This window comes from Gossypium arboreum, chromosome 4 (genome assembly GCF_025698485.1).
Source record: "Gossypium arboreum isolate Shixiya-1 chromosome 4, ASM2569848v2, whole genome shotgun sequence".
NCBI lineage: Eukaryota > Viridiplantae > Streptophyta > Magnoliopsida > Malvales > Malvaceae > Gossypium > Gossypium arboreum.
In genome coordinates, this window is record NC_069073.1 from 51,928,894 (window position 1) to 52,000,982 (window position 72,089).

The window sequence follows — 72,089 nt, forward strand, 5'->3', positions numbered from 1 at the left end:
TGTATGGTAATGAATCTTGATCCCGATCGAAATGTAGCAAGCTTCGACTATGAAAATTTGCGATATAACTTCACTTAGATATGCCTAAATTATTAAGTTGGTCGTGTGCGTATCATGTACTCGTATTTGAATTTCGATTTGGATTGAATTAAGGGTATAAGTGATGCAATTTTGAAAGAGTGTTATGACTATAAATGTGATTTTTGTATGTGGCTATGGAACCGGAAGTTGAATGGTCGATAAGCATGTTGTGTTTGTATTCAAGTAACGTAAATGATATACCAATGTGTGTTGCTATATGTGTATATGTACATAAGAATTGAGAGTGATATATCCAAAGCTAAATCAAAGAGCATTCGTGCTAGTGATGTATCCGGACTAAGTTCAAGAGCATTTGTGCTAGTGATGTATCCGGACTAAGTTCCGAAGAGCATTCTTGCTAGTGATGTACCCGGATTAAGTTCCGAAGAGCATTCGTGCTAGTGATGTATCCGGCTTAAGTTCCGAAGAGCATTCGTGCTAGTGATGTATCCAGACTAAGTTCCGAAGAGCATTCGTGCTAGTGATGTACCCGGATTAAGTTCTGAAGAGCATTCGTGCTAGTGATGTATCCGGATTAAGTTCCGAATAGCATTCGTGCTAGTGATGTATCCAGACTAAGTTCCGAAGAGCATTCGTGCTAGTGATGTATCCGGACTAAGTTCCGAAGAGCATTCTAGCTAGTGATGTATCCGGACTAAGTTCCGAAGAGCATTCGTGCTAGTAAGGCAACCGGACTAAGTCCCGAAGAGCATTCGTGCTAGTGATGTATCCGGGCTAGGTCCCAAGAGCAATCATGCTTGGTGGCGTGTATTCGGACCTTCGTGCCTAGTAGGCTTCGTCATCGTAATTTGAGCAAAGTTTAAGTATTCATTACTATACTGAATTCAAATTTAAATGAGATGATATGTTTAAAAGTGTACATACATGATGTTTATAGACTTGGTTAAGTCATTTTAATGTGTATTAACGAATGAATAAGAGCACTATGTGTGTGAATGATTAGAGGCACTGTGTGTATGCGAATTCCTTTAATCGAGCACTATGAGTGCGAGATCGGTCGATGGGCCCTAAGTGTGCGAAGTGGAATTCATGTAAGACCTCGTGCAGGGACGAAGGCATTGATTTGAGATAGTGTGTAAGACCATGTGCAGGACATGGCATCGGCTCGATATGTGAGCATATGTAAGACCATATCTAGGATATGGCATTGTAAGAGCTATATGTCTTTAATGAGTATCCGTAATGATTTCGAATGATTCAACGGGTATATTTAAGATGATAAATTAAGTAAGATCAGAATAAGTGATACAGGTATGTACGGAAGGTATGAGAAAATCAGATGAAAGTAAAAAGATGGTGGATATGTTGTTAAGAAATGAGATCAAGTTATAAATGTGTTACGGATTTAGTCTATGGAATGCTTGGTATATGAAGTCATATGTGCTATTGCTACATGACCCCTATTTTTTTTTTTTTTTTTTTTTGTTGTTGTTAATCATATTCAAGAAATTATTTTGATTAAGTTCGACATTTGAAAGTCTGTAAGAATTTGTGATGAATGCTGATAATTTTTGGATGTATGGGTTACGTGCTAACATAAATCCCATGCCGATGTACTATACGAGGCTTTATGCCTAATCGACTGTATACGGGTAGCATTAATGGTGATTGAATGTGCTGAATGAATTAAATGTTCAGGTGTGTGGAAGTTGAATTTTCTGTTGGAAATAAGTTAAGTTGAATATTGAGATACGATGGAGTTATAAAGGATATTTATTGGGGTGTTTGAGTATGTGTGTACTTTCGGTCAGGTTAGAGCTTATACATGAATGAATATGTGGGTTGATGATGTGAATTATACATGTTAAAATTGTGCTTAATATGTGTTTGAAATGCATTGTGAATTAAATTAAGTGATTATTGCTTATGAAATCAAGAAAATGAGATATATGTGCATACTTGTAGAAATGTTTATGTATTTGTTTTAAGATAAGAAAATGATTTTATAGATCGATGCGAAATCAATAATGAATTACAATTGCTATCGATGAGTTAATGTTTATATGGACATGATGCAATAAGAGGACGTTATCCTAACCTAGTCGCTAGTAAGATTTTCGGGACGAAAATCCCTAAAGAGGGGGAGAGTTGTGACATCCCTAATTTGACTCTAGTCAGGAAGTGGTTTCGAGACCACAAAACCGAGTCACACCGGTAATTGATTGTTATATTTCATGTCTATATTATGTTACAATTTGTGTGTGAAATTTTGATGCTTTGATTTTGTCAATTGAATGCGAATTTAATCAAAAGGGCTTATGTGAGAAACATTGAAAATGTGTTGGTTAATTTTTAAAATGGCCAAATTGTTGCATGGATTAAATATGGGGACTTGCATGTCAAAGTCCCCATTTTTCATGATAGTGGCCGCCATGTTATGGATCAAAATATATTATATGTTAATATTTTATATAAAACAAAAGAAATAATGAATAAGGTTGATAAAATACTAGTTAGTGGGAAAAAAAGGGGTTAGCCTATGTATTCTCCTCCATTGCCGTAACTAGGGAAAGGAGAGGAAGAAAAGTCTTTGGGGAAGAAGGTTCGCTAAGGTGGATAGCTAAAGTAAGGTAAGTTCAATGTCATTCTTGGAAAAACTTATGCACCATTTGGATGATTTGTTTCAATTCTACCTATTTTATGGTTTGAAGATAGGTTTTGTATGAGTTAAGTTTCGGTTATGGTGGATTGATCAATTGGGTTTTACAAGGAAAGTATGCCATGGCGAATGTGTCTTGAAGAAGATGTCATATGCGCTTATTATAAGTATATGTGTATTCGCATAAGAGTATAAATGTTAATTAGTTTATATTTGAAGCCTTGAAGAGTAGGTTGTGGAAAATTAAAGTGTTGAAGGTTAAGTCTAAGTAGTTGGGAGTTAAAATGTTGGTGATTTAGGTACGGTCTTGGCATGAAAATATACTTATGGGAATGGCTATTCTACTTTTCTAAAATGTCACTAAGTGCCTTTATGTTAAGGAAATATTCGCTATGTTACATATATGTAAGTTTAATTTATTCATGGTAACTTGGCATGTGGATTGGATATATGTTAGTTAATACATGCATTTGGAGGTGATGTGTTTAATAATTAGGTATACGGTTTGGTTTCATTATTGAGTATAAGGGTTAAGTGTTCTAAATTGCCTTTGATGTATACGTGGTTATATTGAAATATTAAAGCTATGTTAGCCAATTGAGGATTTCGGTCATAATGTTAAATAAATCCGATTATGCATGGTATTAAGCTAGTATTATGTTCGTCGGTACATAAGTAGAGCATATGTATGATGTTTAACGTCGAGTTAATAACATCAATTGTACTTAATTGTATGGTATGCATGTATTAAATCGAATAGCTGAATTGATAAGTTATTTAATAAAATCTATTGTTGAATCAAGCTTAAGAGCAAAGAGGATCAAGTCGGATAGGAGAAAGAGAAAATAAGCGAATAGCCGTGGATATCTAGTCGTCGACCACTTCGAGGTAAGTTTTAAGCGATTAAACGTTGAGTAAATTCAACCATAATAGGACATAATGAGTTGATTTAATAAGATATGATGTGGTCATGATATGTCTTAAACCCAAATGGTAAGTTCATATGTGTTTGGACTTGAAATTTAAGAGCAAATTGTAATAATTTGCTTGGACAGCAGCAGTAATGTGATTTTAGAAAATCACTATAAATTTTTGGTGTGGAATTATGGGCTGAATAAAATATGTAATCAAAGCTTAGTTGGTCTAGTTTCCTATAAAAGAGACCGTGGAAGCAAAGAAATTTCCTATAAAGAGATATTTAAAGTTGTGTGGGACAGGGTCAGAATGACTCCGAAATCCCCTGTTCTGTTTTAAGAAAATCACTATAATTTGTACAAAAATGGTTACAAGATAAAATTTATATGCTTAGACTCCTTAATGAGTCTAGTTTCAAATGAAATCAAATGGAACATACTTTGAATTCTGTACAATGAGAATTTTGATTCATAGTGAAGACTGGTCAGGTTAGTCAAACAGTGAAACAGGGGAAACTTTAAGAAAAATCTGGTATTGATTGGCCAAACCTAAAATTCTGAAAAATTTATCAATGGAAGATGTACGAGTCTATATTCAGAGAAAATTAACGGCAAGTGATTCGAGCCTTGTAGCTCTGGTTATAAATAATTTAGTGACAATTGCTCAGGAAAAACAGCTCGTAGTGTATATATGTGATAAGGCCTAATGGCCGATGTGATGAATGTGAAAGTGTATATATGTGATAAGGCCTAATGGCCGATGTGATGAATGTGAAAGTGTATATATGTGGTAAAGCCGAATGGCTAATGTGAAATACATGTGTGATATGTATATGTGGTAAAGCCGAATGGCTAATGTGAAATACATGTGTGATATGTATATGTGGTAAAGCCGAATGGATAATATGAAATACATGTGTGATATGTATATGTGGTAAAGCCGAATGGCTAATGTGAAATATATATGAGATGTGTATATGTCGAAAGCCGAATGGCGAATGTGAAATGCGTATGAGATATGAATATGTGGTAAAGCCGAATGGCTAATGAGAATGTTGTAACCTGCGATTAAATGTACATGAAACTTGAAATATATTCCGGTGAGACCCGATGACTACGTGTGGAGATTATGTCCGGTAAGACCCGATGACTACGTGTGGAGATTATGTCCGGTTAGACTTCGTAATAAGAATTGCTTATAAATATATTCAATGCAAAAGGTTAAACAGTATGTACTCGAGTTTATATATGATGCATACGAGGGCAATCTATGGGACTATTCCTATGATTATGTGACATCGGATTAGTGTGAGAGGTTATGTGAAATCATACGATATATCTATGTCACATGAGCTCACTTTTATGTGAGAGTTTATCGCCTATTGTATATGATGAGATGTGCATATTCGGTAAAGGGATGGTATGCCCGAAGGAAGAGTGAAATGAAATTACGAACAACTACGTTATAATTTGATTGTTATCTGTTGACACTGCTTAAAACTTACTAAGCATTGTAATGCTTACTCCGTTTATTCTGTTTCCTCTGTCTTATAGGTCTCATTGCGAAGCTACTGTGCTCGGGGATCGTCAGCAACTAGTCACACTATCACCATCCACTGTTTGGTACTGCTACGTTTTGGAATATCTTATGGCATGTATAGAATAGACTAGTAGTGAGAGGATATTTTGGTCAATGTATAGGACTACCTTTTTGTTGTAGGTCATGTACCTTTCGGTTTTGTGTAAATTTGGATAGCCATGCGAAAATGGCTTAAGTATACCTTGATCGTAGCATTATAATCATTTGGTAAGTTGCCCGTCGAGAGGCATGGAAATGTTGGTAACGGTTAGCCATGGGAATGGTTATGGATGATCACTTTTGGTATATGTATGATAAACCTTAGTTGATCCATGGAGGATCATGGAATAGGTAAAGTTTACCCTTAAAATAGATGCTGGCAGCAGCAGTGATGTGGATGTGAAAAATCACTAAAAATAGTAGGAATGGAATAAAATAGTGAATAAATTATGTAATTGAACCTTGATGAACCTACTTTCATATGGAAGAAACGAAACAGCCATATGAATCGGATTTTGTTGAGATATTCAAGTTCTCGAAACAGGGCCAGAACGGTTTCTGGATCCCTGTTCCGACTTTGAAAATTCACTATAAATTAACCAGAGAGAATTAGAATTTAGTCTCTATATTTACAGATTCCCTTGTGAGTCTAATTTCTTTAGAAACAAACGGCATAAGTGTTGGAGCCCTGTACAGGAAGATATCCAAGTCGTAATTCAAAGGTCAGTGTAGTCGAACCCTGAAACAGGGGTGACTTTAACTAATAAACTGTACTAATTGGCTTGACCAAAAATTCTAGAAAACAATGTGTAGATGGAATTATGAGTCTAGTTTCATGAAAAATTTACGGAACTGGTTTCCGAGTTCTGGAACTCAAGATATAATTTTTAAGGTGACAGTGACGCAGTTAGGCAGCTTGTCTGGGAATGTTAAAATGGACTGTGAAAGTTAATCGGTAAATGCTCAATCAGTGAATTTAGTCTGTGAACCCTTCGTGTCCAACTCCGGCAACGGTCTCGGGTACGGGGTGTTACAGCATATATGTGAAATGATCATTCGTGAGAATTGACAGATAATGGGTATTCCATCGAAATTTCCTAGAAACTCAACATGATTAATATGATGTATGACTATAAGTTGATGAATGATGAGCTCATGTACATAAATTACATGATGCTTTGTTATGTCACTAACTCATTGATTGAGTGCATGTGATAGGGAATCGTTTCATAATTGATGATTTCATGATTTAAATATCGATGTATGCTAATTACTCGGTAAGTTTACTTTCCGGTTATTCGAGCTTATAAGCATGTAAATGCTTACCCCTCTCTTTTTCCCTGTCTCACAGAGCTCGAGGACTCAAAAGGATTGGAAGACGATTGGAGAGTCAACACACTATCAACTAGACAAGCTTTGGTATAAAGACTTTGTTTGTTTTGTTCAATGGCATGTATAGTATTTTTGAGTATTTTCTTATATGTGTCATTTGATTTTCCAAATGAAGGCATGTAAAATTATGTTTATTTCTTTGTATATGGCCACGAAAATTGGCTTAATTGAAGTAGGCTATGACCTATGAAATTATGCATGGTTTAAATTACAAGTGATGGGTCGTTACCAATTGGCAATAAGTCACATGAATGAGCCAATTTCGGAAGAATTAAAGTGACATGAGAACCCATAAACACTAAATGGGAAATAACTTATCTTGTATGAAACCAATGATATGAGGTTTCCATACATCTAGTTTAATCAAGATTATTTAAAAGTGTATAATTGTGTTTTACTTTGAATTTGGTAACCACTAATACAAGTAGTAGAAAGGGGTGACTAAAGGCTTGGAAAATAGCCTATTAGAGTTCACATGGTTAGACACACGGGCGTGTTTCTAGGCCGTGTGTGACACACGGTTCCTCCCATGGGCGTGTGCTATGGCCGTGTGTCCACTGCACTTAAAATTTTAGCTCAAATTTGTACACGGGTAGGCCACACGGGCGTGCACCATGGCCGTGTTAAAAAGACAGTGTCGTCCACGGGCAGGCAGCATGAGTGTGTGCCATGGCCATGTTGATAAGTCAGTGTTGCCCACGACCAAAGGGCATGGGCGTTCCCCAAGTCACACGGGACTGTGAGTCCACACGGCCCACCTACATGGGCGTGTGACACTTTATGATAGGGGAAAATTTCCTAAGGAGCCCAAGGTTTATCGAACGTACTCGAATTTGTCCCGCACTACCTCTAGGTATGTTATAGGCCTCAAAGGCTTATATAATGGATGAGTTGTTCATGGATGAAAAGCTTAAAATTTGAGTAAAACTTGGTGACCCACTCTAGTACGTTTCAAAATGTAAACTCTTGGTAATGCCTCGAACCCTATCCCGGCGTCGGGTATGGGTGAGGGGTGTTACAACCAACACTAGCTACTGATGTAGCTTGAACTTTAGAACCTGAGTATTGTTTTCTATGATCTCTGTTTGAATATTCATTTGTAGCTTTTGGGCGAGCATACGAATCTTTAAATTTCTTTGACGAATTGATACGACTTACTCATTGATCTTTTTCTCGAGTCCCTAGTATCTAAATCTGCTTTTCTCTTTTCTTTGCTATGATTCTTGTCTTTACAAGCCCTTTCAACCATAATGACAAATTCTTTCAACTATAAAATTTTGACTAGGAGTTATATATCTTCATTTAGCGAATCAACAAACCGCTTGCACATTCTTTCTTCAGTAGACACATACTCTCGAGCATACTTTCTTAATCGTATGAATTCTCTTTCATACTCAGTAACAGTCATTCTACCATGTTTTAACTCTAGAAGTTCTTTATGCTTTTGATCAAGGAATTGCTGACTTATAAATTTCTTTCGGAACTTCGTCTGAGAGAATTCCTAGGTAATCCGTTCTTTCGGAACCACCACCATTGATAAGCAGTGTCTCTCAGCAAAGATACAACACATTTAATACATTCATCAGGAGTACAAAACAATTCATCGAATACCTGAATCATATTTTTGAGCCAAAACTCAGCCCTCTCAGTATCATCATCAACAGTACCCGAAACTCTTCAGCACCATGTTTATGAATCTTATCACTACAGGGTTGTTCAACTGTATCAAGTTTATAACTTGAGGAACAACAGGGATTTGTTGAGGAATAAGTGGGGGTAGAGGTTATTGAGCAGCTGGATTCGTTCAAAAAAAGGCTTGCTTAGCCTCTCTTCGTGGCTACTCGTTACAGGCCTAGAATCTGATGGCGCTGCCTCTCGAGTGGGAGCAAGTGCTTTACTCTCTACATCATCGGCTACAGCCTCTTCGGGATCCATTATTATTTGAAAACACGATTTAAGCTATTAGGAATCATCACACTATTGCAGAGTACATATATGGCATGTATAGCTAGACTTTTACACAGGCTACGTTAGTCCTAGAATCGACTAAACCGTATCTCTGATACTATTAAAATATAAAATGTAACACCCCTAACCCGTATCCTTTGCCGGACTAGGGTTAAAGTTGTTACCAGACAAGTAGGAACATTTCAAAAATAATTTACAAACATCATTCACACATAATCATAAATCATTACAGATTCCCTTACATAGGTCAACGAGGCCTTAAACATGCTTTCGAAAGGGGTTAGGACTAAATCGAGTTCATACAAAAATTCTCAAAACTTAAACATTTTTCAAGGTTGTATAGGTCACATGCCCGTGTGAACAGGCCGTGTGCCTCACACAGCTTTAGACATGCCCGGGTCTATAAGTCGTGTCAAAATAGGGCATACATACTGACTTGTCTACACGACCACAAGACATGCCTGTGTGCCAGGCCGTGTGAAAATTAGGGAGGCTATTGACTTAGGTCACACGGCCAATCACACGCCTGTATGTCTAGCCCGTGCATGAAATTAACTTGGTGACACTGCCTAGCACACGCCCGTGTGTGCGACCATGTGGTTTGCCCCGGCTTATTTCGAAATGGGCCTCAAGCAACACGGCTGAGACACACGCCCTTGTCTTTGCCCGTGTGAGAAAAATGGGCCATTTACAAGGCCAAAATGCCACCCATTAAGGGTCCTCCCTACAAGCAACAATTAAACATTAATTGCAAACGAAATGCTCAACCATTTCACGCCAATAAATACACCAATCATATCATATCATTATCAGCCAATCTCATATTCATAACACATACCAATTCATGTTATTCCATAAGCTAAAACATACCAAAACATATGGTTTATAACCTTGAGACATTCCATTTATTCTCACATCAAATCCTTACCCAATTCTAAAATATGCACATACCAAAACTTACCAAATTGATCATTTCTTTTGGCCAACCAAATGCACATCATAATGGCACATTTGCATCACATATCATATATCAAAATCGAACCATAAGTTCAAACACAAACTAGCCATATCATATGGCATGATATATACGTTACAAAACATATCCAAATACTTTTAGCTTATACATGCCATACTTTCATATTCACAATGTCAAAAGGTACCAAAATAAGGTTCGATAGTGTGGTGATGATCCTTAATGATCCCCGAGCTTCTGGTAGCTTTGACATCTATAACACAATGCAAACACACTCAAAGTAAGCTTTCAAAAGATTAGTAAGCCATATAAAGCTTTCAAAAGCTTAGTAAGCCATATACAAACAAACTTAACATTCACAACATGAAAGCATCATCAAATTAGATATACTCCATGGCCAAATACTATCTCAAACCACATAGTTCATATACATTTAACATATTCCCAATTCATTTACAAAGCTAGCATATTTTCCCATACTTATAACATGTATTATCACTTGTACATATACCTACCTTTTATTCTCAAACATAGTATAAATTTCAAACATACCTGAATAGAATACACATCATATTTAATCATTCATATCTCGGAATGCCTGTTGAACCTTTCGAAATCATAAGGATACATGGATAGCTCGAAAAGCTAGTATAATGCCAACGTCCCAGACGTGGTCTTACATGTAATCAAATATCGATGTCACTTGCTTAGATAGGGTCTTACACAAAATCAAATACAATGCTAACATCCCAGATGTGGTCTTACACATAAGTCATAAGTCGATGCCAACATCCCAGATGTGGTCTTACACGATAACACATATCGGATCCTATGTCATGACATATGTATCCTAACTATTCCTAAGGTTCGTACGGGGCTTTTCGGACGTCGAAACTTTGTCAATACTTTCTCAGATGTCTCAATTTTTTCTCAACTCATATACTCATTCATCATAGTTCAATAGCATATAATCGATAGTAATTCAATTCAAAAAACATTTATTTTTATATTGACTTACCTCGTACGGATTCGGATAGACGAAATCGGCTACTCGATGAATTTCAAATTTCCCCTATCTAATTCCATTTTCTTTAGTTCTTGATCTATATAAATTTAAATTTAACTCTTTTATTCACCAAATCATTCAAATCAATCCAAAAACACATATGTAGAGTATTTTACAAATTAGCCCTCACATTTTCACACTTTGACACTTTAGTCCTTAATTCATGAAATCAAAAAATACACAAAATTTCCTTTTACACAACCTTAGCCGAATATACATAGTATTCATACAAACCCCTATATTTTAATTATTTCACAATTTAGTCCCTAAATTTATACATCTCACAATTTAGCCCTTTTTACTCAAATTCATCAAAAATTCAAAGACAAAACTTAGTAATCTAACACATATCTTTCATATATTATCATCCAACTTCATAAAGCTCACATTATCAAAAATGGCATAACTCAAAATCATCAACAAAATCAGAAATTCAAACATGGGCTTGATAGAACTCTAAGCAACAATCACAAAAACGTAGAAATTATCAAAATCGATCAAAACACATACTTATTTAGTCAAAACAAGTGCCAAAACCCTAGTTGGATGAGAGAGCTTTTCTTTCTTTCTTTAGTTTCAGCATTGGTGAATGATAATGGCTTGATTTTCATGCTTTTGATTAATTATATTATCATTAATATACATTTTACCAATTTAACCTTTATTAATTCATTATAAAACCACTTAATGGATGGTTATTAATGTCCATTCATAAGTTCAATGGTCAAATAACAACATAATGACCTCCCATTTAATAAGACATAACAAATAGACACACTTAACATATAGCATGCAACTTTTACATTTTACGCGATTAAGTCCTTTTATCAAATTAAGCATAGAAATGATTGAATTTTGATATGAAACTTTTACAGATGTCAATTCACATATTTTAACCACAAAAAATAATATTTAAATATTTTTTGACTCAGATTTGTGGTCCCGAAACCACTATTCTGACTAGGGTTTAAATTGGACTATTACAACTCTCCCCTCTAAGGATTTTCTCCCCAAAAATATTACCATTGAATAGATTCGGATATTGCTATCTCATAACATCTTCCGGCTCCAACGTAGCTTCTTCAACACCATGTCAATGCCACATTACTTTTAGTAATGAAATTTTCTTATTTTGCAGTTCTTTAATCTCACGAGCTAAGATACGGATCCGTTCTTCATTGTAGGTCATTTCAGATCGAATCTCAATCTCAAACGGAGGAATCACATGTGAAGGATCAGATCTGTATCATCGAAACATCGATACGTGAAATACATTGTGAATCTTTACTAGCTCTGATGGCAACAACAATCTATATGCAACCGGTCCTTTATGCTCAATAATCTCATACGGCCTGATGAACGTCGGACTTAATTTGCCTTTTCTACCAAATCGGAGTACTTTCTTCCACAGTGAGACTTTCAAAAACACTTTGTCACCAATTTCAAATTTAGCATTTTTTCGTTTCAAATCTGCATATGATTTTTGATGATCAGAAGCTGCTTTCAGACTATCTCAGATCACTTTCACTTTCTGTTCGGTCTCTTTTATCAAATCAACCCCGTGTATCTTATTTTCACTAAGTTCTGACCAATACAAAGGTGTATGGCATTTGAGACCATATAAGGCTTCGTATGGTGCCATTTTGATATTTGATTGAAAACTGTTATAATAACCAAATTCAATTAACGACAAATATTGTTCCTACGTACCTTCAAACTCAAGAATGCAACATCTCAACATATCCTTGAGAATCTAAATAATCCACTCAGATTGACCTGCTGGTGAAAAGCAGTACTAAAGTGCAATTTCGTACCTAAAGCCTCTTGCAATTTCTTCCAAAATCGTTAGGTGAATCTCGGATCTCTGTCTGACACAATAGATAATGGCACACCATGCAATATCAAAATATCAGAAATGTATAACTCAGCTAACTTATCAAGCAAGTAATCAGATCGTACTGGAATAAAATGGGTTGATTTCGTCAATTGGTCAACTACGGCCTAGATAGCATCTTTCTTTCTCGGAGATAGGGACAAACCCGAAACAAAATCCATTGTCACTCTATCCCATTTCCACTCCGGAATCATAATCAGTTGTAACAAACCAGATTGCACTTAATGAACTTGCTGACAGATTAAGCATTTTGCAACAAATTTAGAGAAATCACGCTTCATACCAGGCCACCAATAAAGTTGTTTTAGATCATTATACATTTTCGTACTACCCAGATGAACAGATAAACAATTGTTGTGAGCTTCATTCAAAATCATCTGAATAAAATCTAGATTTCTCGAAACACAAATTGGATCTCAGAATCTCAAAAAATTATTTTTATCAACTCTAAATTCTGAATCAGAATCTAAATTACACTGAGCTTGTTTTGCTAAAATCTTATTATCAATCTTCTGAGCTTTGATAATCTATTGAATGAATAACAATCTTGCTTTTAATTTGGCTAAAACTGAACCATCATTGGACACAACCAAATGAGCACTCATCGCACGCAGAGCAAACAGTGATTTTCGACTCAAAGCATCAGCAACAACATTTGCTTTTCTCGAATGATAATCAATCACAAGCTCATAGTCTTTTAGCAATTCTAACCACCTTCTTTGTCGCAGATTCAGATCTTTCTGAGTCATCAGATATTTCAAAATCTTATGATAATAATATACGTGACCTTTCTCACCAAACAGATAGTGGCGCCAAATTTTCAAAGCAAAGACAATTGCAGCTAATTCCAGATCGTGCGTTGGATAGTTCTTTTCGTGGGACTTTAACTATCTCGAAGCATAGGCTATAACTTTGCCTTCCTGCATCAAAACACATCCCAGACTGTTTGACGAAGCATCACTATAGATCACAAATTCTTTACCCAATTGGGGTTGTACTAACACTGGAGCTTCAGTCAATAGAGCTTTCAATTGATCAAAGCTTTTCTGACACTTCTCGGGCCATTCAAACTTCACATCTTTCTGAAGCAGTTTTGTTAATGGAGTTGCAATCATAGAAAAGCCTTTTACAAGCTGTTTATAATAACCAACAAGTCCCAGAAAATTGTGAACTTCGGAGACAGTTCTCAGTGGCTTCCAATCCAAAATAGTTAAAATTTTGTTCGGATCAACTCGGATACCTAATGCTGATACAATATGGCCCAGAAAACTGACTTCTCGTAACTACAATTCACATTTGCTAAACTTCGCATATACCTGCTCATCTTGCAAGGTCTGTAGCACCATTCTCAGATGTTCGGCATGCTCGGATTCATCACGCGAATAAATCAATATGTCATCAATGAATACAACAAAAAATCGATCTAAATACGATCTAAAAATTCTATTCATCAAATCCATAAAGATAGCAGGTGAATTCGTTAATCCGAAAGGCATAACTAAGAACTCATAGTAGCTGTACCTAGTTTTGAATGCAATTTTTGGAATGTCTGAGTCTTTTACTCGCAACTGATAGTAACCCGATCTCAAATCTATATTTGAAAATATGATTGCTCCTTTCAACTGATCAATCAGATCATCAATTCGAGGTAGAGGGTATTTATTTTTGATAGTCACTTTGTTCAATTGACGATAATCAATGCACATTCTCATCGTACCATCTTTCATTTTCACAAACAGAACTGGTGCACCCCAAGGTGTAAAACTCGGTCTAGCAAACCCTCTATCGGTCAATTCTTGTAACTAACACTTTAATTCTTTTAACTCGGTCGGAGGCATTCTATATGGAGCTATCGAAATCGGAGTAGTTCCTGGTACTAACTCAATGCCAAATTCAACTTCTCGTATTAGAGGTAATCCTGGAAGTTCTTCAGGAAACACATCAGGAAATTCACAGACAATAGGCACTGATTCAACTTTCTTTTCTATTACTTTCGAATCAATCACATAAGAAAAGTAAGCTTCACCACCTTTTCTTACAATACTCAGAGCTTTCATCAAAGATATTACAACAGGAAATCCATTCAAATCATTAGATTCAATTCGAACTATTTCATCATTCTTACATCTGAAATCAGTAGTTTTTCATTTGAAATTCACAACAACATCATGCAAAGTTAACCAATCCGTACCCAGAATCATATCAAACTCATCAAAGGGTAATAACATCAGATCGGCCATAAAACAAATGTCTCGCAACATTAACGACAGTTCTTGCACACTTTGTCAACTAAAATACTTTTACCTAGGGGATTCGATACTTTAATCACGAATTCAGTAGACTCTACAGAAAAAGTCTTTCTGGATACTAAATCTATGCATATATAAGAATGTGTTGATCCAGGATCTACCAAAGCAATCATAGAAGTATCATAAAGTGTGAAAATACCAGTTATAACATCTGGAGACGAAGCTTCCTCACGAGCTTGAATGGCGTAAGCTCATGTAGGTGCACGAGCCTCGGATCGAACAACAGTATCTTTAATTCCCTTCTAGCTACCACTCACACTTCCCGTATTTTTGGGAGCTCTACCATGAGATGCATTGCCACTTGGCCTCAAATTTTGTACAATTTCTTACTCAACAAACTCGGGGAAATCACGGATAAAATGGTCTAAAGATCCACATTTGAAACAAGCCCGATCATACAGTCTACAATTGTCGGGCTGTCTTTTACCACAGTGTTTGCACTCAGTGCAATCAGTCTAACATTTCCAACACTAGCAACAGAAGTAGTTGGAGCTCTGAAACTCTAATGTGATCTAGCACGATCTCTACTTCAATGCCCCATATTAGCCTTTGAACGGCTAAAATCCTCTTAGAATTTCTTTGACGCAGGTTGAATGGCTTACTTAATAATCTCTTTCACACTTCTCTCTCTTTTGAATTAGCTTTTCTTTTCTCTTCCCTAGCTCTTCAGCTTTACATGCTCATTTAACAAGCACTACAAATTCTTTGATCTCAAGAATCCCGACTAACAAATGAAGATCTTCATTCAGACCATCTTCAAATCTTTTGCACATTACTGCCTCAGTAGATACAGATTCTCGAGCACACTGACTTAGTCTTACAAATTCTCGCTCATATTCTGTAACAGACATACGACTCTGCTTCAATTCAAGAAATTCTTTGCGTTTCTGATCAATAAATCTTTGACTGATATATTTCTTTTTGAATTTAGTTTGAAATAAATCCCAAGTGACTCGCTTTCTCAGAACCACAGATATCAAAGTCTTTCACTAGTGATATGCCATATCCCTCAGAAGTGAAACAACACATTTTATGCACTCATCCAGACTCAAAGACAATTCATCGAATACTCGTATTGTATTTTCAAACGAGAACTCAGTTCTCTCAGCATTATCACTAGTGGTAGCTCAAAACTCTTCAGCCCCATATTTTCTAATTTTATCTACCGGAGGCTTATCTAACTAATTCGGATTAACTTGTGTCATAATAGGAACTTACGGAAGATTGACCGGGTTAGGGGCTGTTGAACAGCTGGATTAGTTCTAATGTATTGGGTGAACCAATCATTCATCATTTGGTAGAAGGCTTGTCTAGCCTCTCCATCATGGCTACTCATAGCCGGTCTAGAGTCGGATGGCACTGTCCCTTGGGCGGGAGCTGGCCCATTAATCTCAATTTGGGATCCATTTCTATATAAAAATACATTTTCATTGTTAGGATTCATCACAAATCGCAGTTCATAAATATGGCATGTATAGCTAGACTCACATACTAGCGTTAGTCTTAGAATCGACTAAACTATAGCTCTGATACCAACCAAATGTAACACCCCTAACCTATATTCTTCGCCAGACTATGGTTAAATTTGTTACTGAACAAATCGAAACATTTCAAAAATAATTCACAATCATCATTCACACATAATAATAAATCATTACAGAGTCCCTTGCATAGGTCAACGAGACCTTAAACATGCTTTAGAAAGGGGTTGGGACTAAACCGAGTTCATACAAAAATTCTCAAAACTTCAACAATTTTCAAGGTTGTACAGGTCACACTCCCGTGTGAACAGGCCATGTGCCTCACACGGCTTTAGACAAGCCCTTGTGTCTAGGCCGTGTCATAAACAGGGCATACATACTGACTTGTCCACACGGGCATAAGACACGCCCGTGTGCCAGGCCGTGTGAAAATTAAGGAGCCTACTGACTTGGGTCACACGGCCAATCACAAGCCCATGTGTCTAGCTCGTGCTCGAAACTGACTTGGCCACATGGCCTAGCACACGCCTGTGTGTGCAACCGTGTGGTCTACCCAGGCTCATTTTGAAATGGCCCTCGAGTAACACGGCTGAGACACATGCCCGTGTCTCTGCCCGTGTGAGCAAAAATAGGCCATTTACAAGGCCAAAATGCCACCCATTAAGGGTCTTCCCTACAAGCAACAATTAAACATCAATTGCATACCAAATGCTCAACCATTTCACAGCCAATACATATACCAATCATTTCATATCATTATCAACCAATCTCATGTTCATAACACATACCAATTCATGTTATTCCATAAGCTAAAACATACCAAAACATATGGTTTATAACCTTGATACATTCCATTTATTCTCATATCAAATCCTTACCCAATTCTAAAATATGCACATACCAAAACTTACCAAATTGATCATTTCTTTTGGCCAACCAAATGCATATCATAATGGCACATTTGCATCACATATCATATATCAAAATCAAACCATAAGTTCAAACACAAACTAGTCATATCACATGGCATGATATATACATTACAAAACATATCCAAATACTTCTAGCCTATACATGCCATACTTTCATATTCACAATGTCAAAAGGTACCAAAATAAGGTTCAATAGTGTGGTGACGATCCTCAACAATTCCTAAGCTTCCGGTAGTTTTGATATCTATAATACAATGCAGACAAACACAAAGTAAGCTTTCAAAATCTTAGTAAGCCATATACAAATAAACTTAACATTCAAAACATGAAAGCATCATCAAATTACATATACTTCATGGCCAAATACTATCTCAAACCACATAGTTCCTATACATTTAACATATTCCCAATTCATTTACAAATATAGCATATTTTCTCATACGTATAGCATATATCATCACTTGTTCATATACTCAACTTTTATTCTCAAACATAGCTTACATTTCAAATGTACCTGAATATAATACACATCATATTTAATCATCCATTTCTCGGAATGCCTATTGAATCGTTCGGAATCATAAGGATACACGGATAGCTCGGGAAACTCGTACAATGCCAACGTCTCAGACGTGGTCTCACATGTAATCAAATACCGATGACATTGTCCCAAAGAGGGTCTTACACGAAATCAAATATAATGCTAACGTCCCAGTCGTGGTCTTACACGTAAGTCATAAGTCGACGCCAACGTCCCAAATGTGGTCTTACACGATAACACATATCGGATCCTATGTCATGACATATGTTTCCTAACTATTCTTAAGGTTCGTACGGGGCTTTTCGGATGTCAGAACTTTGTCAATACTTTCTCGGATGTCTTATTTTTTCTCAACTCATATATTCATTCATCATATTTCAATAGCATATAATCGATAGTAATTCAATTCAAAACACATTTATTTGTATATTGACTTACCTCGTACGGATTCAGATAGACGGAATCAGCTACTCGATGACTTTTGACTTTCCCCGATCTAATTACGTTTTCTTTAGTTCTTGATCTATATAAATTTAAATTTAACTCTTTTATTCACCAAATCATTCAAATCAATCCAAAAACACATATCTAAGGCATTTTACAAATTAGCCCTCACATTTTCACACTTTGACACTTTAGTCCTTAATTCATGAAATCACAAAATACATAAAATTTCCTTTTACACAAGCTTATTTGATTATACATAGTATTCATACAAACCCCCATATTTCATTTATTTCACATTTTAGTCCCGAAATTTACACATCTCTCAATTTAGCCCATTTTACTCAAATTCATCAAAAATTCAAAGACAAAACCTAGTAATCTAACACATATCTTTCATATACTATCATCCAACTTCACAAAGCTCATATTATCATCAATGGCATAACAAAAAATCATCAACAAAATTAGAAATTCAAACATGGGCTTGATAGAACTCTAACCAACGATCACAAAAACATAGAAATTATCAAAAATTGATAAAAACACATACCTATTTAGTCAAAACAAGTGCCAAAACCCTAGTTGGTTGAGAGAGCTTTTCTCTCTTTTAATGTTCGGCAATGGTGAATGATAATGGCTTGATTTTCATGCTTTTGATTAATTAAATTATCATTAATATACATTTTACCAATTTAACCTTTATTAATCCATTATAAAACCACTTAATGGATGGTTATTAATGTCCATTCATAAGTTCAATGGTCAAATAACAACATAAGGACCTCTCATTTAATAAGCCATAACAAATAGACACACTTAACATATAGCATGCAACTTTTACATTTTACGTAATTAGGTCCTTTTATCAAATTAAGTTCACAAATGATCAAGTTTTCATACGAAACTTTCACACATGTCAACTCACATATTTTAAGCAAAGAAAATAATGTTTAAATATTTTTCTGACTGGGATTTGTGGTCTCGAAACCAATATTCCAACTAGGGTCTAAACCAGATGTTACATAACCCTCCTAACCCTTATCCGTCGTCGGAGTAGGGTTACGAGGTATTACCGATCAATTCACAATAGAAGGCATACATTTATCAACTGTAAAACATTCATTCTTATAAATCATTCCACACAATCACATTGTCCCTTATAAGGGTCTAAGAGGCCTTAATTATGCTTTAGAAGTGGTTAAGGACTAAACCGATATCATACGAGAATTTTGGAAACTTAATAAAATTTCAACCATACAGGGGTCACACGCTTATGTGAGCAGGCCGTGTACCTCACACGGCAGCAGTCACGCCCGAGTCTCAGGCCGTGTAGAAATAGGGCATACATACTGACTTGCGTCACATGGCCGATGACACGCCCGTGTGCTAGATCGTGTGAAAACTGAAGAGTATACTGACTTATCTAACACGGCCAACTGATATGCTACTGGCCCAATTCACTCTATAATCTTGTACAGTCCGATGAATCGCAGACTCAATTTCCCTTTCTGACCAAACCGTAATATCTTTTTTCCACGATGACACTTTCAAAAACACTTTATCCCTGACTGAAACTCAAAATCTTTCTATTTCAAATCCGCGTATGATTTCTATTTGTCCAAAGCTGCTTTCAAACTGTCGTGAATTACTTTTACTTTTTTTTCACTCTCTCTGATCAAATTAACCTCGTGTATCTTATTTTCACTCAGCTCACTCCAATACAACGGTGTTCGACATTTACGATCGTATAGTGCTTCATATGGTGCCATCTTCATGCTCGATTGGAAATTATTATTGTAAGCAAATTCAATCAACGATAGATATTTCTCCCAACTACCTCACACTCAAGAATGCAGCAACGCAACATATCCTCAAGTATATGAATAACTCGTTCGGATTGACCATCCGTTTGTGGGTGAAATACAGTGCTAAAATGTAGCTTTGTACCTAAAGCTTCTTGCAATTTCTTCCAGAATTGCAAAGTGAATCTCGGATCTCTATCTAAAACAATTGATAGGGGAACACCATGTAATCTCACAATTTCAGAAATATACAACTCAGATAACTTATCAAGCTAGAAATCTGTACGTATTAGAATGAAATGAGCTGACTTCTTCAATCTGTCAACAACAACCCAGATCACATCTTTATTTTTTGGAGATAAGGGTAAATTTGATACGAAATCCATTGTTACTCTATCCCACTTCCACTCAGGAATCATAATAGGCTGTAATAAACATGACGACACTTGATGCTCAGCTTTGACTTGCTAACAAATCAAACATTTTGAAACAAGTTCTAAGATATCTCGTTTCATACAGTGCCACCAATAAAGCTATTTCAAATCCTTATATATTTTTGTGCTTCCCAAATGTACTGACAAACAACTACTGTGTGCTTTATTTAGAATCTTCCGAATGAGCTCAGAATTTCTTGGTACACATATTCTATCACGAAACATTAAACATTCATCAGGCCCTATTTGAAACCCTAAATCAAAAGTTGACTCACACTGAGCTCATTTTGCTTGCAATTCATTATCAAATTTTTGAGCCTAAAAAATCTGCTGTAGAAATAACGGTCTCGCTTTCAACTCGGCTACTATCGAACTGTCATCAGATAAAGCTAACTGTGTGTTCAAAGCATGTAAAGCAAATAAGAACTTTCGGCTCAACGCATCAGCAACTACGTTCACTTTTCCCGGATGATAATCAATTACTAATTCCAAATCTTTTAACAATTCTAACCATCTTCGTTGTCGTAAATTCAAATCTTTCTGGGTCATCAGATATTTCAAGCTTTTGCGATCGGTATAAATATGACATTTCTCACTACACAAATAATGACACCAAATTTTCACTGCAAGTACTATCGTGGCTAACTCTAGGTCGTTGCGTCGGATAATTCTTTTCGTATGGCTTCAACTGTCTCGAGACATAAACTACAACTTTTCCTTCCTACATCAAAAACAACACAAGCCATTTAATGATGCTTTACTGAAAACTACAAATTCTTTACCTGACTCAGGCTCAACAACACTAGTGCCTCTATTAATAATGCTTTCAACTGCTCGATGCTCTGCTGACACTTTTCTGACCATTCAAATTTAACATCTTTTTAAAGCAATCTTGTCATCGGAGTTGCAATAATTGAGAAGCCTTTCAAAAATCATCTATAATAGCTTGCTAATCCCAAAAAACTAGAAACTTTGGACATATTTCTCGGAGGCTTCCAATCTATAATCGTAGAAATTTTGATCAGGTCAACTCAAATACCCGTGGCTGAAACTATATGTCCCAGAAAACCAACCTCTTATAGCCAAAACTCACATTTGCTGTAATTTGCAAATAACTATTTATCGCTCAAAGTTTGTAGCACGATTCTCAAATGCTCAGCATGCTCAAATTCATCTCAAGAGTAAATTAAAATATCATCAATAAACACAACTATGAATCAATCTAAGTACGGCCTGATAATTCGGTTCATCAAGTCCATAAAAACAGAAGATGCATTTGTTAGTCCGAAAGGCATAATAAGGATTTCGTAGTGTCTGTACCTTGTTCTAAATGCAGTCTTTGGCACATCTGAGTCCTTAACTCGCAACTGGTAATAACCCGATCTCAAATCAATTTTTGAAAACACCGTTGCCCCTTTTAACTGATCAAACAAATCATCTATTAGTGGCAAAGGGTATCTATTCTTGGCCGTCACTTTGTTGAGCTGTCGATTGTCTATGCACATTGTCATCGTGCCATCTTTCTTTTTCACAAATAATACCGGTGCACCCCAAGGAGAGAAACTTAGTCTGGCAAAACCTTTATATGTCAACTCTTACAACTGGGATTTTAATTGTTTTAACTCTGTCGGAGCCATTTTGTATGAAGCTATCAAAATCAGCGTTGTTTCTGGTACTAATTCAATACCAAACTCAACCTCTCTAATAGGTGGTAAACGCGGTAACTTTTCAGGAAATACATCTGGATACTCGCACACAACTGGTACTAATTCAATATTTGTTTCTGTCACTTTCGTATCAAGTACATAAGCAATATAAGCTTCACACCCCTTTCTCACAAACTTCTAAGCTAACATAGACGAGATCACAACTGGCAAACTATTCAGATCAAATTCAATTCTAATAGTCTCATTATTTGGACATTTCAGTTCAATCATCTTTCATCTATAATTCACTATAGCATCATGTATCATTAGCCAATCCATACCCAAAATCAAATCAAATTCATCGAATGGCAACAACATCAGATTAGCCAAAAAATAGAAGTCCCGATTCATTAACAGACAATTCTTGCAGACTTTGTCAACCAAAACAAATTTACCTAAGGGGTTCGATACTCTAATCACAAATTCAGTAGACTCTACAGGAAAAGTCTTACTAGATACTAAATTACTACATATATAAGAATGAGTTGATACTGGACTATCAATGCAATCACATTAGTATCATAGTGTAATAGTCTGGTTTAGACCCTAGTTGGAATAGTGGTTTCGGGACCACAAATCTGAGTCAGAGAAATGTGTAAATATTATTTTCTGTGTTTATGATGTATGAATTAGCATTTCTGAAAGTCTCATATGATAATTTGAATGTTTATGTGCTTAATTTAGAAAAAGGACCTAATCGTGTAAAATATAAAAGTTGCCTGCTATATGTTTTGAATTTCTTGATTAAGGTATGGATTTTGTTCAGTTTTTGATTATTTATACGTTTTTGTAATCGTTTCTTCGTATATTATCGAAACCAAGCCTCAATTTTTTATTTTGTTGATAATTTGGAACGTTCATCATAAGGAAAAAAGGCTTGTTTAGCCTCTCCTACTCATTTTAGGCCTAGATTCTGATGGCCTTGCCCCTTGAGTGGGAGATGGTACATTACTCTCTACATGATCGGCTATAACTTGCTCGAGATCTATTACTATACAAAAACTCAATTTAAGCAGTCAAGAATAATCACACTATCGCAGAATATATATATGGTATGTATAGCTAGACTCTCATACACGCTGCATTAGTCCTAGAATTGACTAAACTGTAGCTCTGATACCAATAAAATGAACATCCCTAACTCGTATCCATCGTCGGAGTAGGGTTACGAGGTATTACTAATCAATTCACAATGTAAGGCATGCATTTAACAACCGTAAAATATTCATTCTCATAAATCATCCCACACAATCACATTGTCCCTTATAAGGGCTTACGAGGCAATAAACATGCTTTAGAAGTGGTTCGGGACTAAACTGATATCATACGAGAATTTTGGAAACTTCATAAAATTTCAACCATACAGGGGTCACACGCCCATGTGAACAGGCCGTGTACCTCACACGGCTCCAGACACGCTCATGCCTCAAGCGTGTGAAAACAGGCATACATACTAACTTACATCACACGACCGATGACACGCTCATGTGCCAGACTGTGTGAAAACTGGAGAGTATACTGACTTATGCAACGTGGCCAAGTCATACACCCGTGTGCTAGGCCGTGTGCCAATTGGGGGTATACTGACTTGTACCATACGGTCAATCACACGCTCACATGTGAGACTGTGTGGAGCATACTGACTTCATTTTAATAACAACACCAGGGGGCACACGGCCATATAACATGACCATGTGTCACACATGGTTGAGACACACGCCTGTGTGGAAAAAATAGGCCAGTTGCAAGGCCAATTTGCCACTCTTATTCATGTAAACCTAAAAGATCAAAATGCTACCATTTTATCATACAATTAGGTAGCCAATATAATCAACCAAATGCACAATTCATACAATATCTATCAATTTTCAATACTCGATTCAGTTCCATTTATCTAATCAAATAGTTATCAATTCAACTTCTAAAATCATACCTCATCAAAGCAATTCTCAAGCATTTAAACTCCACAATTCAATTTACCATGTTCATACAATACATGTCAAAATAAACCATTTTTATTAGCCAAACACACATCAACATTAACATCATTTACTAGCCAACTCTCATGGCTATAAACACAACCAAAATATCACACCTAGCTTATACATGCCATATACGATATATACACAACTCAAAAGTACCAATAGATGTCAGATAGTCCGATGATGTTCCCGACAACTTCTGGATCTGAGCTAGCCTTGATTCACTATAAAACATAGAAAAACAACAAAAAGTAAGTGTCATAGCTTAGTAAGCTCATATGTAAATAGATTAAGATATCTATTAATTGCAAATCAACCAATTACATAGAATAAATCCATATACACATTAGCCACAAACCTTTCTTATGTCTCAAAACATGATCAAGTACAATCTCATCTAACTTTCATGGTTTAATACTCGAATAGGTTCTGTGTATACCTGTAATGCCTTGTACTAACCTCATTCTCATTCACATCAGTCGTTACTCTTTGAACCATTCAGAATAGAAATCGGATACTCATAAATGTCATAGATAAGTACCTATACCATGGCCCATAGCCAAATCAAGATAACTTATCCGAAAAACTATTTCCATGGCCCGAAGCCAAAATATCCGATATGCATGGCCCAAAGCCAAATTGGTATAACTCACACCAGGAGTGCTAATAATATGGCCCGAAGCCAACTTATCTGATATGCATGGCCCGAAGCCAAATCGGTATATCTTCTTATAACATGTTACTAGTATCCAAAATCTATTCCTAAGGTTCAATCGAGATTTCTAGCTTATTGATTCCATCTTTGAATTTTTTCGTAGAATCGTATTTACAATTCATACATTAATGAAAACCTCGTAATCACAGTTTTGGCAATATCAAAACGTTTGAAATGGACATTTGAAATGGAAGCACATTGTGACAGCCCAAAATTGACCCTAGTCGGGAAGTGGTTTCGGGACCGCTAAACCGAGACACCGAAATGTTTGAATGTAATATTTATTGTCTAGAATATGTATTTATGAATGTGTGAAAATTTCAAGCTTCGATTTAGTCGATTGCATGTGAATTCAGTTATTAGGACTTGTGTGACACTTTTAAAATGTGATAGGCTAATCTATAAGGACCTAATAGTGCATGTAATCAAAAGGGAGGACTTGCATGTCAAATTTCCCCCCTTAATAGCTAGTGGCCGGCCATGACAAGGGATTATGGGCAAAACATGTCATGAAACATGTTGTGACAATGGGGTATGTAAGAAAAAATAAAATAATGAGCATGGGAATTGAATAATGAAAGGAAGAAAAAAAAGAAAGAATGTGTGTTTACCCCCATTGCCGTGAGTTGAAGAAAAGAGAAAAAAATTGTTGTTCATCCTTTTTTTTCATTTCTTTGAGCTGAAAATTCTAAGGAAGAAGGAAGGGGTTTTTGCTTCATGTTTGGTTTGGAAGAGGATTAGGAAGAGTTTTGGCTATACTCGTATCAAGATTAAGGTATGTTTGATGTTGTGCCATGAGATTCATGCATGTTTTAGTTGCTAGCTTGATGTTCTTATTAGCCATGGTTCAAATCCTTGCTATGTCATGGGAATGGTATTCGGCCAAGGTGGATTTTGTGTTAATGCCATTGCATGCTAAATATGAAGCTTGTTAATGATATATGTGATGGTGAGTTGATGACTCTTGGATTCTCTTTTAGCATTTTTAGTGAGACATTAAGATCTTTGTTTAACCATGACCAAAATTGAAACGGTATGGTGTTGTGGTGTATTCGCCATGGTATATCCATAAGTATGATTTATGCATATTGCATGGTAGGTAAGATTTGAGCTTCGGATATATGTTTATATTTGGATATAAGCAACTTGAGATTCGGCCCTTGCACCTATATGTATATATGTTTGCACATGATGTATTGGTATGACATATATACTATCTCAAGGTATATATTTGCTTATGATGATGTTTCGGTTATGAAGTAAATGATAGATGTGTATTGAACTACAATATGTAATGCATTAGTTAGTAAAATGTATGCCGTTCATGTGTGGTATTAAACATGTAATTGGCCTCAACATCAACATGTATAATCGGCCACATGAATGAGTACATAGGTTGATGTGTTGTTCGGCCATAAGTAAGCATGTTGAAGGCTTTATCTCGACCTAGAAAATTCGGCTAAGGAGAGTACTAACTAATGTGTTGAGTTTGATGCATGGCTTCACATGTATGTGACTTTAATGTCTAGTGTATAAGTGTGGGCTAAGTGCCTTGTGTTCCTCTTTTCGATGCTCAAATGATTAAATCGATTTATTTATTTAATTTTGCTCAAGAGCAAAGGGGATCTAAATCCGATAAAGGGAAGGAAAAGGTGGTCGAATAGCCATCGAAATCGTTCTACAACATCCGAGGTAAGTTCTTGAGTAATAGAGCTTAAATTATGATTTGATTAGATCATGTTTTAAGCAAATCAAAATCATGCTCTTTGTGTGTGGCTATTGAGCCGAAATTGTAAATATGATAAGTGTCTTGTGTTTGAGCTTTGGTATTGAGAATGTAATAAGAATGTGTTATGATTTGTTGATATATGTGCTTGGTTATTCGAATGGTATCCGGGCTAAGTCCCGAAGGCTTTTGTGCTAAGTGACTAAATTCGGGTCAATTCCCGAAGGCATTTGTGTGAGTTACTAAATCCGGACTAAGATCCGAAGGCATTGTGCGAGTTTCCAAATCCAGGTTAAGTCCCGAAGGCATTTGTGCGAGCTATTATAACCGGGCTATGTCCCGAAGGCTTTTGAGCGAGTCGCTATATCCGGATAAAATCCGAAGGTACGTGATTCGGGAAAGAGCAATCTTGCTGTAAAAATTTCAGTTAATACGCTTGCAAAAATTCCAGCAATGAGGTATGTTCGTATGTGCTTTGAATTAGTTGAGCTCTTACAAATAAGTATTCGCTCAGTTGATAAACGAGCTACCGGCCTATGGATAAGTTGATCTTTTGTGTATGAACATAATGGTTGGTAATGTGAAGTAAGTATGATATTGAGAATGTGTGCATGTGAAATTATTCGTTTAGCTATATGAATGCTATGCTTTTGTTGTGCTTGAATCCCTTGCTCAAAACTTACGAAGCATAAATTGCTTACTCCGTTTCTTTACTCTCTGTTTTATAGATTTTGGCTCGTCAGCTATCGGACTCGGGATTTTTGGAAGTCGAAGTCTCCCACACTATCAAAGCCCCCTTTTGGTACAAATTTTGGTTGAACTTTGAAATGGCATGTATAGGACTACTCTTTCGTTTGTTGGTCATAGGCCCCTTTGATTTTGTATAAATTTGGATAGCCATGCGAAAATGGCTTATATAAACTTTGGCATGCTATCATAATCATTTTGTATGTTGTTCATTAAGAGGTATGGAAATGTTTGGAAACGATTAGCCATTGGAATGGTTAATCATGATCATTCTTTGTGCCATGTATGCAAAAAGGGCTAATTGAATCATGGAAATTATGAAATAGGTAAAGTCTACCTCAAAGGCAGATGCTGACAGCAGCAGTGATGTGGATGTTAAAAATCAGTAAAAATAGTAGGGATGGAATTAAATAGTGAATAAATTATGTAAATGAACATTGATGAATCTACTTTCATATGGAAGAAATGAAACGGTCATATGAGTTATATGTTAAGAGATATTTAGGTTTTCGTGGAACAGGGCCAGAACGGTTTCTGGAATCCCTGTTCCGACTTTGGAAATTCATTTTAAATTAACCAGAGATAATTATGAGTTATTCCATATATGTATAGATTCCTGTTTGAGTCTAGTTTCTATAGAAATAAACCGCATCAGTATTGAATCCCTGTACAGGGAGATATCCAAGTCATAATGTGCGAAGGTCAGTGTAGTCGATCCCTCTAACAGGGGAGACTTTAACTAATAAAATGTACTAATTTGCCCAACCAAAAATTCTAGAAAAAAATATGTAGATGGAAATATTAGTCTAGTTTCAGGGAAAAATTACGAAACTGATTTTCGAGCTTTGAAACTCAAGATATGATTTTTAAGGAGACAGTGATGCAGTAACCAGCTTGTCTGGAAATTTCTAAATGGACTGTGAAAATAATTAAGTCAAGTCTGTGTGCACCTTGTGTTCGATTCCGGTAACGAACTCGGGTACAGGGTGTTACAATTTTATTGGTATCAGAGCTACGGTTTAGTCGACTCTGGGACTACCGTAATGCGTTTGGGTCTAGCTATACATGCCATTTTATGTGATTATTTGATAGTGTGGTGATTTCTGACAATTGAAATGTGTTTATTTATAGTAATGGATCCCGATCCCGACCGAGCGGTAGCTGATGATCTTGAGAGTGTAGCGCCTGTTCCCGCACAAGGGACAGCACCGGCGGACTCTCAACCTAATGCTAGTAATCCAAATGATGAAGCTAGACAAGCTTTCTATAGCGTGATGAATGATTGGTTCAACCAATACATTCGAACTAATCTGGTGTTCCACAACCTCCATTCCCAACAAACACAGCCCCGCACCTACAATGCCTCCGTGGCCCGACCAAATAAGGTCGAATAAGCCCCAGTTGATGAATCCGAAAACATGGGGCTACTGAATTTAAAGCTACGGATAGCGACGATGCCGAGCAAGCTGAATTTTGGTTGGACAACACTATCCGGTACTCGATGAGCTATCTTGTACACCGATGAATGCCTAAAGTGTACTATCTCCTTGCTACGCGATTACGCCTACTATTGGTGGAGTACTCGACTTCATTGTGCCCGAGAGCAAGTAACTTGGGAGTTTTTCCAAAGCGAGTTTGAGAAAAAGTATATCGACCGAGATTTGTTGATCAAAAGCGGAAGGAATTTCTTGAGCTTAAGCAAGGTTCTATGTCGATTACCGATTCTGACGAAAATTTGTTAGACTTAGTAGATACGCTCGGAATGTATTTCATCCGAGGCTATCATGTATGGCTTCGAGGATGGGCTGAATGAAGATATAAAATGTTCGTTGGCATTCTTGAAATACCGAGTTCGTAGGACTTGTCGAGCGAGCTTGTAAAGCCGAAGAGCTTAGAAAAGAAAAACAAAAAGTTGATGTGGAAGCTAGAGAGTTTCGTAAAAGATCCTCGGGAAAGTCTCTTCAACAGGCATCGAAGAAATTTTGTGATGATGTGGGCCGGTCTAGAAGCACTTCGGGCCTTTTTAGATGAGATCGTGATCGACCCCCTGTGGGTACACGAGGCACGTCGGTCGCCAGTGTTGGGAATGAACGTCGAGACAGAACGGAGTGTCAGCATTGTGGCAAATGGCATTCTGGAAGTTGTAGATTCCATGACCGCTCCTGTTACAAGTGCGGATCAGTTGACCACTTCATTAAAGATTGCCCGAGGTTGCTTGAACAGAATGTAAATCAGAGTGGGAAACCGGGCGCTACCACTGCTCGGGGTAGACCATCTAGAAATATAGGCAATGCTAGTGGTGGTCAGGGAGGATCTAGAGATGCTACGACCAGATCCGAGGCTCGCGCTCCTGCTAGGGCTTATGCAATACGCGCACGCGAGGATGCTTCCTCGCCAGATGTTATTACGGGTACTTTCACTCTCTTTGATACTAATGTGATTGCTTTGATTGACCCTGGTTCTACTCATTCTTATATATGCAAAACCATAGCATCCAGTAAGACTTTACCTATTGAGTCTACTGAGTTCGTAATTCGAGTGTCAAATCCCTTGGGTCGTTATGTGCTTGTTGACAAAGTGTGTAGGAAATGCCCCCTAGTAATTCGAGGTTCCTATTTTCTGGCGGACTTGATGCTTTTTCCGTTCGATGAATTTGATGTTATTCTTGGTTTGGATTGGTTGACCGTGCATGATGCGGTTGTGAATTGCAAAAGCAAGACTATGGATTTGAGGTGCATAAATAACGAGATGATCCGAGTTGAGTCTACGGACTTAAAGGGTTGCCAATGTAATATCATCAATGTTGGCCCGAAATATGTAAGAAAGGGTGTGAAGCATACCTTGCGTATGTACTTGATGATAAGGAGTTAGAAATAAAACCCAGTGCATGCTTGGTGGTTTGCGAATACCCGGATGTTTTTCCCGAAGAATTACCGGGTTTGCCACCTGTTCGGGAGATAGAGTTTGGTATTGAGCTTGTACCTGGGACTGCACCAATTTCGATAGCTCCGTATCGTATGGCACCAACCGAGTTAAAAGAGTTGAAAGCTCAGTTGCAAGAATTGATGGATAGAGGTTTTGCTCGACCAAGTTTCTCACCTTGGGGTGCACCAGTATTGTTTGTGAAAAAGAAGGACGGAACCATGAGGTTGTGCATTGAATATCGTCAGCTAAATAAAGTGACGATAAAGAATAAATATCCGTTACCGCGTATTGATGATTTGTTTGATCAACTAAAGGGAGCCTCAGTGTTTTCAAAGATAGATTTGAGATCGGGTTACTACCAGTTGCGAATTCGAGATTCGGATGTACCCAAAACTGCTTTCAGAACGAGGTACGGTCATTACGAATTTTTAGTGATGCTATTTAGGCTCACTAATGCCCCTGCTGTAACACCCCGAACCCGAGACCGTCGCCGGAGTCGAACACGAGGTGTTAACAGACTTCAAACCACTTATTGAGAAATTCCAGACAAGCTGCCAATCTGTGTACTAGTCGCTTCAAAAATCATAACTTGAGTTTTAAAACTCGAAAATCAGTTTTGTAATTTTTCCCTGAAACTATACTCATATTTCCATCTACAGATTTTTTTCTAGAATTTTTGGTCAAGCCAATTAGTACAGTTTATTAGTTAAAGCCTCCCATGTTACAGGGGCCGACTACACTGACCTTCATGCATTACAACTCGAATAACTTCCTGTGCAAGGCTTCAATACTGATACAGTTTATTTCTATAGAAACTAGACTCAAATAGGAATTTATACATATATGGTATGACTCCTAATTGTCTTTGGTTAATTTATAATGAATTTTCAAAGTCGGAACAAGGAATCCAGAAACCGTTCTGGCCCTGTTTCACGAAAACCCAAATATCTCTTAACATACAGCTCATATGACCGTTTCGTTTCTTCCATATGAAAATAGATTCATCAAGGTTAATTTACATAATTTATTCACTATTTAATTCCATTCCTACTATTTTTAGTGACTTTTCACATCCACGTCACTGTTGCTGCCAGCATCTATTTCTAGGGTAGACTTTCTCTAACACATAGTTTCTATGATTCAACCACCCCTTTTTCATATATAGTCCAAAATATAATCATGATGACCCATTCTAATGGCTGGTCATTGCCAAACATTTCCATGCCTCTTAATGAGCATATACATACCAAATGATTATAACATTATGCTCAAAACATTTATAAGCCATTTTCGCATGGCTATTCAAAATTTTACATACCAAGTCCAAACAAAACATAATAGCCTATACATGCGAAATGTTTTCTTAGACCATCTAAGAAGAAGATACCAAAAAGTCGCTAGTCGGTGTGATGACTTCGACGACGGTCCCGAGCATGCAAAATGGATCAAGAACCTAAATAAACAACAAATAAGCACACCAAATGAGTACATAACTCAGTAAGTCGTAAGCACTACTCTACCATCTAACAATAACAATCATAAGTGAATAGACAAATAATACAAAATCAATGTTTCCAACCATAACAAACTATGCTGCAATTTCTTAAATTTTTGGTTCGATCTCATGCCAAGTCCTTCAATCAAATCAAACGCCAAGTCAGGCCAATCGATTTAGATCTGTTTCCTCAAGTTGGAACAACGATGCACTAGCTAATTTTATGCATACACCGCACAATCTCAATTTCGATATTTAGTTAGTAGCTCAATCACTTACCTCGTTCATGCACAATTTATTTCAACAACCGAATGTGGCACACATAGTGCTTATTATGTTCGCACACATAGTGCCATAGCAAATCGCACACATAGTGCCATAGTAAATCGCACACATAGTGCTATAATAAATTGCACACATAGTGCATTAATAAATTGTACACATAGTGCATTTGAGATAGCCTCATGCCTCAACCTCCTAATCGACACACATAGTGCCACATAATCTTTGCACACATTGTGCCCTATGTCAATTCATCATGGTAAAGCAATTTACTAAATTCAAATTGTACATATGGTCATATTAATAAATAGGAGAATCACTCCGAAAAATATCTATTCAAGGAGTTCTCACAACAAGTGCTTAAGGACTTACCTTGCGTTGAGTATAACGGTTCCGACCGGCTACTCGATGTCCTTGGCTTTGCCCTTGCTTGTTTCTCCTTCTTTAACTTCTCGGGTTAATAGATAAATAAACTAGTTTAATCATCTTGCTATACATTTATAGTTCAATTACACATGCATATGTATATTTGTATATTCGGCAACCCCTCTTACTAATTACTCATTTAGTCGATTATACACATGATTAAAGGTAACATCATGAATGGGCATACTTATATATATATATATATACATACCCGATTGTGCACCAAAAATTTGACTCAACATCACCTACATACTCCCTTTGATGGCCGAATATATATATATGTATAGTGTCATCTATAACATCATCTAAACACCTAAATTCTTCTAATACACACTTGATCAACCTTTTTCCCAATCTAGCATAGCTTCACCTCCATTTGTGATATCATATAAATTTGCATGTTGCTACATTTCTTAGGTTCAACATCTCTATGCCCATTATAGCCACTCCCCTAACCCAATTCTAAAATCGGCAACATCCCCTTTCAACTATGTTAGCGAATACTCCTCCCTTCTTAGTCTCAACTTGGCACCTCCAACAAAATGACTTAACATCTTCACTTTCATGCTAACATAACAAGCAACTTAGTTCATCCACACAACTAACATGTCAATAGCATCAAGGTATCTACTAAAATTTTTTTTAAGCTTCTTGTCAAATTCCAACTCTCCAACAACCCCAAATCCCACCATGAGATAGATAGAATTCAAACTAACAACCAACAATACACATGAATTTAAAGGAATAACTTCAACATACCTCAACTTAGATACTAGTATGGCCGACTTCTCCAAAGCTTTTCTCTTTTTCTTTCACTTGGTTTTTTTTTTCGGCTAAGGGGTAGCAAGGATGAACACTTATCTTCTTTTTTTGTTCATTTTCTTATCATTAATCTTTATTTCCTCTATTTTAATTTCTTACCAACATTAAATAATAATAACAACATGATCTTGGAAAGATGAAGCCATGCTTGGCCGGCCACTCAACTTAGTTTGGGGCATTTTGACATGCAAACCCAACTTTTCATAATTCAATACTATTTGGTCCTCACTTATTTACCTATCAATTTTTCTAAGTCTCTCAACTAAATCCTTTCGAGCAAGATTCACATTCCTAAGATAAAAATTGAATCATCAAATTTTTATACAAGTACTACCACCCATATAAGGTATGCAAATAAAATTTTAACTAAATTTTATGACTCGGTTTTGTGGTCCCGAAACCACATCCCGACTAGGGTCAAATTAGGGCTGTTACACCTGCGGTATTTATGGATTTGATGAATCGGATCTTTAGACCGTATTTGGATCGGTTTGTAGTTGTGTTTATTGATGACATCTTGGTCTATTCAAGAGATGAAACCGATCATGCTGAACAGCTGAGATTAGTATTGCAAATTTTACGGGGTAAGCAATTATATGCTAAGTTCAGTAAGTGTGAGTTCTGGTTAAGAGAGGTTGGCTTCTTGGGTCATGTGGTATCTGCATCGGGTATTCGAGTCGATCCGAGCAAAATTTCAGCCATACTTAACTGGAAGCCTCAGAAATATTACTTGAGGTTCGAGCTTTTGGGACTTACTGGTACTACCGACAGGTTTGTAAAAGGTTTCTCGATGATAGCCACACCCATGACGAAGCTACTTCAAAAAGATGTTAAGTTCAAATGGACGGAAAAATGTCAGAAAAGTTTTGAGCAACTGAAAACTTATTTGACGGAAACTCCAATTTTAGTGCAGCCCAAATCAGGCAAAGAGTTTGTCATCTATAGTGACGCCTCCCTACTTGGGTTGGGTTGCGTATTGATGCAAGAAGGTCGAGTTGTGGCCTATGCGTCGAGACAATTAAAGCCACATGAGAAAAATTATCCGACCCATGATCTCGAACTAGCTGCCATCGTATTCGCTTTGAAAATATGGCGACACTACCTATTTGGGGAGAAGTGCCATGTATTTTCGGATCACAAAAGTCTCAAATATTTGATGACTCAAAGAGACTTGAATCTGCGACAAAGACGTTGGCTCGAGTTGTTAAAAGATTATGAGCTTGTCATTGATTATCACCGGAAAGGATAATGTGGTTGCGGACGCCTTAAGCCGGAAATCACTTTGTTTGCTTTGACGATGAATGTACACTTGTCTATTCTACCCGACAATGTGTTAGTAGCGAATTAAAGGCCAAACCATTATTGATTCATCAAATTCGTGAAGCTCGAAAAGTCGATGATGAGTTGGTTGCAAAACGGTGAGTGTGTTCGAACAAGGAATCGGAGTTTCAAATTGATGATGATGATTGTTTGAGGTTCAGAAGTCGTCTGTGTGTTCCAAGGAATTCGAAACTTATTTCGATGATTCTGAACGAAGGCCATTGTAGTCGAATGTCAATTCACCCGGGGAGTACGAAGATGTACAACGATTTGAAACGTCAGTTTTGGTGGCATGGTATGAAACGAGACATCTCCGACTTTGTTTCGAGATGTTTAATATGTCAACAAGTGAAAGCGGAACATCAAGTGCCTTCAGGGTTACTTCAGCCGATCACGATACCCGAGTGGAAATGGGATCGAGTCACAATGGACTTTGTGTCCGGACTACCATTGTCAGCAAGTAAGAAGGATGTGATTTGGGTTGTTGTTGATAGACTGACTAAGTTGGCTCACTTTATCCCCGTGCGTACGGATTTTTCATTGGATAAACTAGCTGAATTGTACGTATCTCAGATTGTGAGATTACACGGGGTACCGATTTCTGTTTTGTCGGATAGAGATCCGAGATTCACCTCGCGATTTTGGAAGAAATTGCAAGAAGCTTTGGGTACCAAGCTGCATTTTAGCACCACTTTTCATCCACAAACCGATGGTCAATCCGAGCGGATAATTCAGATACTTGAGGATATGTTGAGATGTTGCATCCTCGAGTTCAGTGGTTCATGGGAACGGTATTTACCTTTGGTTGAATTCGCTTACAACAATAGTTTTCAGTCAAGTATTAAGATGGCACCTTACGAGGCTTTGTACAGTCGAAAATGCCGTACGCCATTGTTTTGGACCGAACTCAGTGAAAGTAAAATTTTCGGAGTGGACTTGATTAAAGATCCTGAACAGAAAGTAAAAGTAATCCGTGAAAGTCTAAAGGCAGCATCAGATCGTCAGAAGTCATACGCGGATTTAAAACGAAGAGATATTGAGTATCAGGTGGGAGACAAAGTATTTCTTAAGGTGTCACCTTGGAAAAAGATACTCAGATTTGGCTGTAAGGGAAAACTGAGTCCAAGGTTCATAGGGCCATATGAAATATCCGAACAAGTCGGTCCAGTTGCGTATCGATTGATTTTGCCCCCTGAACTTAAAAGGATTCACGACGTCTTTCATGTTTCGATGCTTCGACGCTATAGATCTGATCCATCGCACATAATTAGTCCATCAGAGGTCGAAATTCAAGCCGATATGAGTTATGAAGAAGAACCGATTCGTATCCTAGCACGTGAAGTGAAAGAGTTGCGAAACAAAAGGGTTCCGCTAGTGAAAGTGTTATGGCTCAAGCACGGGATGGAAGAAGCTACTTGGGAACCCGAGAACTCTATGAAAGAGCGTTACCCAAACCTATTTACCGGTAAGATTTTCGGGGACGAAAATTTCTTGTGTGGGGGAGAGTTGTGACAGCCTAAAATTGACCCTAGTCGGGAAGTGGTTTCGGGACCGCTAAACCGAGACACTGAAATGTTTGAATGTAATATTTATTGTCTAGAATATGTATTTATGAATGTGTGAAAATTTCAAGCTTCGATTTAGTCGATTGCATGTGAATTCAGTTATTAGGACTTGTGTGACACTTTTGAAATGTGATAGGCTAATCTATAAGGACCTAATAGTGCATGTAATCAAAAGGGAGGACTTGCATGTCAAATTTCCCCCCCAATAGCTAGTGGCCGGCCATGACAAGGGATTATGGGCAAAACATGTCATGAAACAAGTTGTGACAATAGGGTATGTAAGAAAAAATAAAATAATGAGCATGGGAATTGAATAATGAAAGGGAAGAAAAAAAAAAAGAAAGAATGTGTGTGTTACCCCCCCCCATTGCCGTGAGTTGAAGAAAAGAGAGAAAAAAAAATTGTTGTTCATCCTTTTTTTTCATTTCTTTGAGCTGAAATTCTAAGGAAGAAGGAAGGGGTTTTTGCTTCATGTTTGGTTTGGAAGAGGATTAGGAAGAGTTTTGGCTATACTTGTATCAAGATTAAGGTATGTTTGATGTTGTGCCATGAGATTCATGCATGTTTTAGTTGCTAGCTTGATGTTCTTATTAGCCATGGTTCAAATCCTTGCTATGTCATGGGAATGGTATTCGCCAAGGTGGATTTTGTGTTAATGCCATTGCATGCTAAATATGAAGCTTGTTAATGATATATGTGATGGTGGGTTGATGACTCTTGGATTCTCTTTTAGCATTTTTAGTGAGACATTAAGATCTTTGTTTAACCATGACCAAAATTGAAACGGTATGGTGTTGTGGTGTATTCGCCATGGTATATCCATAAGTATGATTTATGCATATTGCATGGTAGGTAAGATTTGAGCTTTGGATATATGTTTATATTTGGATATAAGCAACTTGAGATTCGGCCCTTGCACCTATATGTATATATGTTTGCACATGATGTATTGGTATGACATATATACTATCTCAAGGTATATATTTGCTTATGATGATGTTTCGGTTATGAAGTAAATGATAGATGTGTATTGAACTACAATATGTAATGCATTAGTTAGTAAAATGTATGCCGTTCATGTGTGGTATTAAACATGTAATTGGCCTCAACATCAACATGCATAATCGGCCACATGAATGAGTACATAGGTTGATGTGTTGTTCGGCCATAAGTAAGCATGTTGAAGGCTTTATCTCGACCTAGAAAATTCGGCTAAGGAGAGTACTAACTAATGTGTTGAGTTTGATGCATGACTTCACATGTATGTGACTTTAATGTCTAGTGTATAAGTGTGGGCTAAGTGCCTTGTGTTCCTCTTTTCGATGCTCAAATGATTAAATCGATTTATTTATTTAATTAAGCTCAAGAGCAAAGGGGATCTAAATCCGATAAAGGGAAGGAAAAGGTGGTCGAATAGCCATTGAAACCGTTCTACAACATCCGAGGTAAGTTCTTGAGTAATACAGCTTAAATTATGATTTGATTAGATCATGTTTTAAGCAAATCGAAATCATGCTCTTTGTGTGTGGCTATTGAGCCGAAATTGTAAATATGACAAGTGTCTTGTGTTTGAGCTTTGGTAATGAGAATGTAATAAGAATGTGTTATGATTTGTTGATATATGTGCTTAGTTATTCGAATGGTATCCGGCTAAGTCCCAAGGCTTTTGTGCTAAGTGACTAAATCCGGTCAATTCAAAGGCATTTGTGTGAGTTACTAAATCCGGACTAAGATCCGAAGGCATTTGCGAGTTCCCAAATCCGGGTTAAGTCCCAAGGCATTTGTGCGAGCTATTATAACCGGCTATGTCCCAAGGCTTTGAGCGAAGTCGCTATATCCGGATAAAATCCAAGGTACGTGATTCGGGAAAGAGCAATCTTGCTGTAAAAATTTCAGTTAATACACTTGCAAAAATTCCAGCAATGAGGTATGTTCGTATGTGCTTTGAATTAGTTGAGCCCTTACAAATAAGTATTCGCTCAGTTGATAAACGAGCTACCGGCCTATGGCTAAGTTGATCTTTTGTGTATGAACATAAGGGTTGGTAATGTGAAGTAATTATGATATTGAGAATGTGTGCATGTGAAATTATTCGTTTAGCTATATGAATGCTATGCTTTTGTTGTGCTGGAATCCCTTGCTCAAAACTTACTAAGCATAAATTGCTTACTCCGTTTCTTTGCTCTCTGTTTTATAGATTTTGGCTCGTCAGCTATCGGACTTGGAATTTTTGGAAGTCGAAGTCTCCCACACTATCAAAGCCCCCTTTTGGTACAAATTTTGGTTGAACTTTGAAATGGCATGTATAGGACTACTCTTTCGTTTGTTGGTCATAGACCCCTTTGATTTTGTATAAATTTGGATAGCCATGCGAAAATGGCTTATATAAACCTTGGCATGCTATCATAATCATTTTGTATGTTGTTCATTAAGAGGTATGGAAATGTTTGGAAACGATTAGCCATTGGAATGGTTAATCATGATCATTCTTTGTGCCATGTATGCAAAAAGGGCTAATTGAATCATGGAAATTATGAAATAGGTAAAGTCTACCTCAAAGGCAGATGCTGACAGCAGCAGTGATGTGGATGTGAAAAATCACTAAAAATAGTAGGGATGGAATTAAATAGTGAATAAATTATGTAAATGAACCTTGATGAATCTACTTTCATATGGAAGAAACGAAATGGTCATATGAGTTATATGTTAAGAGATATTTAGGTTTTCGTAGAACAGGGCCAGAACGGTTTCTGGAATCCCTATTCCCACTTTGGAAATTCATTTTAAATTAACCAGAGATAATTAGGAGTTATTACATATATGTATAGATTCCTATTTGAGTCTAGTTTCTATAGAAACAAACGGAATCAGTGTTGAACCCCTGTACAGGGAGATATCCAAGTCGTAATGCGTGAAGGTCAGTGTAGTCAATCCCTGTAACAGGGGAGACTTTAACTAATAAACTGTACTAATTGGCCCGACCAAAAATTCTAGAAAAAAATTTGTAGATGGACATATGAGTATAGTTTCAGGAAAAAATTACGAAACTTATTTTTGAGCTTTGAAACTCAAGATATGATTTTTAAGGCGACAGTGATGCAGTAACCAGCTTGTCTGGAAATTTCTAAATGGACTGTGAAAATAATTAAGTTAAGTCTGTGTGCACCTTGTGTTCGATTCCGGTAACGGACTCGGGTACGGGGTGTTACACACATGGCCGTGTGGACATTTGAAATGGAAGCACATGGTCGTGTCCCAACCCATGTCTAACCTTGTGTAATTCTCTAACTTGGGTCACACGACCAACTCACATGCCCGTGTGGCTAGCTTGTGTGCCCTAAAAATGGAAACACATGCCCATGTGCCAAGTCGTGTACTAGGCCGTGCCAAACATGTAGGGTATCATAACTTATGCCACACGGCCATGTCACACGCCCGTGTGCTGGCCGTGAAGAGCATACTGACTTGGTTTTAATTTCAACACCAAGGGACACATGGCCGTGTAACCTGACCGTGTGTCACACATGACTGAGACACACGCCCGTGTCTCTGCCTGTGTGGACAAAAATAGGCTATTTACCAAGCCATTTTGCCACCCAATTTGCATGTACCTACACCAAACTCAAATGGCACAATTCATGGCATATAGTAGGCATTCAACCAACCTCAATCAAGCATATTCCATACCATTTCAATACCAATAATACAAGATACACAAATACCAAGCTATGCCATTCAATTTCATACCAAAAGAATCTCAAATCATCAATACGGTCATTTTCAAGCATACATTATTTTATCTAAATTCACCGTCATACCCAATTCAAAACTCAACCATTTGCTATCCATAATACCTATTATCAACAAGAATCATATAACCATATTCAAACACATAATAAGTGCCATATGCACAACTATATACACAACAAAACCAACCAAGTTAAGCCAACTTTCATGGCTATATACAAAACCAAATATTAAACATTTACAAGCCACCTAAAATGGCTAAATTCATAGTTAATACATATGTACCAACATGACCAAACTCCTATACATGCCATATACTAAAAACACTTAAGTTCAAAAGTACCAAAGTGATAGTAGGATAATGTGATAAAGTCAAGACGGTCCCCGAATCTAAGCTAGCTTTGAAATCACTATAAAACATAGTAAAAGAAATGATGTAAGCTATAAATCTTAGTAAGCTCGTATGAATTAATAAGCCAACTCACTATTTATTCACAATCAAATAGTATAAACATAATATGCTACAAAACATTTAAGTCAAAACGTTAACTTGTATTCAATCACAATTATAACCATGAGCTTATAACTTCCATAAATTTGATGCTTACATAGTTTCCATACATACCTGTACTGTTACGTATCTATTATCACCATTTCATATCTTTGATATACCCGTTGAACCATTTGGAATAATATCAGATACCCAGGAATCTTACACAATAAGTGCCAATAAAAATATAGCCGAAGCTATCTCAATAATCTTGCACCAGAAGTGCCAATATATATATAGCCAAAGATATCTCAATAACGCACACGAAGTGGCAATACATAGCCGAAGCTATCTCAATAACTTACCCTAATGACATGTCATTTGTATCCTAATCTATTCCTAAGGTTCAACTAGAATTTGCAATGCCGAATCATTATCGAATATATTTGCAATGTCGTATTTCACAATTTATTCAATATTAAAGAATTTAAAACACAATAAAAATAATGCTTATTGCAAACGAACATAACTCAAATGTAAAAATTGTAACATCCCGAAATAGGGCTTAGTCAGAATGGTGGTTTTGGGACCACAAATCCAACATCAAAATATTTATTTTATGATTATTTTGAGTCCTAGAATATGAGTATATGCATGTGTCAAAGTTTCATGCAGAAATTCTTTGAGTAAGGTGTTCAATTGGAAATTAGGGATTAAATTGAATAAATTACAAAACTTGAATTTTAGAATAAATTTGTATGAAATTGATTTAGGTTATGAATTAGAAGGTATTGGAGAGAAATTTTCCCAAATTCTAAGTTTTTGGACAAAAATGGGCTTGCATGAATGGAATTTTAAGGAAAGGGCATTAGGGCATTTTGGTCATTTGGTATTTTAATGAAATAAAATGGGAAAAATGAATCAAAATTAGCCCATTCTCTTCCTTGTCCAGCTGAAATTTCAAGGGTTTCTGTAGCTAGGGTTTTCAAGCTTTCCAAGCTCAATAGTAAGTGCTCCCAAGCCCCGTTTTTCATGCTCTTTGTATTTTTGAAATCCCAGTAGCCTGCTCTCTCTATTTCTACCCATATTTCATGCTATGGTTCATTTTTAAAAATTTACCCATGTATGATTTGCATGTATCTTGATGGATTATGGAGGAATATGAAAGATGAATGTGTATTAAACATCTTTTCCTAGTTGATTGTCATGAAAAACCCTTATAGGGACTTTTTTCCAAAAGATGTAGATGTGTGGTAGAAATGAGAAAATAATGGAAAATGTGGGCTACCATAAGAAGGAAAAGTGTTCGGCTAGGCTTGGGTAAGATGAAGAGTGCATATGTTTCATTATACGAGCCTAGGGACAACATCATAGAAATGTGAAAGGTTAAGGGCAAAACGGTCATTTGGATTGGGGGTAGATAATAAATTTGAAATGTATAATATGGGGTATTAATGAGATAATTTTGTTGTTATAGACCCCGAGGAATAAATTTCGAAAGTCGATCATGGTAAACGCAAGGTTTTGGAATAACCGAAACACAACTCCGAAAAGAATACTAGGTAAGTTCGGATAACTTAAAGTAAACCCCTAATATGCATAATTGAACGATTTATGAATGCATGATGATTGCATTTATTATTGGCATGAAATATCATAGAAATGCATATTTGATGACTAACATGTGAAAAATGTCTCGGTTAAGGTTGAAAAAGGGAATTTGATTAACAAACACTGATTGGAATGTGAACTGAGATCTTGCATGTGTTGCAGTAAGGATTTAGCCCAGACAGGTAATCCGTGGTCTCAAGTATGAAAAGGATCTAGCCCGGACGGGTGTTCCTTCAATGATCGAGCCTCCCGAAGAATATATGTGCATTGAGGATTTAGCCCAGAGAGGTAATCCAGTTAGGGTCTGAATTTAGCCTGGACTGGTAATTCAAATCCGAGCTCATTAAGGGTATTTCTCGCTATAAGGGATCTAGCCTGGACTGGTAATCCTGACGTCACCTTATGAGTTCATGATGATTTAGCTTGGACTGGTAATTTCACCTTGAGATGTGAGGTTCGAGGGAGTGCGTATATGTGAAATGATCATTCGTAAGAATTGACGGATAATGGGCATTCCATCGAGATTTCCTAGAAACTTAACGGGATTAACATGAGGTATGTTAATAAGATGATGAATGATGAGCTCATCTACATAAATTACATGATGCTTTGTTATGTGACTAACTCATTGATCGAGTGCATGTGATAGGGAATCATTTCATAATTGATGATTTCATGATTTAAATATGGATGTATGCTAATTACTCGGTAAGTTACTTTTCGGTTATTCGAGCTTACTAAGCATGAAAATGCTTACCCCTCTATTTTCCCCTAACTCACAGAGCTCGAAGATTCGAAAGGATTGGAAGACGATTGGAGAGTCAACACACTATCAACTAGACAAGCTTTGGTATAAAGACTTCTTTATTTTGTTTAATGGCATGTATAATATTTTTAAGTATTTTGTTATATGTGTCATTTGATTTTCCAAATGAAGGCATGTAAAAATATGTTTATCTCTTTGTATATGGCCGCAAAAATTGGCTTAATTGAAGTAGGCTATGACCTACGAATTCATGTATGGTTTTATTTACAAGTGATGGGTTGTAACCAAATTGGCAATGAATCACATGAACGAGCCAATTTGGGATGAATTAAAGTGACATGGGAACCCATAAACACTAAATAGGAAATAACCTATCTTGTATGAAACCAATGATATGAGGTTTTCATACAACTAGTTTTATCAAGATTATTTACAAGTGTATAATTGTGTTTTACTTTGAATTTAGCAACCGCTAAGCACAAGTAGTAGAAAAGGGTGACTAAAGGCTTGGAAAATAGTCTATTAGAGTCCACATGGTTAGACACACGGGCGTGTGTCTAGGCCGTGTGTGACACATGGCTCCCTTCCATGGGTGTGTGCTATGGTCGTGTGTCCCCTGGACTTTAAATTTTAGCTCAAAGTTGTACATGGATATGCCACACGGGCGTGTGCAATGACCGTGTTAAAAATATAGTGTCGTCTACGGGCAGGCAACACGGGTGTGTGCCATGGCTGTGTTGATAAGTCAGTGTTGCCCACGGCTATCAACATGGCCCATCTGCACGGGCATGTGACACTTTAAGATAAGGGAAATTTTCTGAAGAGCTCAAGGTTTATCGAACGTGCCTGAATTTTCCCGTATTGCCTCTAGGTATGTATTAGGCCTCAAAGGCCTATACAAGGGACGAGATATTCATGATTGAAAGGTTTTAAGTTTGAGTGAAAATTTGTGACCCAAACTAGTGTGTTACAAGTGTAAAGCCCCGGTAAGGCCTCAAACCTTATTCTAGTGTGGGATACAGGTGAGGAGTGTTACATTTATTGGTATTAGAGCTACGGTGTAGTCGGTTTTAGGACTACCGTAAAGGATGTTAAAGTTCGCTATACATGCCATTATTTGAATGTTGATAGTGTGACATCTCCTAATTATTTAAATTGTCTTGAATATAGTAAATGTCTTCCAATTAAGCACAAGATGAGTCTAAGGGAGCCGAGAGCCATGATCTAGCTTCTGTACAACGAGCTGTATCTAGTAGTAGTAGAAGGCTGATGTCAGAAGTTCGAGAAGAGGCCCGAGCTGCCTTTTTTGATATGATGGATGAATGGTTTGGGGATTATCTAAGAAATCGCCCCAACATACTGAGACCTCCCCCGCCCCCTAACCAACCTGATGGGGATGTGCCATGAGATATGGCACCGGTGAGAATCAGTAAAGCCACTGTAGATAAGCTTAGAAAGTATGGGGCTGAGGAATTCAGAGCGAAAGTTGATGATGACGCTGGAAGAGCCGAGTTCTGGCTCGAAAATACTACACGGGTGCTAGATGATTTGTCGTGTACACCCAAATAATGTTTGAAGTGTGCTGTGTCCCTTTCTAAGGACGCAACATACCACTGGTAGAAGACTGTATCCTCGGTAGTGCCGAAAGAAAATATCACTTGGGATTTCTTCCAAGCAAAGTTCAGGAAGAAATACATTAGCCAGCGATTTTGGATTCGAAGCGAAAGGAGTTCCTAGAACTCAAACAAGGGAATAACACTGTAGCGGAATACTAGAGAGAGTTCGTACGACTAAGTCAGTATGCAATTGAATGGGTCCAAACGGAATCAAAAATGTGTAAACGCTTCGAGGAAGGTCTGAATGAGGACATTGAGTTGTTGATTGGGATCTTGGAAATATGGGAATTTGTTGCATTGGCCGATCAAGCCAAGAAGGCCAAGGAACTTAATAATAAAAGAAAACAAGTTAAAAGAGAGGCTCGAGTTACGAGCAAGAGGTTTAGCGAGAATACTCCACTTCGTCATGGGATATTGACGTAAAGTGAGAAGCTCTAAGTGACGAGGTCAAAAGTCTTCCTCCCCGATGGTGACTAGTGTGGGAAGTGCAGATGATCAAAAATTGAAGTGTAAGAGCTACAACAAATTTCACTTCGGAGAGTGCCGAATGAAGAGTGGCACATGTTTCAGATGTGGTTCTTTTGATCACTTTTTTAGAGACTGCCTAGAACGAGCTGAAAAAGAATGGATGTAACTCCGAAATCGAGCACTCCAATTCCTCGAGGTAGACCTCTGAGATACCCTGGGAGTGCTAGTGGCAGTCGAGTTGTGACTAAAGATGATGCAAAATCAGAAGTTCGAGCCCCATCAAGAACGTATGCGATACGGGGTGGAGAGGAAGGCTCTACTCCCGATGTTATTATAAGTACTTTCTCTCTTTTTTATACAAGTGTTGTTGCTTTAATTGACCTGGGGTCGACGCATTCATATATTTGCATGAGATTGGCATCTAGTATGAACATACCTGTTGTACATACAGAAGATATTATTAGAGTGTCAAACCCACTAGGCAAGTTGGTCCTAGTTGATAAAATCTGTAAGAATTGCACTTTGACGATTCAAGGTTATTGTTTCCCGGCTAACCTTATGTTGTTACCATTTGATGAATTTGATGTAATACTTGGTATGGATTGGTTAGCCCTTCATGATGTAACTGTGAATTGTGGTAGTAAGTATATTAAGTTAAGATGCCCAGATGGTAAGATTTTACGGGTCGAATCAAGAGAATTGGGTTTGCCGTCGATTGTAATCACGTCAATGGTTGCTTAGAGATATATAAGGAAAAGATATGAAGCATACCTTGCATTTGTATTGAACACTAAGGAAATAGAGCTGAAGAACGAGTCCGTGCCGATAGTAAGTGAGTATCCAGATGTGTTTCTGGAGGAATTACCCGGATTACCTCCTGAAAGGGAGATAGGGTTCGGTATTGAATTGGTGCCAAGGACGACTCCTATTTCTATTGCCCCGTATAGAATGGCACCTACCGAGCTGAAGGAGTTAAAAACACAGTTGCAAGAGCTGACGGATAAAGGATTTGCAAGGCCAAGTTTTTCACCTTGGGGTGCCCCCGTATTGTTTGTAAAGAAAAAAGATGGTTCGATAAGGTTATGTATCGATTATCGGCAACTGAACATGGTAACTATCAAGAATAAGTATCCTTTGCCAAGGATCGATGATTTGTTTGACCAGTTGAGAGGAGCCGCCATATTCTCTAAGATAGAATTGAGGTTTGGCTATTATCAGTTGCGAGTTAAAGACTGGAATGTACCCAAGACAGCTTTCATAACGAGGTATGGCCATTATGAATTTCTTATTATGCCGTTTGGGCTGACGAATGCACCGGATGTGTTTATGGATCTAATGAATAGGATCTTTCAGCCATATTTGGATAAGTTTGTCGTTAAGTTTATTAACGACATTTTGATCTACTCTAAAGATGAGACAGAGCATGCGAAGCACCTGAGAATTGTGTTGCAGACCTTGCGAGAAAAGAAACTGTATGCTAAGTTTAGCAAGGGAGAGTTTTGGGTCTAGGAAGTTGGATTTTTGGGTCATATAGTTTCAGGAGAAGGCATCCGAGTTGATCCAAGTAAGATTTCTGCAATTGTCGAATGGAAATTACCCAAGAATGTAACCGAGGTTAGAAGCTTTTTGTGCTTAGTCGGTTACTATTGGAGGTTTGTAAAAGGATTTTCAATGATAGCGACTCCGATGACGAAGCTGCTATAGAAAGACGTTAAGTTTGAATGGACGGAGAAGTGTCAGTAAAGTTTTGAAAAGTTAAAGACATTGCTGACCGAAGCTCCTATTTTAGTGCTACCTGAATCGGGAAAAGAATTTGTGGTCTATAGTGATGCATCCTTAAACGGATTGGGTTGTGTGCTTATGCAAGATGGCAAGGTGATAGCCTATGCTTCATGACAATTGAAGCCTCACGAGAAGAATTATCCAACCTACGACCTAGAGCTTGCCGCTGATTTGGAGGCATTATTTGTATGGTGAGACTTGTCGTATATTCACGGACCACAAGAGTTTAAAATACTTGATGACTCAGAAAGAATTAAATTTAAGACAGCGGAGATGGTTAGAATTAATTAAGGATTATGATCTGATTATCGACTATCACTCGGGAAAGGTGAATGTGGTCACCGATGCATTGAGTAGAAAATCCTAGACTGCTTTGAGAGCCATGGATACTCATTTGATATTTCTTGATGATGGTTCGGTTTTGGCCAAGTTAGAAAATCCCGGATTGCTTTGAGAGCCATGGATACTCATTTGATATTTCTTGATGATGGTTCAGTTTTGGCCGAGTTAGAGGCTGGGCCGACATTTCTACAGGAAATTCATGATGCTCAGCTTAATGATGATGACTTGCAAGCAAAAAGGACTCGATGTGAGTCTGGTGTTGAGTCAGATTTCTGAATTAGTCCTGATGGATGTTTAATGTTTATAGATAGGTTTTGTGTACCCAAAGACAATGAACTTACTTGGAAGATTTTGCAAGAAGCACATAACAGTCGTTTGTCTATTCACCCGGGAAGTACCAAGATGTACAACAATTTAAAGAAGATGTACTGGTGGGACGGCATGAAAAGAGATGTTTTTGAATTTGTATCGAAACACCTGGTATGTCAGCAAGTTAAAGCTGAACATCAAGTTCCTTCAGGGTTGTTACAGCCAGTAATGATCCCCGAATGGAAGTGGGACAGAGTTACCATGGACTTCGTGACGGGATTACCTTTAACTCCAAAAAAGAAAGATTCCATATGGGTTATAATGGACAAATTGAAAATTTTGGCTCATTTTATCCCGGTAAGGACGGATTATTCCCTTGATAGATTGGCCAATTTGTACATTTCTGAAATAGTAAGATTGCACAGAGTACCACTGTCGATTATTTCAGACAAAGACCCGACGTTCACTTCGAGATTCTAGAAGAAGTTACAAGAAGCCTTGGGTACAAAGTTGAGCTTTAGCACAACTTTTCATCCTCAGACCGATGGTCAGTCTGAGCGGATGATTCAGATTCTCGAGGACATGTTACGTTGTTGCATCCTCGAATTTTAGGGTAGCTGGGAAAATTACGTGCCATTGGTAGAATTTGCCTACAACAATAGTTTCCAAACAAGTTTGAAGATGGCACCTTATGAGGCCTTCTATGGTAGGAAATGCCGAACTCTATTGTACTGGACAGAACTCAAGGAAAATCAGATTCATAGAGTTGATCTAATTAAAGAAACCAAAGAGAAAGTCAAAGTGATACGGGATTGTCTAAAAGTGGCATCAAATAGGTAAAAGTCTTATGCTGATCTGAAAAGAAAGGTAATTGAGTTTCAAGTTGGAGATAGAGTATTCTTAAAAGTATCTCCATGGAAAAAGGTATTAAGATTTGGTTCGAAGGGTAAATTGAGTCCACGATTTATCAGACCGTATGAGATCACCAAAAGAGTTGGACCGTTAGCCTATCGTTTGGCATTGCCACCCGAACTGGAAAATATTCACGATGTGTTCCATGTCTATGTTAAGGCGATACCGATCGGACCCTTCTCATGTGATTCCGCCGACTGAGATTGAAATTCGATCGGACATGACTTATGGAGAGGTTAAGATATTGGCTCGTGAAGTTAAATAGTTGAGAAATAAATATGTGGCTCTTGTAAAAGTTTTATGGCATTGACATGGTGTAGAAGAGGCTACATGGGAGCTGGAAGAAACCATGAGAAGTCAATATCCAAATCTGTTTTCTAGTAAGACTTTCGAGGACGAAAGTCCCTAAGGGGGGAAAAATGTAACATCCCAAAATAAGGCCTAGTCGGAATGTTGGTTTCGGGACAACAAATCTGACATTAAAATATTTATTTTATGATTATTATGAGGCCTAGAATATGAGTATATGTATGTGTTAAAGTTTCATGAAGAAATTCTTTGAGTAAGGTGTTCAATTGGAAATTAGGGATTAAATTGAATAAATTAGAAAACTTGAATTTTAGAAGCAATTTGTATGAAATTTTTTAGGTTATGAATTAGAAGGCCTTGGAGAGCAATTTGCCCAAATTCTAAGTTTTTGGGCAAAAATGGGCTTGCATGGATGGAATTTTAAGGAAAGGGCATAAGGGCATTTTGTTCATTTGGTATTTTAATAAAATAAAATAGGAAAAATGAATCAAAATTAGCCCATTCTCTTCCTTGTCCAGCTGAAATTTCAAGGGTTTCCATAGCTAGGGTTTTCAAGCATTCCAAGCTCAATAATAAGTGCTCCCAAGCCTCGTTTTTCATGCTCTTTGTATTTTTGAAATCCCGGTAGCTTGCTCTCTTCATTTCTACCCATATTTCATGCTAGGGTTCATATGTTAAAATTTACCCATTCATGAGTTGCTTTTATCTTGATGGATTATGGAGGAATATGAAAGATGAATGTGTATTAAACATCTTTTCCTAGTTAATTTTCATGAAAAACCCTTATAGGGACTATTTTTGCAAAATATGTAAATGTGTGGTAGAAATGAGAAAATAATGGATAATGTGGGCTACCATAAGAAGGAAAAGTGTTCAGCCAGGCTTGGGTAAGATAAAGGTGCATGTGTTTCATTATACGAGCCTAAGGACTAAATCATAAAAATGCGAAAGGTTAAAGGCAAAACGGTCATTTGGACTGGGGGTAGATAATAAAGTTGTAATGTATAATGTGGGGTATTAATGATATAATTTTGTTGTTATAGACCCCGAGGAATAAATTTCGGAAGTCGATCGTAGTAAACGCAAGGTTTCGAAATAACCGAAACGTAACTCCAAAAAGAATACCAGGTAAGTTTGGATAACTTAAAATAAACCCTTAATATGCATAATTGAATGATTTATGAATGCATGATGATTGCGTTTATTATTGGCATGAAATATCATAGAAATGCATATTTGATGACTAACATGTGAAAATTGTCTCGGTTGAGGTTGAAAAAGGGAATTTGATGAACAAATCCTGATTGACATGTGAACTGAGATCCTCCATGTGCTGCAGTAAGGATTTAGCCTGGACGGGTAATCCGTGGTCTCAAGTATGGAAGGGATCTAGCCCGGGTGAGTGTTCCCTGAATGATCGAGCCTCCCGAAGAATATATGTGCATTGAGGATTTAGCTCGGACGAGTAATCCGATTAGGGTCTGAATTTAGCCTGGACTGGTAATTCAGATTCGAGCTCATTAAGGGTGTTTGTTGCTAAAAGCAATCTAGCCTGGACTGGTAATCCCGACGTCACCTTATGAGTTCATGATATGGAAGATTTAGCTTGGACTGGTAATCCCACCTTGAGATGTGAGGTTCGCGGGAGTGCATATATGTGAAATGATCATTCGTAAGAATTGACGGATAATGGGCATTCCATCGAGATTTCCTAGAAACTCAATGGGATTAACATGAGGTATGTCAATAAGATGATGAATGATAAGCTCATCTACATAAATTACATGATGCTTTGTTATGTGACTAACTCATTGATCGAGAGCATGTGATAGGGAATCATTTCATAATTGATGATTTCATGATTTAAATATGGATGTATGCTAATTACCCGGTAAGTTACTTTCCAGTTATTCGAGCTTACTAAGCATGAAACTGCTTACCCTTATCTTTTTCCCTGACTCACAGAGCTCGAGGATTCGAAAGGATTGGAGGACGATTGGATAGTCAACACACTATCAACTAGACATGCTTTGTTATAAAGACTTCGTTATTTTGTTCAATGGCATGTATAGTATTTTTAAGTATTTTGTTATATGTGTCATTTGATTTGCCAAATGTAAGGCATGTAAAAATATGTTTATCTCTTTGTATATGGCCACAAAAATTGGCTTAATTGAAGTAGGCTATGACCTACGAATTCATGTATGTTTTTATTTACAAGTGATGGGTTGTTACCAAATTGGCAATAAGTCACATGAACGAGCCAATTTCGGATGAATTAAAGTGACATGGGAACCCATAAACACTAAATGGGAAATAACCTATCTTGTATGAAACCAATGATATGAGGGTTTCATACAACTAGTTTTATCAAGATTATTTACAAGGGTATAATTGTGTTTTACTTTGAATTTAGCAACCACTAAGCACAAGTAGTAGAAATGGGTGACTAAAGGCTTGGAAAATAGTCTATTAGAGTCCACATGGTTCGACACACGGGCGTGTGTCTAGGTCGTGTGTGACACACGGCTCCCTTTCATGGGTGTGTGCTATGGTCGTGTGTCCCCTGCACTTAAAATTTTAGCTCAAAGTTGTACACGGGTATGCCACACGGGCGTGCGCCATGGCCGTGTTAAAAAGACAGTGTCGTCCACATGTAGGCAACATGGGTGTGTGCCATGGCTGTGTTGATAAGTCAGTGTTGCCCACGGCCGGAGGGCATGGGTGTGCCCCAAGCCACATGGGCGTGTGAGTCCACACAGCCCATCTACACGGGCGTGTGACACTTTAGATAAGGGAAATTTTCTGAGGAGCTCAAGGTTTATCGAACGTGCTCGAATTTGTCCCGCACTGCCTCTAGGTATGTATTAGGCCTCAAAGGCCTATACAAGGGACGAGATATTCATGATTGAAAGGTTTTAAATTTGAGTGAAAATTTACGACCCAAATTAGTGTGTTACAAGTGTAAAGCCCCGGTAATGCCTCGAACCTTATCCCGGCGTGGGATACAAGTGAGGGGTGTTACAAAAATAACGAATTAAGTTGATTAATCCGAAACTTTGTTCTTTCCCCTATCTAAATCCATATTTCACCTTTCTTGATCTAAATATAATCAAAATTAACTTATTTAATAATCTCTCTATTCAATTTAATCCAAAAACACACATTAGGGCACTTTTACATTTTTACCCCTAACATTTCACATTTTTGCAATTTAGTCTTTATTTCATAAAATCAAAAAATCATGTAATTCAACCACAACCCATACTAGCCAATTTTCAATTAGGTCCCTAGAAGCCCATATTTTTCATTTATTACATATTTTAACCACAAAGTTTCTACATTTCACAATTTAATCCCTAATTTGCATTTTCACTAAAAATCACTTAACAAAACTTGTATAACTATCATAAATCATTAAATATCACACATATTCATCAATGGAAACATCCTAAACCTTTAAAAAATTTTCAAATTAGTCCCTAGGCTAGCTAGACCTAGTTGCAACAATCCTGATAAAACAAAAATCATTAAAAATCGAGTCAAAAAATGACTTACATGCACTAGGAGAAGTGACCTAATAGGCTTTTCTTAGGTTAAAAATCAGTGGAGAAGATGAATGAAAGAATAAAATTTCTTTTGTTTTATTAAATTTACCTTTAATTACCAATTTACACTATTAACCTTTAAAATTAAATCAAATTACAATAATGCCAAGCCATTAACATCCACTATCTAATAGATGGGATAATTACCACTTAAGGACCTCCACTTTAAATTTCTATAGCTATTAGACACCTTTAGCTATTAGAACTCAAATTTTACATTTTACGTGATTTAGTCCTTTTTATCAAATTGAGCATTCAAACGATAAAATTTCTTCACGAAAATTTCACACAATCATACTATCATGATATAAACATTAAAATAATAATAAAAATTATTTTAACTTTAGATTTGTGGTCCCAAAACCACTATTCTGATTTGACTAAAAATGGGCTATTACATTGTAGGTCTATGATAGGTTCATTGCTTTGTTTTACAGCAAGTAGACCGAATATAATGTTTATTGTTTGTTTATGCTCTAGATTTCAATCATCCCATAAGGAGTCACATTTACAAGCCATTAAGAAAATCTTTAGGTACCTTAAGGACACTCCAAATCAAGGACTTTGGCATCCTAAAGATTCATCATGTAGTTTGCATGCTTATTCCAATGTGAATTTTGGAGGATGCAAGTTAGATAGAAAAAAACACTTTTGGAACATGCCAACTCTTAGGAAACATACTTGTTTCTTAGTTCTCTATGAAAGAAAATAGTGTAGCTTTTTCTACAACTGAAGCAGAGTATGTTACTTTAGGTAGCATTTGTGCTAAAATTCTTTAGATGAAGCAACAATTAGTTGGCTATGGAATTGATATGGATTACATTCCTGGAAGGTGTGATAACACTAGTGCTATTTTCTTAACCAAAAATCCCATCGAACACTTTAGAACAAAGCACATAGATAGAAGATGTAACACCCCGTACCCGAGACCGCTGTCAGAGTCGGACACGAGGGGTTAACGGCTTAAACCATTCATTTTCACAGTCCATTTTAAAAATTTTCCAGGCAGTTGGCTAACTGCGTCACTGTCACTTTAAAAATCATATCTTGAGTTCCAAAACTCGAAAATCAGTTTCATAATTTTTCCCTGAAACTAGACTCATATATGCATCTACAAATTTTTTTCTAGAATTTTTGGTCGGGCCAATTAGTACAGTTTATTAGTTAAAGTCTCCCCTGTTACAGGGTGCGCCTACACTGACCTTCATGCCTTACGACCTGGATATCTCCCTGTACAGGGCTTCAATACTGATACCGTTTGTTTCTATAGAAAATAGACTCAGAGAGGAATCTATACATATATGGAATGACTCCTAATTATCTCTGGTTAGTTTATAATGAATTTACAAATTTGGAACAGAGAATCCAGAAACCGTTCTGGCCCTGTTTCACGAAAACCTAAATATCTCTTAACATACAATCATATGACTGTTTCGTTTCTTCCATATGAAAGTAGATTCATCAAGGTTCATTTACATAATTTATTCACTATTTAATTCCATTCCTACTATTTTTAGTGATTTTTCACATCCACATCGCTGCTGCTGTCAGCATCTGCCTTTAAGGTAGACTTTACCTATTTCATAGTTTCCATGATTCAATTAGCCCTTTTTGCATACATAGCACAAAGTATAATCATGATTAACCATTCCAATGGCTAATTGTTTCTATACATTTCCATACCTCTTAGTGATCAACATACAAAACGATTATAGTACTATGCTAAAAACGTATATAAGCCATTTTCGCATGGCTATCCAAATTTACACAAAATCCATGGGTACATGACCAACAACAAAAGGGTAGTCCTATACATGCCATTTCAAAGTTCAACCAAAATTGTACCAAAAGGGGCTTTGATAGTGTGGAGACTTCGACTTCCAAATATCCCGAGTCCGATAGGTGACGAGCCAAAATCTATAAAACAGAGAAACAAAGAAACGGAGTAAGCAATTTATGCTTAGTAAGTTTTGAGCAAGGATTCCAGACAACAAAAGCATAGCATTCAGATAGCTAAGCGGATAATTTCATATGCACAAATTCTTAATATCATACTTACTTCACATTACCAACCCTTATGTTCATACACAAAAGATCAACTTAGCCAAAGGCCGGTAGCTCATTTATCAACTGAGCGAATACTTATTTGTAAGGGCTCGACTAATTCAAAGCACATACGAAACATACCTCATTGTCGGGATTTCACAAGCGTATTAACTGAAATTTTTACAGCAAGTTCATTCATTCCCGAATCACGTACCTTCGGAGTTTAACCGGATATAGCTACTCGTTCAAATACCTTCGGGACATAGCCCGGTTATAGTAGCTCGCAAAAATGCCTTCGGGACTTATCCCAGATTTAGTAACTCGCACAAATGCCTTCGGATCTTAGTCCGGATTTAGTAACCCGCACAAATGCCTTCGGATCTTAGTCCGGATTTAGTAACTCGCACAATTGCCTTCGGATCTTAGTCCAGATTTAGTAACTTAGCACAAAGCCTTCGGGACTTAGCCCGGACATCATTCGAAGAACCATGCACACATATATCAATAAATCATGACACATCCATATTTCATTTTCATTACCAAAGCTCAACACAAGACACTTATCATATTTACAATTTCGGCTCAATAGCCACATACAAAGGGCATGATTTTGATTTACTTAAGACATAATCTAATTGAATCATAATTTAAGTTCCATTACTCGAAAACTTACCTCGGATGTTGTCGAACGGCTTCAACGGCTATTCGATCACTTTTTCCTTTCCTTATCCAACTGTGGTCCCTAAGCTCTTGAGCTAATTCAAACAAATTTAACTTATCAAAGTCTCATTTTACTAGCTTATGGCCGAATATGACAAGGAGTTTGATAGGTCATATGGCCACCCTTTAGCTCAAATACACAATGATCATATGCATTTTAATCACATCAACAATTTAATACAATTCATTCGAACATCAAAAGAGAAGCTCAAGGTACTTAGCCCATATATATACATTAGACATTAGAGTCACATATGTACGAAATCACGAATCGAATTCAACATACTAGCTAATATTTCCCTTAGCGAATTTTCTAAGTCAAGCTAAAGCCATCAATAGGCTACCAATGGCGAACATACAATCTATGCTAAGGCCGATTGCAACACTTAATACATTCTACAAGTATGGTCACTTGTGTTGACTAAACACCATTTGTTTCAAGTTCAAAACTTGGCTAATACACATATATACACTATTAAAGCATCCTCTCCCTTTACACTAATTCAACACATGCATTACCCATAATATACCAAATTACATTCGGCCTTAGCACACAACTTGCTAGCCGATTCTTCTCCATCTAGCAACCAATGCACATACGAGCTCATTGGTTAGACTCTATTTCATCTAACAACAACCTTATTTCTCTTCTATATCCTACCATGGCCGAATGCATCACAACACCTTACCATTTCAATTTTTGGTCATGGTTGAACAAGGAACTTAATGTCTCACTCAAGGATGCTAAAAAGGAGATTCAAGAGTTATCAATCCACCATCACATGCATCATTAACAAGCTTCACATTTAGCATGCAATGACATCAACACAAAATCCACCTTGGCCGAATACCATCCCCATGACATAGCAAAGATTTGAACCATGGGCTAATAAGAACATCAAGCTAGCAACTAAAACATGCATGAATCTCATGGCACAACATCAAACATACCTTAATCTTGATACAAGTATGGCTGAACCTCCTCCTAATCCCCTTCTAAACCAAACATGGAGCAAGAATTCCTTCCTTCTTCCTTAGAATTTTCGGCCAAAAGAAAATGAAAAGGATGAACAAAAATTTTTTATCTCTTTCTTCAACTCACGGCAATGGGGGATCACACACCTTCTTTCCTTTTTTTTCATTTCTTTATTACCCATACACCTTATTTTATTTATTCCAACATAAACCACTTACACAACATGTTTTATGACATGTTTTGCCCATCCCCTTTGTCATGGCCGCCACTAGGCTTTAATCTAGGAAATTTGACATGCAAGCCCATCATTTTCACATCATGCATTAATAGGCCACTTTACATTTGCCTAGCACATTTCTAAATTTTCTCACATAAGTCCTATTTGATAAAATTCACTTACAATTAACAAAATTCAAACATGAATTTTTCACACATGCATATGTACATATAATGAGCATCAACTATGACGGCTAATTATTTTTATGATTCGGTTTAGTGGTCCCGAGACCACTTTCCGACTAGGGTCAATTTAGGGCTGTCACAGAAGACACCATTTCATTAGAGATCATGTGCAAAGAGGTGACATAGTTCTAGAGTGTGTAACAGCCCGTTTTCATTCAAATCGAAATAGTGGTTTTGGAACCACAAATTTGAAGTTAAGATAATTATTTTATTATTATTTTGAGGTCTACAAAAATAATTATTTTATTATTATTTTGAGGTCTACAGTATGATAGAATGATTGCATAAAAAATTCGTTAAGAAATTTTACCATTTGTATGCTTAATTTGTGAAAAAGGACTAAATTGTGTAAAGTGCAAAAGTTGTGTTCTAATAGCTAAATGTGTCTAATAGCTATGGAACTTTAATGTGGAGGTACTTATATGGTAATTAGGCCACTAATATTAATGGTGGACAAAATTGGACATCTTGTAATGGTTTTAATGGTTTAATGATAAGGTTAATTTAGTAATTAATAAAATAAACTAAAATTAAAGTAAGAAAAAGAAAGGTATCATCTTTCTTCTTCATTCTTCAACCAAAAATAGCAACAAAGAAGCCATTAAAGACCATCTAAGCATTCGGTCAACATATCCAAGTGCATGTAAGTGCATTTTTTTATCTATGTTTAATGATTTCTATGTTTCTGGAATTGTTGTAGCTTAATCTAGCTAGTCTAGGGACTAATTTGTGAAACTATTAAAAGTATAGAGTTTTTCCATGAATATGTGTGGGTTGTTTTTGATGTTTGACGGATGAAAATAAAAGTTTAGTGATAGTTAAACAAGTTTTGTAAAGTCATTTTGGTTGAAATGTCAAATAGGGATTTATTTGTAAAATGTGAAAATTTTATAGTGAATTGTGTGAAATAATGAAATGTGTAGGCTACGATGAACATATATAGAATTCAGTTAGTATGGATGTGGATTAAATTTCCTGAATTTGCATTTTTATGATATAGGGACTAAATTGTAAAGAAGTTAAATGTTTAGGGGAAAAATAATAATTTTTCCATAACATGAATTTTTGGATTGAGTTGAGTAGAATGGGACTTAAAGTAGTTAAGTTTGATAATATAGATCAAGAAAAGCCACGTTCAGATTTAGATCGAGGTAAAGATAAAGTAGCAAATTGATCGGTAGATTTTCTCCATACTAATTCGAGGTAAGTTCGTATGTTCATTAGCATTAAAGTAATTGTGTTTTAAATGCTTTATTATTACATTTTTAATGAATACAACTTCATGGAAATACTCGACTAAGATTTGGCGATGTATGAAATCCCAGATAAACCTTAGGAATAGAGAGGATATAAATGACATGTCATTAGGGGTTACCTTATTATGGTTGCTAGTTCCATACGTTCTACCGGTGGCTGAGGTTTTCGGCATGTGTTATGGTTACTCGTCAGGTTGTGTGAGCAGCACCGTGTAGCTACGTCTTGATCATCAGCACCATGTATTAACATTTAGTTTGTGAGATACCCGAGTATCTGATATTATTCCAAATGGTTCAACGGGCATAGTGATGTTACAAAAGTATCTAAATTCAATATAAACTAGTGTAGGAATGTACGAGAATCATGTGAGAATTGAATCTATGAGATTTGTGATTTCATGTTTAACTTTGTGGATGAATATATGTTAGGCTTGTGGATCAAACTGAGTTGCATTGTACTATGTTTAATTACTTAAATTGTAATTAAATGGTAAGCTGAGTTTTATGTTATACGAACTTACTAAGCTTAATTGCTTACTCTATTCATTTTTTCGTGTTTTATAGAGTTTCGAAAGCTCGCTCGGATTGAAAGTTGTCGGAGATTGTATCACACTATCAAATTCTCCTTTTGGTACTTTTGGACTTTATGTATTTTGGTTATATGGCATGTATAGGTCTTTTGGCTAATGAAGCAAATATGTTTTGGTTATGTAATTAGTCATTTAATATGGCTTGATTTGGTATATGTTGGTATGTATATATGTGTGGTTTGTCTCATGTTATATGTTGTTTGGATTGCCATGAAATGCCTTGATTGTGATTTGGAGCTTTTGAGTGTCATATGGTTGATATTAAGAAATGGAATATATGTTGTGTGTTAGGCACAAATGTGTATATATGCATTTGACCATTTAGGTAAATTTTGGAAGTGATATTGGTTGATTTTGAATGGCTAGTTGTATGATTTTAAGTGGTAAATTGAATGTGTGGATATTGCATGTTATAGACTTGGAATTGGTTAGTCTTGAATGGTTATTTATGTCATGGTTGTATGTACATTGTTTTGCTTAGGTTGGTAACACATTAGGCGAGAAATATGGCTTGGAAATTGGACTATTTTTGTCCACACAGGTAAAGACATGAGAATGTGTCTCAGTCGTTTGTGACATATGGCTAGGTGATACGACTGTGTGTCCCTTGTACTTATTTTGAAACCAAGTCAGTAGCTTTACACGGATTAGAATACAAGCATGCGACTTGGCCATGTGGCATAAGTCAATATACCCTCACACAGCCTGGCACACAGGTGTGTGAGACCATTTCGAATGGTACACGGCCTGGCATACTGGCGTGTGGTTTGGCCGTGTGACCCAAGTTAGTGAGTTACACGGGGTCAGACACAGGCTGGGACATGGCCATGTGATCCCATTTCGAATGTCCACACGACTTGTGACACGAGTGTGTCTCTTGGCCGTGTGAGACACACGGCTTGGCCACATGGGCGTGTGTCCCCTGTACTTTGAAAATTCTCCATGTATTTTTTAAAAAAAAATCTATTAAGTACTCAATTTAGTCCCGAACCACTTCTAATACTTGTTTTAAGCCTTAAGGGCTTGTGTTAGAGAATATATGATTGGATTTGAATTACTTTCATTTAGATATGAGAAATGAACATGAAATGTATGATAGTTTATGTGATAAGTTTAGTAATGCTCTGTAACCCTATTCCAGTGTCGGACAGGGGTTAGGGGTGTTATAGTTTGTGGATACTTTGCATCAACTAGCTGATATTTTTACAAAGCCTTTAGATAAGGAGAGATTTTGAATAATTAAGGAAGAGTTGGGACTAATGAACATGCCTTCAAAAGCTTCTTGTATAAAGTTTTTAACAGTGTTGTTTTATGCATGCTTTGTGCATATTACTTGAATATACTTGTGAAATTTTAAATTCCTTGTGTCTCTTTATTCTCGCATGTTTGAAATGTTGTTAATATGTGATATAATTAAGTTGATAGTATTTTAAACCATAGATCAAAATTTGACTATGTTAGTAAATATATTTTCCACCTTTTAATTGCTTTCAAGCATGTTTTTACTTGATTTTGTTATAGATATTTGTTTAAACATGGTATTATATGATTTTACATATGTTAATTATTTGTTTTGTACCTTTTTAATGTCTTTTCCTTTTTTTTCTATCTACTTGCTTACATGGTTTTTTCTTTTGTTTCTATTTTCTTTTTATTCTTATGTCTCCTTATGTTTAAGTATTCTGCACTTATTACCCTAGTTTTTCAAGCATGAATTCTTTTTTATATTACAAAAAAGGGGAGAAAAATGAAAAAATTGCATAATATAATTTTCAACTAAATCCTTGATTGCGTGATACTCATAACAGGTTTTATAGATTTATAAATGAATCGTTCTTGAGACTAACTTATTATCACGATTAAGGCAAGTGTACCTATCGAACAGTAGTATAGCTCAGCAAGACCGGATTGTCGAACCAAAGGAACTACGAGTACTAGTATTTACTTCCTTTTTATTATCTAGCCTAAAAATTAAGAGGTTTGGTTATCTAAACTAATTACTAACTAAGAATGCTCAGAAAGAAAAGTCGGGAAAATACTTTTCGGAAAATTCGATTGATTGAGACAATACCTAAGGAAAAATCCACTTAGCCTTCACTTATTATTTGACTCTGAATCAGACGATTTATTCATTTGACTTGATCCGTAGAAATACCTAAGTTATATTATTATATCTCTCGAGACTAATAACGTCTAACCCTAGGTTGAATAATTGAAATCTCTTTCTAATTAATACCCTAGAATTGCATTAACTTGATCTATGGATTCCCTTATTACGTTTCACCCTAATCCGGCAAAATCTTGTCACCTTATCTCTAGGCACGCAATCAACTCCGCTTAATTATGACAATTTTACTCTTAGACAGGGACTATTTCTCCTCCGAATAAGAGCTTGACTTGAATCAATATCCTGGAATATCAATGTGACACCCCTAATGTGACCCTAGTCGGAGAGTGGTTTCGGGACCACGAAACCGAGTCACAAGAATAATTAAGTGTTATATTCCGTGCTTATTGTATGTGGAATTGGTATGCGTAAATATTTCGTGTCTCGATTTTTATTAATTAGGTGCTAATTTATAAGAAAGGACCCATGTGCTAAGACTTGAAAATGTGATAGGTGTATTTTTAAGTGGCCTAATAATGCATAAAGTGAAATAAATGGAGTTGCATGTCAATTATCCCATTCCCTAAGGTGAATGGCCGGCCATGACAAATTATGGGCAAGGAAAACATGTTCCCAACATGTTTTACTAATGGATGATGTTAGAAATGATAAAATAAGAGTATGAAAAAAAAAAAAAAAAAATGTTCATTCTTCTCCATAGGCTTGGCGAATGTACTAAGGAAAGAAAAGAAAATTTGTTCATCCTTTCTCATCTTCTTGGCGAAATTACTAAGGGAAAAGGGGAGGATTTTTGCTTCATGCTTGGCTTGGAAGAGATCTAGAAGGAGATTTGGCTAAGTTTGCATCAAGATTAAGGTATGTATGAGGTTGTGTTGGGAGTTTCATGCATGTTTTGGTTGCTAACTTGATGTGCATGTTAGCCATGGCTCAAATCTTTGGTATGCCATGGAAATGGTATTTGGCCAAAGTTGTTATAGTGATAAAGCCATTGCATGCTAAGTGTGAAGCTTGATGATGATGCATGCAATGATGGATTTTCTACTCATGAGTAAGATTTTGAGTTTTCTCTTTGTTTTATCATGATTAAAGTTGAAAAGGAGCATGATTGTCATACTTGGCCATGATGCATTCTTGAGCATGATTCATGCTTCTTGCATGTTAGTTAAAAGTTTGTGTTTTGGATGGCTATGGACACCTTGAAAATTCGCCATGCTCATATATGCATATATATGATTGCACATTATGTTTGGTTGTGAACTAAGTGATGAATATATTGATTTAAAGAAGAAAATGTGGAAGAATGCTTGTGAAATTGCAAGCACAATTCGCCTAGCACACATATAAGTGCTTGATGCTATATTATAAGTTTTGGGCCACAATGTGCAAGCATTAATTAGTAGATTGCATGCTGTTTTTGTGAGGTATTAAGTGCAAATTTTGACCTCAACATGTACATGAATATTCGCCTTGGGTAGCCCATTGAAGGCCTTAGCATTTCCTTGATGTTCAAACAAATTGTATTGAATTGCTTGATGTAGTATAAAATGTGCATGACCATTGTGTATTCAAGCTAAAGAGCGCCATATGACCATCTAAAATCCTTGTCATATTCGCCATAAGCAAGCACAATGAGGTTTTAATAAATTGAATTTGTTTGAATTAGCTCAAGAGCCGAGAGGGCCACAATTGGACAAGGGAAGGAAAAGGTGATCGAATAGCCAAAAAGCCGTTCGACAACATCCGAGGTAAGTCCTCAAGAAGTGACCTTACTTGAATTATGTGAGATGAAATATGGATGTGTATGATTATTGATTAGGTGTGTATGAGTATTTGAATTCCACCGGGCTAAGTCCGGCGAATATGCTAATGATATTAATTGTGTTTGAGCCTTAGTAACGAAAATGAAATATGTATGTCCAATGATTATTGATGTATGTGTGCATGAGAAATTGAATGATATCCGGGCTAAGCCCAAGACAATTATGCTGAAATTATATCCGGTTAAGACCAAGGCAATTGTGCTAGTGGTTATATCCGGGCTAAGACCGAAGGCATTCGTATGAAGTTATTCTATCCGGGCTAAGACCAAGGCATTTGTGCACTTGATTATATCCGGTTATATTCGAAGAATCTTGGGCTGGAGGTGAGTGTTGGTTGCTGAAATGAATTTAATTAGTACACTCGGACAGCCCAAAGGATAAGGTACGTTATATGTGCATTGGAAAGTCGACGTGTTTGAGCAACATTCGCTCAATCGACTAATGAATTTCAGTTATTGAATTGATTGATGCTTTGCGAACTTATATAATGATGAAGTATGAAGTAAGAATGTGTATTAATGAAATGATGCATTTGGCTATGTGAATGTATTGCTGTAAATTATAGTTCATTATATTCCTTGAGACTTACTAAGCATAAAAATGCTTACCCGTTGCTTTGGCTCTTAGTTTTCTAGATTTCGCTCGAGGCAATCGGATTTGGGATCGTTGAAGTCGAAGTCATCCACACTATCAAGCCTCCATTTTGGTATAAATTTTGTTTGAACTTGAGATGGCATGTATAGGACTACCCTTGTTTGTTAAATATGTTGTAATGTAAGTATGTACGGCCGCGCGAAAATGGCTCGAAAAGGAAGTATGAACTTAGACTAATTGTGGGTTGTATGTATATATTCTGTGTCATGATGTGGCTATGGCTTGGAAATGAGAATGTTGGTCATATGATCAGCCATTGGCACGGTTAAAATGATCATATATGAACCTATGTATAGTAAGGCTAGTTGAATCATGGAGACCACCAAATAGGTGAGTCCTATCTTAAAACAGATGCTGCCAGCTGCAGTGGCGTGAATGTGAAAAATCACCAAAATTCATAGGAATGGAATTAGATAGTGAATAAGCTATGTAAATGAACCTTGATGAGTCTATTTTCATATGGAAGAAACGAAACGGTCATAGGAGTTACAGGTTAAGAGATATTAAAGCTATCGTGAGACAGGGCCAGAATGGTTTCTGGGTTCCCTGTCGCAACTTTAAAATTCACTATAAATTATCCAAAAGAATTAGGAGATATATCTTATATGTACAGATTCCATTTTGAGTCTAGTTTCATTAGAAACAAACGACACCGGAATTAAAGCCCTGTACAGAGAGATATTCAAGTTATACCGCGCGAAGGTCGGAGCAGTCGATCCCTGTAACAGGGTAACTTTAACTAATAAACTGTACCAATTGGCCCGACCAAAATCCTAGAAATAAATCCATGGATGGATATATGAGTCTAAATTCAGGAAAATTTACGAAACCAGTTTCCGAGTTTTGAAACTCGAGATATGATTTTAAGGCGACAGTGACGCAGTTTTCCAGCCTGACTGGAAATGTCAAATTGGTGGGCAAAAACATGTGAACTTGGTTTGTTAACCCTCGGTCCGACACCGGCGATGGTCTCGGGTTTTGGGGTGTTACAATTTTATTGGTATCAGAGCCACGGTTTAGTCGATTCTAGGACTACCGTGATGTGTTTGGGGTCTAGCTATACATGCCATTAAATGATGAATCGATAGTGTGATGAATTACGACAATTTGACTTCACGTTTGTTTATAGCAATGGATCCCGATCCCAACCGAGCGATAGCTGATGATGTGGAGAGTGTGGCGCTGCTCGCGCAAGGGACAGCGCCGCGGACTCTCAACCTATGGCCAGTAATCCTAATGATGAGGCTAGGCAAGCCTTTTATAGTGTGATGAGCGAATGGTTTAATCAATACATTCGAACCAACACTACTGTTCCACCACCTCCATTCCCGACGGATGCAACCCCAGCACCTCGATACCTCCGTGATGACCCAATAAGGTCGTAAGCCCCATCGATAGGATTCGAAAACATGGGGCCACTGAATTTAAGGCTACGGATGATGATGATGCCGAGCGAGCTGAATTATGGTTAGATAACACTATCCGGGTGCTTGATGAGCTATCCTGTACACCGATGAGTGCTTAAAGTGTACCATCTCCTTGCTACGCGAGTCCGCCTACTATTGGTGGAGTACTCGACTTGTGGTGCCTAGAGAGCAAGTGACTTGGGAATTCTTTCTAACCGAGTTCAAAAAAGTATATCGATCGAGAGATTCATCGACCAAAAGCGGAGGGAGTTCCTTGATCTTAAGCAAGGTTCTATGTCCGTTACCGACTCTGAACGAAAGTTTGTGAGGCTTAGCCAGACTGCGAGAATGCATTTCGTCCAAGCTATTATGTGTAAACGCTTGAGGATGGGCTGAATGATGATATAAGGATGTTTGTTGGCATTCTCGAGATACGAGAGTTCGTAGTACTTGTTGAGCGAGCTTGTAAAGTCAAGAGCTTAGAAAGGAGAAACAAAAAGCTGATGTGGGGATTGGAGAATTCGAAGAGGTCCTCGGAAAGTCTCTTCAACAAGCATCGAAGAGATTTCGAGATGATGCGAGCCGGTCTAGAGGCGTTTGGGCTTTTCTAGACGAGGACGCGATCGACCCTGTGACCACACGAGTCACCTCGATCGCGGTGGCGAAATGATCGCCGAGAGAGGCGGAGTGTCCACATTGTGGCAAATGGCATTCGGGAGCTGTTGGTTTCGTGATCGCTCCTGCTATAAGTGTGGATCGGCCGACCACTTTATGAAGGATTGCCCGAGGATGCACGAATGAATGCAAGTCGAGTGCAAACCCGGTGCTACCATCGCCGAGGTAGACCACCTAGAAATATGGGCAATGTCGATGGCGGTCGAGAGGATCTAGAGATGCTACCATCGGATCCGAGGCTCGTGCTCTGCTAGGACTTATGCCATACACGCGCACGCGAGGATGCTGCCTCTCCGGATGTTATTACCGGTACTTTCACTCTTTTCAATACAAATGTAATTGCTTTGATTGACCTGGTTCTACTCATTCATATATATGTGAAACCTTAGCATCCAAAGAAGACTTTGCCCATTGAGTCTCTCGAGTTTGTAATTCGGTGTCAAACCCTTGGGTCATTACGTGCTTGTTAACAAAGTGTGCAAGAAAAGTCCCCTAGTGTTCCGAGGTTCTTGTTTTCCGGCGGACTTGATGCTTTTGCCGTTCGATGAGTTCGATGTTATTCTTGGTTTGGATTGGTTGACCATGCACGATGCGGTTGTAAATTGCAAGAGCAAGACTATCGATTTGAGGTGCGCGAATAATGAAATAATTCGGGTTGAGTCCACGGACTTAAAAGGGTTGCCACCGTAATATCGCGATGTTGGCCCGAAATATGTAAGAAAAGGTGCGAAGCGTACCTTGCGTCGTGCTTTCGATGACAAGGAATCGAGAAGAAACCCGAATCTGTGCCGTGGTTTGTGAATACCGGATGTTTTCCCAAGAATTGCGGGTTTACCACATTGCTCGAGAAATAGAATTTGGCATCGAATTGGTACCGGTACCACCCCAATTTCGATAGCTCCGTATCGTATGGCACCAACGAATTGAAGGAGTTGAAAACTTCGGTTGCAAGAATTGGTGGATAGAGGTTTTGCTCGCCGAGTTTTTCGCCTTGGGTGCGCCGGTGTTGTTCGTGAAGAAGAAGGATGGAACCATGCGACTATGCATCGACTATCGTCGACTTAACAAAGCGACGATAAAGAACAAATATCCGTTGCCACGTATTGATGACTTGTTCGATCAATCAAGGGAGCCTCGGTGTTCTCGAAAATAGATTTGAGATCGGGCTACTATCAATTGCGAATCCGAGATTGAGACGTGCCCAAGACGCCTTGAGCGAGATATGGTCACTATGAGTTCCTAGTGATGCCGTTTGGGCTCACTAATGCCCTACGGTATTTATGGACTTAATGAATCGGATCTTTAGACCATATTTGGATCGATTCAGTAGTCGTGTTCATTGATGACATCTTGGTCTATTCAAGAAATGAGACCGAACATGCTGAACACCGCGGTTAGTGCTGCAAATTTTACGGGACAAGCAATTATATGCTAAGTTCAGCAAGTGTGAGTTACGGTTAGAGAGGTTAGCTTCTTGGGTCATGTGGTATCTACATCGGTATTCGAGTCGACCAAATAAAATTTCAGCCATACTTAATTGGAAACCTCCAGAAATATTACGAGGTTCGAGCTTTTTGGGGCTTGCCGGTTATTACCGACGATTTGTAAAGGCTTCTCAACGATAGCCACGCCGATGACGGTTACTCCAAAAGGATGTTAAGTTCGAATGGACGAGAAATGCCAAAAAGCTTGATCAATGAAAACTTATTTGATGAAGCCCCAATTCTAGTGCAACCCGAGTCCGGCAAGGAGTTTGTCATCTATAGCGACGCCTCTCTACTTGGGTTAGGTTGCGTATTAATGCAAGAAGGTCGAGTTGTGGCCTGTCGTCGAGGCAATTAAAGCCACATGAGAAAAACTATCCGACTCATGATCTCGAATTGGCCGCCATCGTATTCGCCTTAAAGATTTGGCGACATTACTTATTTGGTGAAAGGTGCCATGTATACTCGGATCACAAAAGTCTCAAGTATTTGATGACCCAACGAGACTTAAATCTGCGACAAAGACGTTGGCTCGAGCTGTTAAAGGATTATGAGTGATCATTGACTATCACCCGGGAAAGGCGAATGTAGTTGCGGATGCCTTAAGTCGTAAATCGTTATTCACTTTACGACGATGAATGTGCACTTGTCTATCCGATCCGACGGTGTGTTAGTGGCTGAAATGAAAGCCAAACCATTATTGACACACCAAATTCGAGAAGCTCGAAAGTCGATGACGAGTTGGTTGCAAAGCGGCTGCGTGTGTTCGAACAAGGACTCGGAGTTTCAAATCGACGATGACGATTGTTTGAGGTTCAAAAGTCGTCTGTGTGTCCCAAAGAATTGAACTCATTTCGATAATTCTGAATGAAGCCCATTGTAGCCGAATGGCAATCCACCCGGAGTACGAAGATGTACAATGATTTGAAACGTCGATTTTGGTGGCATGGTATGAAGCGAGACATCTCCGACTTTGTTTCAAGATGTTTAATATGTCAACAAGTGAAAGCGGAACATCGTGCCTTCGGATTACTTCACCAATCACGATACCCGAGTGGAAATGGGATCGGTCACAATGGACTTTGTATCCGACCGCCATTGTCGACAAGTAAGAAGGACGCGGTTTGGGTCGTGGTAGATCGATTGACTAAGTCGCCCACTTTGTCCCCGTCGTCGGATTTTTCAATGGACAAATTAGCGGAATTGTACGTTTCTCGATTGTGAAATTACACGGGTGCCTATTTCTATCGTGTCGGATAGAGATCCGAGATTTACCTCGCGGTTTTGGAAAAAGTTGCAAGAAGCTTTGGGTACCAAGTTGCATTTCAAGACCGCCTTCCACCCCCAAACCGATGGTCAATCCGAAAGGGTAATTCAGATACTTGAGGATATGTTAAGATGTTGCGTCCTCGAGTTTAGTGGTTCATGGGAACGGTATTTGCCGTTGATTGAATTCGCTTACAACAACAGCTTTCAATCGAGTATTAAGATGGCACCCTACGAGGCTTTGTACGGGCGTAAATGCCGTACACCATTGTTTTGGACCGAGCTTGGTGAAAGCAAGATTTTCGGTGGATTTGATTAGGGATGCCGAAGAAAGTGAAAGTAATCCGTGAAAGTTTGAAGATAGCCTTCGATCGTCGAAAGTCGACGCGGATATGAAGCGTAAGGATATCGAGTATCGTGGGTGATAAAGTGTTCCTCAAGGTATCGCCTTGGAAAAAATACTCGTGTTCGGCCGTAAGGGCAAGTTGAGCCCGAGGTTCATTGGGCCATATGAGATATCGAGCGAATCGGTCCGGTGGCATATCGTTTGATTTTGCCCCTAACTCAAAAGGTTCACGATGTCTTCCACGTTTCGATGCTTGACGTTATAGATCCGATCCATCGCACGTGATTAGTCCATCAGAAATTGAAATTCAAGCTAATATGAGTTATGAGGAAGAACCAATTCGTATCCTATCACGAGAAGTGAAAGAGTTGCGAAACAAGCGGGTTCCGCTAGTGAAAGTGTTATGGCTCAAGCACGGGATAGAAGAAGCTACTTGGGAGACCGAGAACTCAATGAGAGAGCGATATCCGAACCTATTTACCGTAAGCTTTTCGGGACGAAAATCTCTTGAGTGGGGAGAGTTGTGACACCCCTAATGTGACCCTAGTCGGAGAGTGGTTTCGGGACCACGAAACCGAGTCACAAGAATAATTAAGTGTTATATTCCGTGCTTATTGTATGTGGAATTGGTATGCGTAAATATTTCGTGTCTCGATTTTTATTAATTAGGTGCTAATTTATAAGAAAGGACCCATGTGCTAAGACTTGAAAATGTGATAGGTGTATTTTAAGTGGCCTAATAATGCATAAAGTGAAATAAATGGAGTTGCATGTCAATTATCCCATTCCCTAAGGTGAATGGCCGCCATGACAAATTATGGGCAAGGGAAAACATGTTCCCAACATGTTTTACTAATGGATGATGTTAGAAATGATAAAATAAGAGTATGAAAAAAAAAAAAAAAAAAATGTTCATTCTTCTCCATAGGCTTGGCCGAATGTACTAAGGAAAGAAAAGAAAAATTTGTTCATCCTTTCTCATCTTCTTGGCGAAATTACTAAGGGAAAAGGGGAGGATTTTTGCTTCATGCTTGGCTTGGAAGAGATCTAGAAGGAGATTTGGCTAAGTTTGCATCAAGATTAAGGTATGTATGAGGTTGTGTTGGGAGTTTCATGCATGTTTTGGTTGCTAACTTGATGTGCATGTTAGCCATGGCTCAAATCTTTGGTATGCCATGGAAATGGTATTTGGCCAAAGTTGTTATAGTGATAAAGCCATTGCATGCTAAGTGTGAAGCTTGATGATGATGCATGCAATGATGGATTTTCTACTCATGAGTAAGATTTTGAGTTTTCTTTGTTTTATCATGATTAAAGTTGAAAAGGAGCATGATTGTCATACTTGGCCATGATGCATTCTTGAGCATGATTCATGCTTCTTGCATGTTAGTTAAAAGTTTGTGTTTTGGATGGCTATGGACACCTTGAAAATTCGCCATGCTCATATATGCATATATATGATTGCACATTATGTTTGGTTGTGAACTAAGTGATGAATATATTGATTTAAAGAAGAAAATGTGGAAGAATGCTTGTGAAATTGCAAGCACAATTCGGCCTAGCACACATATAAGTGCTTGATGCTATATTATAAGTTTTGGGCCACAATGTGCAAGCATTAATTAGTAGATTGCATGCTGTTTTTGTGAGGTATTAAGTGCAAATTTTGACCTCAACATGTACATGAATATTCGGCCTTGGGTAGCCCATTGAAGGCCTTAGCATTTCCTTGATGTTCAAACAAATTGTATTGAATTGCTTGATGTAGTATAAAATGTGCATGACCATTGTGTATTCAAGCTAAAGAGCGCCATATGACCATCTAAAATCCTTGTCATATTCGCCATAAGCAAGCACAATGAGGTTTTAATAAATTGAATTTGTTTGAATTAGCTCAAGAGCCGAGAGGGCCACAATTGGACAAGGGAAGGAAAAGGTGATCGAATAGCGAAAAAGCCGTTCGACAACATCCGAGGTAAGTCCTCAAGAAGTGACCTTACTTGAATTATGTGAGATGAAATATGGATGTGTATGATTATTGATTAGGTGTGTATGAGTATTTGAATTCCACCCGGCTAAGTCCCGGCGAATATGCTAATGATATTAATTGTGTTTGAGCCTTAGTAACGAAAATGAAATATGTATGTCCAATGATTATTGATGTATGTGTGCATGAGAAATTGAATGATATCCGGCTAAGCCGAAGACAATTATGCTGAAATTATATCCGGTTAAGACCGAAGGCAATTGTGCTAGTGGTTATATCCGGCTAAGACCAAGGCATTCGTATGAAGTTATTCTATCCGGCTAAGACCAAGGCATTTGTGCACTTGATTATATCCGGTTATATTCGAAGAATCTTGGGCTGGAGGTGAGTGTTGGTTGCTGAAATGAATTTAATTAGTACACTCGGACAGCCCAAAGGATAAGGTACGTTATATGTGCATTGGAAAGTCGACGTGTTTGAGCAACATTCGCTCAATCGACTAATGAATTTCAGTTATTGAATTGATTGATGCTTTGCGAACTTATATAATGATGAAGTATGAAGTAAGAATGTGTATTAATGAAATGATGCATTTGGCTATGTGAATGTATTGCTGTAAATTATAGTTCATTATATTCCTTGAGACTTACTAAGCATAAAAATGCTTACCCGTTGCTTTGGCTCTTAGTTTTCTAGATTTCGCCGAGGCAATCGGATTTGGGATCGTTGAAGTCGAAGTCATCCACACTATCAAGCCTCCATTTTGGTATAAATTTTTGTTTGAACTTGAGATGGCATGTATAGGACTACCCCTTGTTTGTTAAATATGTTGTAATGTAAGTATGTACGGCCGTGCGAAAATGGCTCGAAAAGGGAAGTATGAACTTAGACTAATTGTGGGTTGTATGTATATATTCTGTGTCATGATGTGGCTATGGCTTGGAAATGAGAATGTTGGTCATATGATCAGCCATTGGCACGGTTAAAATGATCATATATGAACCTATGTATAGTAAGGCTAGTTGAATCATGGAGACCACCAAATAGGTGAGTCCTATCTTAAAACAGATGCTGCCAGCTGCAGTGGCGTGAATGTGAAAAATCACCAAAATTCATAGGAATGGAATTAGATAGTGAATAAGCTATGTAAATGAACCTTGATGAGTCTATTTTCATATGGAAGAAACGAAACGGTCATAGGAGTTACAGGTTAAGAGATATTAAAGCTATCGTGAGACAGGGCCAGAATGGTTTCTGGGTTCCCTGTCGCAACTTTAAAATTCACTATAAATTATCCAAAAGAATTAGGAGATATATCTTATATGTACAGATTCCATTTTGAGTCTAGTTTCATTAGAAACAAACGACACCGGAATTAAAGCCCTGTACAGAGAGATATTCAAGTTATACCGCGCGAAGGTCGGAGCAGTCGATCCCTGTAACAGGGGTAACTTTAACTAATAAACTGTACCAATTGGCCCGACCAAAAATCCTAGAAATAAATCCATGGATGGATATATGAGTCTAAATTCAGGGAAAATTTACGAAACCAGTTTCCGAGTTTTGAAACTCGAGATATGATTTTTAAGGCGACAGTGACGCAGTTTTCCAGCCTGACTGGAAATGTCAAATTGGTGGGCAAAAACATGTGAACTTGGTTTGTTAACCCTCGGGTCCGACACCGGCGATGGTCTCGGGTTTTGGGGTGTTACAATCAAAACAAGAATTAAGAACACATAATTAAGAACAAGTCAAATATTTATCATACAATTCAGATAATAATAACAAGATCCGTTTTAGGTTTCATTCCCCTTAGGTATTTAGGGGGTTTAGTTCATATTTATGAAGGAAAACATCTCAAAAGCATAAAGGTAACAAAACATAAGAAAACCCAAAACTCCTGAAGGAACTTGAATGGAGATCTCTAGTCTTGATGATGAATCTAGCTCTTGAGATGGATCAATCAACTTTCCTTGAGTAATTCCTTGCTTCCTACTTTGCGTCCCCCTCCTAAGTGCCTCCTCAAGTGTTTAAATAGGCTTTTGAATGCCTAAGAGCCTTAAAAATTGGCCTTTTCTGAATAGGACTAAACATGGGCTCAACAGGGACACGGCCGTGTGACACGCCTGTGTGCGATTACTCCAGCCCATGGTCAAGGCTGTTAAATAG

The 72,089-nt window shown here is 37.5% G+C and overlaps 1 long non-coding RNA gene across 1 annotated transcript; it reads left to right on the top strand.

Moving 5' to 3' along the window:
* Nucleotides 1-26,445: 26,445 nt before the first annotated feature.
* On the top strand, nt 26,446-27,579 carry LOC128291717 (uncharacterized). Its single transcript, XR_008281536.1, has 2 exons — nt 26,446-26,528; nt 27,291-27,579. It is a non-coding gene; the product is annotated as an uncharacterized LOC128291717 (long non-coding RNA).
* The last annotated feature ends 44,510 nt before the right edge of the window (nt 27,580-72,089 follow it).